The sequence below is a fragment of the Hordeum vulgare genome, chromosome 5H (genome assembly GCF_904849725.1).
Source record: "Hordeum vulgare subsp. vulgare chromosome 5H, MorexV3_pseudomolecules_assembly, whole genome shotgun sequence".
Taxonomy (NCBI): domain Eukaryota; kingdom Viridiplantae; phylum Streptophyta; class Magnoliopsida; order Poales; family Poaceae; genus Hordeum; species Hordeum vulgare.
Window position 1 is genome coordinate 226,514,372 of NC_058522.1, and position 72,089 is coordinate 226,586,460.

Consider the following 72,089-nt stretch of genomic DNA (forward strand, 5'->3'; position numbering starts at 1 on the left):
TTCTTCAAGTCTCAAGCATATGAGATGGTAAGTTGTACTAATTAATCTACAGGATAACGAACCCAAGAATACAGAGTGGGTTTTTGAAAGTGGTTGCACAAATCACATGACTAGTGATAAAAGCTTGTTGCAGAATATGCCACTAACTCCATCACCACTTAAGCAAATCAGTTACGCTGATAAACGTAAAAGCAAGGTATTGGGACTCGGTAAAGTGGCTATCTCCAAGGACCGACACATGGACAAAGTCATGCTTGTCGAATCCCTTGGGGTTAACCTCATGTCAGTTGCAATGCTTTGTGATACTGACATGATTGTCATCTTTGGAAAATATAGATGTGTAGTCATGGAAATTGAAAAATCCAAAGTCTTATAAGGCTTTAGGAGAGGAGATCTGTATATTGTTGATTTTTCCACATGTCATCAACCAGCCACATGCTTACTAGCAAAAACCTCAGAAGGATGGCTATGTCATCGATGACTTGGTCATGCAAGCATGTGGAATTTGCACACACCGGCGAAGAGGAAGCATGTCATTGGCATCGAGTGCGTCAAATTCTTCAAGGACGGTCTATACGGTGCTTGTGAGTCTGGAAAAAGAACCAGATCCAAACACCCCTCGAAGACTATCATGACTACTTCTCGTCCGTTTGAATTGCTTCACATGGATTTGTTTGGACCTATTCATTATGCTACTATAACCAATGTAGCATCTTTATATGGTTTTATCATCGTTGATGACTACTCTCGCTATACTTGGGGGCACATCATTCTGTACAAAATTGAAGTGCAGGAAGTCTTCAAACAATTTTCCTCAAGGGACTCGACGAACTTCGGCGTCAAGATCAAACACATCACGAATGATAATGGAACATAATTCAAAAATGCTGGTCTTGATGATTATCTTGATGAACTTGGTACTACTCACGAATTGTCTGCTCCTTATACTCCTCAACAGAATGGCATCGTTGAACACAAGAATAGGACTCTGGTTGAAATGGCATGGACTATGCTTGAAGAATATCAAACTCCTCGTTGCTTCTGGCCTGAAGCAATTAACATTGCTTGCCACATCATTAACAGGGTATATCTTCAAAAATTCCTCAAGAAAACCACATATAAACTCCTCACTAACAAGAAACCCAATGTAAGTTATTTCAAACTCTTTGGTGCAAGATGCTGGATTAGAGATCCTCACCATAGCTCAAAGTTTGCACCTAAAGCACATGAGGGTTTTATGCTTGGTTACGGAAAGGACTCGCACACCTACAGAGTCTTCAACACCTATCACAACAAGGTTGTTGAAACTATAGATGTGTTGTTCGATGAAACTAACGGCTCGCAAAGAGAGAAACTACCTCTTGTGCCAGATAAATTGCCTCCTGACGAAGCCATCAAGATCAAGGCAACAGAAGATATCATTCATACGGATGAAGAACCCCTTGTTGAAGAAGTTTTCCCCAACACTGAGGAAATTAATGCAGGTACACCTGAGGAAAATTATACAGATTAAATGCTTCAGCCCAACCAAAGTCTTCAACCGGCTCATCCGAGGATTGCAAATGAAGTGGAACTTGACAAATTCCTCGATGACATCAATGCGCCAGGTCCTCTCACTCGTTCAAAAGCTTCACATTTAGTTAACTTTTGTGGGAATTCCTCGTTTGTGTCTATCATAGGACCCTCAAAAGTTGTTGAAGCCTTCATGGAACCTGAGTGGATTCAAGCCATGCAAGATGAACTTCTTCAGTTCAAGCTAAAGGACGTATGGGAACTTGTCAAAAGACCAAATCCTTGCAAGCACAATATAATCGGCACCAAGTGGATCTACCGACACAAGCAAGATGAGGATGGTCAGGTTGCGAGGAACAAGGCACAACTTGTAGCCCAAGGTTACACAAAAGTTGAGGGAATTGACTTTGATGAAACTTTTGCACCTGTTGCTAGACTTGAAGCTATTAGAATATTACTTGCTTATGATAACCATCACAATATTACTCTATATCAAATGGATGTGAAAAGTGCATTCCTCAATGGTAAGCCTGAGGAAGAAGTATATGTTGCTCAGCCCCCGGGTTTTGAAGACCTGAAGCACCCTAACAAAGTCTTCAGACTCAAAAAGTCACTCTATGGCCTCAAGCAAGCCCCTCGGGCGTGGTATGATACATTGAAGGAATTCCTCATGAAGAAATTCTTCAAACCCGGTTCACTTGATCCTACTATTTTCAAAAATCCTCTAACAATGAACTATTTGTGTGCCAAATATATGTTGATGACATTAATTTTGGTTGTACTGACAAACATTGTAGTGACGAATTTGCCTACACGATGGGTGAAAAATATCTAATGTCCATGATGAGGGAGCTGAAATTCTTCTTGGGTGTGCAAATTCATCAACAATGCAATGGCATCTTCATATCTCAGGAGAAATTACTCAAGGATGTTATGAGTAAATTCGGCATGCATGAATGCAAAGGCTTCAAGATTCCTATGCCTACCAACGGCCACCTCTGCAGTGACAAAAATTGTATAGATTTCGATCAACAGGTTTATCGTTCTATGATTGGCTCTTTATTGTACCTATGTGCATCTTGGCCAGATATTATACTTAGTGTTGGCATTTTGCTCGTTTTCAAGCAAAACTGAAGGAATCACACCATAAGGGTGTGAAACATATTCTTCGATATGTAGCTCACACACCAACACTAGGATTATGGTACCCCAAGGGCTCAAATATTCACCTCGTTGGATATTCTAATTCTGATTATGCTGGTGACTATATGGATCGCAAGTCAACGTCAAGCACATGTCATTTCCTCGAAAGATCATTAGTCTGCTGGTCCTCAAAGAAGCAAAACTGTGTATCAATCTCCACTGGTGAAGATTTATACATTGTTGCTGGATCTTGTTGTGCTCAACTGCTATGGATGAAGAAAACCCTGAGAGACTATGGCATCAACATGAAGAATGTGCCCCTCTACTGGGACAGTGAGAGTGCAATCAAGATCTCCTACAACCCAGTACAACACTCCAAGACCAAGCACATCCAGATTCGTCATCATTTTCTTCGAGACCATGCCCTCAAGGGCAATATCATCATCGACCATGTGAAGACTAATGATCAGCTAGCACATATCTTCACAAAGCCCTTGGATGAGAGAAGGTTTTGCAACTTCTGGTGTGAGCTAAATATGCTAGAATCTTCAAATGTCTTGTAAACATGCACACATACTAACAGTTATGAAAAATTGATGACTTAGATGTGCAACACACAGAGTAACGATTTTCTTCAATCAATGAAGAATATCACTCTAAGTGTGAAGAAATCAATGGAGAATTTTGTTCTGAGGGCCCTACTGCAATTGTACGTGGCGCCTGAAATCATCTTTCTTATACGGTGGGTCACGCCACCACCCAACTTTGAAATTCTTCAAGTTGGAAATTCTTCTGAGTTGAAATTCTTCAATCTTAGACTATTCACAAATTCCTCAAAATTTTGAAAATCTTCAAAATGTTCAATTTCTTCAACACTTTCTATGACGATCTTCATTCGACTATATATATATATATATTATAATGAGCTTTCAATGTCCTCAACAACATTCACTTATTGCTCAGTATTCAAGTTGGTATTTCTTCTAAGTGAATGTGATCGGACCCGGCTCCCCTTTATGCTAACCTCAACCCAGTCTATCCTCAATTCTTCATATGCGGTCTATTTGACACTTGTTCAAATCCTCACTCAGTCCTTGTCAGCTGAGGACTTCGAAACACAATCCTCAAATTCAAAATTTTATTTTTAGTGTTACCACAGTAACCGCACCCACTACTCACGAACGGATAACCACGATCTCCACCGCTTTGATCGTTTGTATCACGTGTCATGCGGAGACGAAAGTTTCGTCTGGAACCGTTTTCACCCGAGCTATAAATATCCCCTTACCCCCACCCCACCCATAGTCAAAACTCTTCTCTCCCTCTTGCCTTCTTCGCTCGAGCATAAAACCTAGCGCCGCCGCTAGCATCTTCGTCGCCGGTGAGGAAAAACTTCACTGCCTCGCCCTCGCTGTCGTCGGACTCACACCGACTGCGGAACATCTTCCTCCGCTGCCACCGTAGCTGTCTTCAGTCGCTAAGTTAGGGCACTAAAGATCTGGACCGAAGAACTTCAACTTTTACCTCCCCAGTTCACCGTGTTCTTCGCACAGGGTAATTAAAATCCTATTTTACTGCCCCTGTTGATCTCTTTACTCTCTTAAGATTTGTGAAATCAGTTTTTCCTTCGAAAATCCCTCAGCTGTGCACACCCATGTCTAGAACACTTGATGAATTTCACTAAGCCACTAAATTCTTCACGAGATTCCTCAATTGTGTAAATTTTCGAATCTGCACAACTCTGGAACACGAGAACAAAATGCTTAGTCAAATTCCTCAACTCACTGGTCAAATTCCTCAACTTAAGTAATTTTTCAATATCCTCAAATGTGAGAACGCATATGACCTCTCCAAATTATTCGCACCTATACTATGTTCACAGGTACAAAATGTCAGCTGAGGAATCACTAGGTTCTCATCGACTTAACTCATTTGTAGCATTTTTAGAAGAAACATTACTTGTGTTCTCAGAATCATCAAGAATACAAATTTGTCAGCAAAAACCTCACCTGAAGAAAATGGAGGAAAACAGAAAATAGAAGGGTGGCAAAAAGCTAGAACAGAATACTTCCTTTGAGATACGTGAAGAGATATATGCTGAGTACTGCACGCCAGATGAAGAAATTCATGACAAAGAGACTATGGCTAAATGCAAGATAAGGCTTCAAAAGATTGAACACAGATGGTTGAAGGAGGGGAAGGAATATACATATGTCACTCCAAAATAAGCCAACAAGTTTGCCCTCAAACCTCCATGCACAAGGTTGCCACAAGGAGATCAACAAGCAGCACATCCCTCAAGTGTAGCCACAATTGAGGATTATCCTGATGAAAAAGACAAGTATTTGTCAAAGATGAAGAAAAAGGCTAAAGCTGTTGTCACAAAATTCAATGATGACTCTGCTGCTGCACCTACTGCTGCCACTTCTTCTGCTGCTGAGGCTTCTACTACAGAAAGACCTCAGAAGAAGGCTCTGTTCAAGAAACCAAGTCTCAAACCAAAAGCCTCATCAACAGTATCAAAAGAGCAAATTCCTCAGAAAATTGCAATAGCTGCCAAGTCTTCACCTTCTCTGCAGTCTTATCAGACTCAGAATTCAGGTTCCTCTGTACCATCAGCCACATGATCAGCTTCAAAATCTTCACCTAGTCAGTCGAAGACTAAGATGACGGTTGGTAGAGGTACGAGACCAAGTCGAAGGAAAGTAACCAACATTCCTTCTGCATCAGAAGGAAGTGAAGAATATGATGATGAAACTCGTCAAGCCATCATCAGGAACAAGCAATAAAGAGTTGCACAAGCTACTGGGAGCTCCATTCCCCTCGCAGTGGATCCTAAAGTACTGTTGAACTTCATCGATCTCTAGTATGAGGATCCAAACACTCCAATTGATGACTTGAAGCTTCCTCCTGGAGTAAGCCATATGGTTGATACATTCATCAATGAAGCAAAATGAAAGGACCAGCAAGCCAGACAAGTAAGGCATGCGAAAGTTAAAAAGGACAAATACTTGAAGCAAAATTTCCTTAACCTGACGCCTGAGAAACTTGTTTTTACTCAGGCATAACTGAAAACCCTCACTCACGGGTACACAAGTCTTCATGCTGATCAAAAGGGTGTCAAAGTGCAATTTGTCAAAGCCGCATGTGTTGCAATTGATGAATACAATAGTAGAGTTGCCACTCAAAAGCAGCCAACAAATCATCAGCCAAGCTATACTGTGCAAATGACTAAGGCTGATGAAAATGAAGAACTAGCTGCTGAAGAAATTCCTCAGAATATTTGACCTGAAGAACCTACGATGCCTAACAATGATAAAGCAGTGCCTGATGAAAATGCACCTTCACCTAAGTCTTCAAAGGTGAAGAAAGTGACTCCTCCATCTGCAGCAGACGTGAATAAAACAAAGGCTTCTAAAAAAGAAGCTATGAATAGAAAATCTTCAACTACTTTAGAGTCTTCAGAGGCAAAACGCCTGAAGACTATGCCTACCTCATCATCAGCCCCAGTGGATGCTACTCCCCTCAATGTAGCACCATCATATACAATTGTTCCATTCGGTGAAGAATACATCATTCCAGAAGAGGATGAGCAAATGGATGACAATGGCTCTGGTGCATCCACACCAATGGATGAGGAAATTCAAGCATATCAAATTCCTCAAGTCACAACACCTCCAATGACTGCTGAAGAAAAGGAGGGTGATGAAGACATTGGATGCAGCACACGTGTTATCCATGATGAGTTCTGTGAAGAGGCTCACCCAAACTCACGCAGAATAGCTCCAATTCCTCAAAATCCTATAGCCACTGAGATTCTGACTGGCTCTGAATAAAAGAGCTCACATGTGGAATCTGCACAAGAACAAGAATCTACTGCATCAGCTGAAGAAATTGAAAAGGAAACTGGAGCACCAAAACCTGCATGTGCTCCCTCGGGTTAGTAAATTCCTCAAGCTAAAGAAAATGCTCCTGCTCAAAATGCAGAAATTGCAATTGTAGTGGTCAATCCTGAAACCGCAATTGTGGTGGCCACAACTCCTCAAAATGAACATCATCATGATCTTCAACCAAAGCCTCATCAGCCCTTCTCCAAAAAGCCAAAGTTTCAGAAGAAAGACTTCTATGATGAATGTCATTTCTTCGCAGGAGAAAATCCTTACGATAGGCTTCGCATCAGGCACAGAAAGTTCTGGACCAGAACTCAACTTAACTATTATGCTTCTGTGCTCTGTGGGAGAAGGAAGATATTTCATCACACCCATATTCGTCATTGTGACATAGAGGAAATTCCTTGCTTCACCCCAGTACTAAGTGTTCTTCACGATGTAGGGTTGTTGCCTTTCTGCTCATATATTGGTGACTGGAATACTGACATTATTCTTCAGTTCTATGCCACACTGCATATATTTGGTGACCCCAAAGACATCAACTCATGGGTTCTAGACTGGATGACACAACACACACACTACAAAGCTCCAGCCACATAATTTCTTCAAGCCATTCCTATCCCAATTCCTCTATAAGATGCAGTCAAGTTGTATAATGAAAGAGAACTAACAAATCATCTCATGGAGGCCCTCATGAAAGCATTGGCTCCGGGCCAACCTCCAAGGACTAGATTCCTTGTGAAGGAATTGAAATATGTGCCTAGAACTGTTTATAGAATTTTGGCATATTCTATTGCACCTATCAAAGGGCATGACAAGGAAGAAGATGTCGTTGGGGTCATTTAGAATATCCTGTTCGATGTTATTCATGGAAGAAAATTGCACTTTCATGATTTCTTCTTGAGGACTTTGGCTGATAATGGTTTGTCACCATTTGAGCTGAAGGTTTATGTGCCTTGGATCATGAGATTAATCAGAAACAGATCCACCATCAACTACCAAGCTGACTATCAGAATCACCTCTGTTATCTGCCGCCTCTCAAAGTCATCAAGAAACCTTTTGAACTTGTGAAAGGCAAAGGAAAGTCAGTGATTGATGAAGGAAATGGGCCTCTGGATGGTCAATTTCGCAAGGCTGCTTCTTACTCCTCATATGATGACACTGCCACTCCAGAATCTGATGGAAGAGCAATACCTCCAAGCCCAACTGCCCCATGGTGATGAATTACAGAGAGCTTCTCCCAAGTCTTCACCAGAAAGTCGATCGCAATCACAAGTAGGTGAAACGCCAGTTTGGCTCCATTGTGAAAACCCTCAACGAGACTCGAAATGCAGTGAAGAAAAATCACTATTATCTTCATGAGGTATTCGATCGCACTTGGGCCATATTATCTCACCTGAAGACTCCCGAGGAACTTGAAGAAATAGAATTTACTCAAGACTTTGACTAGTCGTGGCCTCCAAAGAAAAAATACAAGCCAATTCCAGTTCCTGACTTGAAGGGCAGCTCATTTTCTTCATTCCTCACTGCAGAATGAGATGAAGAACTTGAGGATACTGCAACTAGTCCAACGAAGAAGTCTTCCTCCAAGGATGCTCATGCCTCTACATCAACACAAGGTGAAATTGTTCAACAGCGTTAGTCCTCAGTTTTGTCCCTTTTCTTCACTTGGTGACAAAGGGGGATAAATCTGAGAGCTAGTCTTCAAGCGGGTTTAATTTATGGGCTTATAAACTTCATTAAGTTACAAACTCTTGGCTCTACTGAAGTTTTTGATGTAATGAGTTTTAACTTAAGCCTGATGGTGTTCTGACACTTTTTAACGTTTTTCCTCTCATGCTTATTCATCAACTTAATCAATGCATGCATGCTGAAATTTGTCAGACACCATTTTTTATCATGCATTTCAAATTCCTCATAAAATATGTCAAATGCATGCATAAATTGCAAGATACAAGGGGAGATCTCCATGATATACATCATCAATGTGCATCTGCTCTTCAAACAAATTCCTCAAAACATGCACATCTTCAGGGGGAGTTTCTCTATATATTAACTTCAAATTGCTCAAACTCTGTACTTACATTCCATATTATTATCCCCGTTGAAAACTTAACCTATTTCTCATCAACCACCAAAAAGGGGAGATTGTAAGTGCATCTAGTGTCCCTCAGTGGTTTTGGTGGCTTGAAGACTTATAGGTTAAGATACTGATATGTTTGTGAGTATACACGGTCTCTATAAGTCGCTGAGGAGTTTGAGTTATTCGATGAATATCGACCCCTAAAAATGTATGTCCTCGGGTGAAGACTTTGGTCATTCCTTGAAGACTTTGATTGCAAGAAATTGCGAAGAAACTGATATTCCTCATGAAGATATTGAAGATGACGAATTTGGTGTGTCCTCAAAAAAACACTGTGAAGACTTTGAAGCTTGAAAATTTACTCTTTCCATTTCATTTTCTTTACACTTGAGTCATAGGAACACCGTACTGTTAAAGGGGGTCGAGGCAAAACTATGGAACAAATTTACTCATGATGTTCAACCCAAAACTACATCTACCAAAGCCTCAGAGTGAGGAATATGAGAGACATGAGGACTTTCATAGTTGAAAGTTCCGAGCATTGCTGCGCCACGCGCCACATGTCACGGATCTTATTGTTGGGGAATGTCGCATGGGAAAGAAAAAAATTCCAACGCACACGCAATACCTATCCATGGTGATGATCATCTACGAGAGGGGAGAGTGCATCTACATACCCTTGTAGATCGCTAAACGGAAGCGTATATAATGTGGTTGATGTACTGGAACATCTTCGCGATCCAAATCGCAGCCCATCCCTCAATCTCATCACGATTCGTCCCGCGGTCCCATCACTATCCATCCCGCTCTAGTGCCGAACGGACGACACCTCCGCGGTCAGCACACGTACAACTCGATGACGATCTCCGCCTTCTTGATCCAGCAAGAGGGGCGAAGAGGTAGATGAGTTCTCCAGCACGGCGGCATGGTGGTGGTGGTGGTGGAGCTATTCCAGGAGGGCTTGGCCTAAGCACCGCTGAAACTAGACTAGAGGAGAAACAGATCTAGAGAGAGGGCATCACGTGGCAGTTTTTCTGTGTCTCCAAAATCCTCAATACTCTAGTATATACAGGATGGAGGGAGGGGAGGAGGCAGCCTAAAACCCTCAAGGTTTGGCCGAAATTAGAGGTGGAGGAGTCCTTCTCCAATCCTACTAGGAGTAGGATTCATCCTTTCTAGTTGGACACGCTTTCCACCTTTTCCACCTTTGGGTTTTTTGCCTCTCAAACCTCATGGGCCTTAGTGGGAGCTTATGTCATCCCACTAGTAGCTGGTTTGTATCCACCCACAACCCATAAGTCCCCTCGGGGCGTGACACCCCTCCGTATAGTCCCCGGTACCCTCCCGGAACTCCCGGTACACTACCAATCAGCCCAAAACTTTTCCAGTGAACAAAACATGACTTCATATATATCAATATTTACCTCGGACCATTCCATAGTTCGTCGTGACATCCGAGATCTCATCCATGACTCCGAATATCTTTCAGTTACCAACACCTATAACTCAACTATACCGAAACGTCACCGAATCTTAAGTGTGGAGACCCCGCGGGTTTGAGAACTACGCAGACATGACCTGAGACAATCTCCGGTCAATAACCAATAGCGGGACCTGGATGTTCATATTGGCTCCTACATATTCTATGAAGATCTCTATCGGTTGAACCTCTGTGTCAAGGATTCGGTTAATCCCGTATGTTGTTCCCTTTGTCATTCGGTATGTTACTTGCTCGAGTTCGATCGTCGGTATCGCTATACCTAGTTCAATCTCGTTATCGGCAAATCTCTTTACTCATTGCGTAATACAATATCTCATGGCTAACTCCTTAGACACATTTCTTACAAAGCTTATTGTGATGTTGTATTACCGAGTGGGCCCCAAGATACCTCTCTGTCATACGGAGTGACAAATTCCAGTCTCGATTCACGCCAACCCAAAAGACACCTTCGGAGATTCCTGTAGAGCATCTTTATAGTCACCCAGTTACGTTGCGTCGTTTGTACACACAAGGTATTCCTCCGGTGTCCAGGAGTTGCATGATCTCATGGTCATAGGAACAGATACATTGACATGCAGAAAACAGTAGCAATAAACTGAAACGATCATATGCTATGTTTATAGTTTCGGTCTTGTCCATCACATCACTCTCCTAATGATGTGATCCCTTTATCAAGTGACAACACTTGTCTATGGATAGGAAACCTTAACCATCTTTGATCAACGAGCTAGTCAACTACAGGATTACTAGGGACAGTGTTTTGTCAATGTATCCACACATGTATTTGAGTTTCCAATCAATACAATTATTGCATGGATAATAAACGATTATCACGAACAAAGAAATATAATAATAACCATATTATTATTGCCTCTAGGGCGTATTTCCAATAGTCTCCACTTGCACTAGAGTCAATAATCTAGTTCACATCACTATGTGATATTGATGAATCTAACACCCCTACAATACTGGGGTTTGAACATGTCTTGCTTGTGAGAGATGTTTTAGTCAACGGGTCTGAATCTTTCATATCTAAGTGTGCTTTACAAATCTCTATGTCATCCCGTAGGTGCTCCTACCAACGTGCCATTTTGGAACTATTCCAAATGACTGCTCCACTATACGAATCCGGTTTACTACTCTTTGTTTTCCGGATTAGTGTCAAGGCTTGCATCGGTGTAACCCTTTATGACGAACTCTTTTAACACCTCCATAATCAAGAAAATTTTCCTTAGTCCACTAGTTAGTAAGGATAACTTTTGACCACTGTCCAGTAATCTATTCATGGATCATATTCGTACCCATTGACAAATTCATGGCAAGGCACCCATCACGTGCGGTACACAACATAGCATACTATAGAGCCTATGGCTAATGCATAGGGGACGACATTTGTTGGGGATATTACCTGCGGTATGACCCGCCCTGTTGGGCCAAGTCAGGAAAGCGGCGACTCATACATACATGGTCAGTATAAGCCTTGGCTCAGGTCGTGAGGTGCGCTGGGAGATCTTCGATAAACGGCTGCCAGGGCCCGTGAGCTAGATGGTTGTTCAAGATTGATAGAGAAGATAAGTCGCCAAGGAGGTTTCCTGGCTTGGAAAACACGGCGATTTAGAGATATGGAAAGCCACGGTTTGTAACGTAACCCCTAGGGCCTTGACCTGTATATAAAGGCGAGTCTCTAGGGAAGATAGGCTAAGTTAGAATTCATCGAGAGCTAGGTCAGGCGAGTTACGCCCTCCTTGTAATCGAATCCACCATCAATATACACAAAGCAGGACGTAGGCTTTTACCTCCACAGGAGGGGCCGAACCTGGGTAAACCTGAGTATCGCTTCCACTCACCCTATTTGAGTCGCCACCAAGGTGTGATGGCTCCATCACTAAGTCCTTTCACGAGGACATCTGCCGTGACAAAACCAGGACAGTTGGCGCCCACTGTGGGGCCTGCGCACGGTGGAGTTGAGTTCTCAAAGGGAGCCCTTCCGGGGTTAGGAAGCTACACGGTCGGCATCATGAGAAAGAGCCGCCGCGGGAGGTACTACATCGACAACTCTCAGTGGGGACCCGAGACCGATTCGATCGAATCTGGATACAGGGTCCCCTTCGGCAAGATTCATGTCTTCGTCGGCAAGATTGGGGCTCCTGTACCCGAGCCGAACACCTTCACCGACATCGTCGGGCCGGCCCGGTACATCCATCCCGCCAAACATCAGGTCAGGAAACACCATGCTTTCATTGGTTTTACACAAGGAACCAACCTACCGGACGAGCCGGTGATCCAGGATATCACACCTATCAACTCGGACGACGAGTCGTCCATAGGCGACACAGATTCAATCTACCCTCTCCATGAAGGACAGCTCGGGGGGTTGCCCAAAGCAATAATCTCTGAGGATGTTGAAGGTCCCCACTATCAAGTCGCCATCTACATGGCGGGAGCAGCGCCGCCTCAGCCAAACGCGGCGGATAACAATGAAGCCAGCGGATCGAGTAAGACTCCAACTCAAGCTATGGCAGATCTGGTAGCACAGATGGCCAAACTCATGGCGATCACTGTGATGGCGGAGAACCAGGAAGTGGCCAACGCCGAGTTGACAAAACTAAGGGAAGAGATGGCCAAAATCCAGCGCGACATAGAAGGAGAAGCCGCCAGGATGGCAACACAGTGGGCCGAGATCACTTCAGAGACAAAACGGCTGAATACTGAGGGATGGCGGCTTGACGGACAGCATCGCGCCTCCGATGAAATCCACCATAGGAGGCATCACAACCGTCTGTCGGCCGATTAAAACCCAACTCAGCTCTTTGACAGCCCACACACCCCTGGGATGGAGCCCAGCTGGCCATGGCAAGTCGCCCGGCGAGTCTATCCGGCTCAGCCGCCGCCTAACCCACGGGCACCTCAGTCGACAGCGGCTCATGCGCCCCATTTCCAAACGATGCGGGGTCACTTCTCAAACCCCGTCGACAACATGTTAGCAGCAACCCGCCACCTTGAATCTCTCCTCATTCACGAAAACTCTCTGACTCAGGTAGAGGCAAGAAACGCCATTGAGATACTGAAAATCGCGGTAGTGCAACAGGCGCAGTACTCATATAGCCGCGAGCGGTTGCACTCCACACCCAAGGCGAGTCACACCAGGAGTCGCCATGATGATCCGCCCGCAGTGTCCAGCGAACGACGACGGTTACCGCCGATCAATCCTCCCGGAATCCCCGACACACGGGCTCAAGACCTTGTGGATGCGGCACGAGCCGCCCGCTTGATGGAGAGAGTGGCCGGGGCGGGTCAGGGTTATTCGGCTTATACCTTGCCTTCCACCGCGCGGGCCGAGACAGGTGGGAAGAACATTGGGATACCTTTTCTGGCACCCTCCCTTCGCAATGAGTGTATGCCGAAAGATTTCAAACATACGCGAAAGGTCCCCAATTACACGCCGGACCTAGAGCCAGGTGCATGGATTGAGAGTTACGAGCTTGCAAAGGATATGCTCGATGTAAGTGAGTCGGTCTGCACCAAATATTTCACGATGATGCTTGAAGATACAACACGCACATGGCTGAAGAACTTGCCACCCAACTCCATCAACACCTGGGCCGAGTTGAAGGAACGTTTCGACAAAAATTTCAGAGGGACTTGCAAGCGCCCGATGACGATCGTCGACTTACAACATTGTGTCCAGCGTCCAGATGAGTCGGCCCACCACTGGACGCGGTGAGTTCCAGAAGTGATCCATTCATCACATGGCATCTCGGGGGCTCAGGCTGTGCTGATCTTGGAGAAATATTGTCACTACGAGCCTTTGGTGCTGAAGCTTGGGCGACTCAAACGTAAGGTGCGGGACATGGGGGAATTGACGACACCAAAGATCACGGGGAGGATGACAACAAAGTTAGCACCGCCAGGAGAGGCGAGTCGTGAAAAGGCCACCCTCAGTTCCAGGGGCGAGGGAACCACAACCCCACGGGACAAGGAAAAAAGAGGCAGCAGGTAGGCGTCACGGATTTCGTTGCTAATACTAATGTTGGGAACGGGAACCATCGTCAGAAGAAAAGGGGCTTCAGCGGGAAGAAGCCACGCAACTGTCATGAGATGTTCAAGGGCCCCTGCCCACAGCAGGCTAACGCGGAAGGTCCGTCTACCACTCTTGGGAGGATTGTTATGTGATGCAGGAATTCCGTGCTGAAGCACTCAAAAATTGGCAAGGAGGCAGCCATTGCGGACAGTAGGATCAATTTGGTATGGGCGGCTCACACAGAAACCCGTTTGGTGGATTTCCAAACCCGTGCCCGCAGGGCGGGTCACACGCTAATGATGGGCAGTATGAGGTTCAGAACAGTCAACAATACAATGCGCAGGGCATTTTTCAGCAGCAGCCTCCGCAAGGCGGCTCCCAGCGACAGGATGACAACAGCGGCTTCCAGAATAATCCTAATTAGTTAAACAGTGGGCAATATCATGTGTTCACCACCAGTACGTGCAAAAAGGACCAAAAGGTGAAGCACATAGCCTTCATTGTGATTGACCAGGCGCTCCCCACATACCTCAACTGGTCTGAACAACCCATTGTTTGGAGTAGGGAAGATCATCCACCCCGAGTTGACAACCCTGGCGACTTAGCTTTAGTCGTGGCGCCCCAGGTTGGGGGTTATACCCTTTCCAAGGTCCTTATGGATGGAAGCAGCATCATTAACAACTTATATTCCGATACCTTTCGGCGGATGAATTTCTCAGAGGTTGATTTGATGCCATCCTCCGCGGTCTTCCACGACATTGTCCCAGGTAAGTCGGCATACCGTGTTGGACGGATCAAGCTTAATGTGGCCTTTGGCACAGAGTCTAATTACAGGAGCGAGTCCCTTATGTTTGAGGTGGTCAAAATCAAGAGTCCTTACCACGCGCTTTTAGGAAGGCCGGCTTACGCTCGTTTCATTGCCCGCCCATGATATGTCTACCTTCATCTCAAAATGCCGGGCCCTAAGGGAATTATCACGATCAACGGGGACCAGAAGATAGCTCAAGAATGCGAGGAAGGAGACGCAACTTATGCTGAGTCGGCTTGCGCAGCTGAGGAACTCAAGTTTCATCAAGCTAATGTTGACCCGGCAGATATGACACCGCTCAAGAGACCCACAATCGATTCAGAGCCGCCCCTCAAGTTTAAGCCAACAGATGACGCGAAGTTGATAGATTTCACGCCTAGCGACTCCTCCAATAAATTCACCATTGGGACGGGTGTGGATCCCAAATAGGAAAGCGCGCTCATCGAATTCATCCGTGAGAATTGGGACATCTTCGCATGGAAACCTTCTGACATGCCAGGTGTACCGAGAGAATTTGCTGAGAACCACCTTAACATTGACCCTAAGATAAAGCCGGTTCGGCAGTATCTTTGCCGGTTTAACGAATAAAGGAGTAAAGTGATTGGGGAGGAAGTCGCCTGTCTCTTGGCCGCTGGATTCATTGTTGAGGTTATTCATCCCGAGTGGTTGGCCAATCTGGTCTTGGTGCTCAAGAAGAACGGTACCTTCCGTATGTGCATTGACTACACCGACCTCAACAGGGCCTTCCCAAAGGACCCTTTCGCCCTCCCTCGTATTGACCAAATCATTGATTCTACGGCGGGTTGCGAGCGACTGTGTTTTTTGGATGCTTACTCAGGAAATCACCAGATCAAGATGGCCCTGGCGGATCAGGAGAAGACGTCATTTATATCTCCCTTTGGAGCCTTTTGCTATGTGTCTATGCGGTTTGGGCTCAAGAGCGTGGGGGCGACTTATCAACGCTGCGTCCATAATTGCCTGCACAGTCAGATTGGGCGCAATGTTCCTGCTTATGTTGATGACATAGTGGTCAGATCCATGAAGAAAGAGTCACCTTTGGATGACCTCAAGGAGACCTTTGACAATTTGCGCGTGTATCAGATGAGGCTTAACCCGACCAAGTGTGTTTTCGGCGTTCCTGCAGGAAAATTATTGGGCTTCTTGGTGTCAAAACGAGGCACCGAGGCTAACCCGGACAAAATCAAAGCAATCACTTCGCTTGGCAAGCCGGCCAATGTCAACCAAGTTCAGCGCATGGCGGGTCGTATTGTGGCCCTAAGCCATTTCATAAGTTGCCTTGGGGAGAACGCCATCCCTCTTTATCAGCTGCTCAAGAAAACTGATCGTTTTGTGTCGACGGATGAAGTCAATGAAGCTTTCGAGGCCTTGAAGAAATAACTGGTTGAGCCGCCTGTCTTAGTTGCTCCAATTCACAAAGAGCCTATGCTCTTGTATATTGCTATCAACTCTAAAGCAGTAAGCTTAGAAGTGGTCGTCGAGCTCAAAGAGGAAGGGAAGGAATACCCGGTTCAAAGACCAGTCTACTTTGTCAGCAAAGTCTTAACCCTCTCCAAACAGCGTTACCCGCACTGGGAGAAGTTAGTTTTTGGGATCTTCATGGCGAGTCGAAAATTAAAACATTACTTTCAGGAGCATCCAATCACGGTGGTCAGTTCTGCGCCGCTTGTTGATATTATACACAACCGTGATGCAACCGGGCGGATTTCTAAGTGGGCTATTGAGCTTGGACCCCATCATGTGAAATATACACCTCGCACGACCATTAAGTCTCAGGCCTTAGTGGATTTCATCAACGATTGGACCGAGTTACAAATTTCAAAGGACAAACCTGACCACACGTATTGGACTATCCATTTTGATGGGTCTAGGCAGCTGGAAGTGAAAGTGCGTTATATCGACTAGAGGGGGGTGAATAGGAGATTTTTAGAATTTCATCACTGAGGAAATTCCTTTTGAGGAAATTCCTCACTAATGACTAACTTACAGCGGAAACAGTAAATGATCAGAAGTGCAAAGTTTCACACCAGCAGTTTTTCAGACTGAGGAATGTGAAAACATATTGCACAGTGAGCAGGCATGTAGAAAATAGATGAGGATTAACTAGAGTGAAGAATTTGGGGTTGAGGAATTTCAGAGAAAGTCTTCAGCAAATTCTTCAAACAGTAGCAGTGAAAGTCATCAACACATAATCTAAGGAAAGTAAGGAGTTGAGGAATTAGAACGCGTTTCACAACGAAGACAGTAGTTGATGACCCAGTTCCAACTGTTGTGACAGTCGTACATCTGGTTTGGAGCGGCTTGGTATTGAAACCAAAGGACACACAGTCCCTACCGTGTTCTCCTTGGGCTAAGAACACACCGTCCTCGCCCAACACTCGTGGTAAGTCTTCAGGGCAGACTTCCAAACCCCCACAAACTTGGTCACCCGGCGATCCACAATTGACTGCTGGAAAGCTCTAGACCATGACGCCTAACCGTCTGGAGGATGCACAGTCCTCAAAGGTAAAAGGCTTCAGTCCCACAGAGGAACACCTTCTTCAGTGATGCTCAATCACTAGGTTTGGTTTGTGGTTTCGGTGTATGGGGTATTTCCTCACTGATGAATTACTCTCGAAGACTCTGAGGAATTTGGGTTGCTCTTATGACAAGTGTCAGATCCTAACGGAGCAGCCAACCAGCTAATGGTTGTGGGGGGGGCTATTTATAGCCTGGGAGCATCCCGACATGATTTGACACTAATGCCCTTAAATAATATGACCGTTGGTGTGGATAAGACCAATGATGTGGCGTGGCTATCGAAACGGTCGGAACCCTCAACTGTGAGAGTCCTCATGTCACTCGTATTCCTCACTTGAGGCTTTTGGTAGGATTAGGCTTGGGCTGAGCATCATGAGGAAATTTATTCCAAAGTGTAACTTCGACCCCCTTTAACAGTATGGTGTTCTATTACTCAAGTGTGAAGAAAATAAAACAGAAATAATAAATCTTCATGCTTCAAAGTCTTCAGAATGATTTTCTTCAGGACACACCGAATTCCTCAGTTTCAATATCTTCATGAGGAATATCAATTTCATAGCACATTCTTCGCGATTCAATTCTTCATCTTCAGACCAATTTCTTCAACTGAAGATATACATTTTTAGGGGTCGATATTCATCAAATATATCAAACTCCTCAGTGACTTACAGATCCTGTGTACACTCATAAACACATTACATACTTATCCTATAAGTCTTCAACCCACCAAAATCACTAAGGGGCACTAGATGCACTTACAGGAAGACTCGGGGGCTGGCGTGGTATTGACTTCACCTCAGGGTGACAAGTTTTGCCATGTCCTCCGACTCATGTTCCCGTGTACGAACAATGCGGTAGAATATGAAGCTTTGCTCCATGGTCTTAGAATCGCCAAAGAGGTGAACCTCAATCGAGTCAGATGCTTGGGCGACTCAGACCTGGTGGCACAGCAAGTCTTTGGCACATGGGATTCTAGAGATCCCCTGATCGCGTCTTATATACGTGCTGTGTCCGATGTGGCAGGTCATTTTCATGGCTATTAGGTTGATCATATTGATCGTCGACTCAATAAGGCGGCTGATGCTCTTTCACGACTAGAATCACAGAATAAGCCGGTTCCCCCTAACGCATTTTGGATATATTGCATAACCCGTGAGTAAAATTGCCTCCGGAGGAGGACTTAGTGGTTCCTGACCCTGAGTCTCAACTTGTGGCGGCTCTCCGTGCTACCCCGGATTGGGCGGTCCCTTACATGAGCCTCAAGTTTTTCAAAATCTTCAAAATCTTCAAAACACTTGATGATTTTCATTCGCCTATATATATATATATATATATATATATATATATATATAGACTATGATTTCAAAGTCGTCAACAACATTCACTTACAGCTAATTCTTCAATTTGATACTTCATCTAACTGAACGTGATCGGACCCTACCCCCTTCGATGCTATACTCACTCAGTCTATTCAATTCTTCATATGCGTTTTACTTGAAACTTGTTCAAAATCTTTACTGTGTCCTTGCCAGCTGAGGTTTTTGCAACGAAATCTTGAAATCTTCAAAAATGAATTTTATATTGTTACACAGTAGCTGAAACCCACTTCCCACGATCAGATAAGCACGTTGTCCACCGCTTTAATCTCAGGCTACACGTGTCGTGCAGAAACGAATGGCCAAGGGCTATTCGGTCCGAAAGTTTCGTCGAACCGTTTTCACCAAAGCTATAAATAGGTCCACCACTAGCAATCTCGTCGCCGGTGAGGAACAGCTTCACTGCCTCGACCTCTCCTTCGCCGAACTCACGCCGGAAGTGGAACATCTACATCCACCGCCGCCATAGCTGTGTTCTGCCCCCAAGTTAGGGCGCAGCAGACTCAAACCGAAGAGCTTCTTACTGTTACTACCTCTGTTCTTCGTGTCCGTCTCACAGGGTAATTAAAATCTTATTTTACTGCCCCTTTTGATCTACTATTTTATCTTAGATTCGAGAAATGTGTTTTTCCTCAGTGTCTGTCAGCTTCGCACACTCAATTCCTCAAACACTAGATGAATTTCACTAAGCCACTAAAATTCTTCATGTGATTCCTCAATTGTGCAAATTTTTGAAAGTGCACAACTCTGGATCCCAAGATAAAATGCTTAGTCAAATTCTTCAACGCATTAGTAAAATTCCTCAACCCACTGGTCAAATTCCTCAACTTTTAAAATTTCAATTTCTTCAAATCTAAGAACGCATATGACCTGTCCAAATTCCTCGCACCTATACTCTGTTCACAGGTACACAATGTCAGTTGATGACTCTCTAGGTTCTCATCAACTTAACTCATTTGCAGCGTTCCTCAAAGAAACTTTGCTAGTGTCATCAGAATCTTCAAGAGTGCAAATTCCTCAGCAAAAGCATCAGTTGAAGAAAATGGAAGATGACAGAAAGCAAAAGGGTTGAAAGAAACATGAACAGAACACTACTGTTGATATCCGTGAGGATATATACCTTGATTACTGCACGCCAGATGAGAAAGAACTTATGGTGAAGCGAAAAAATAGGCTTCAAAAGATAAAACGCGGGTGGACTAAGGAGTGGAAGGAATATCGCTTCGTCACTCCAAAGTATACAAAGAAATTCGCCCTGAAGCCACCTTGCAAAAGGCCTCCTCTTGGTGATCACCAGGTTGCACATCCCTCAAGCATCAAAATAGTTGAGGATTACCATGAGGAGAAAGGCGAACACTTGTCTAAACTTCAGAAGAAAGAAGAAGCTGAAGTGAAGAAATACAATGAGGGATCTGATGCTGCCACTGCAGCCACCTCTTCTGCTGCTGAAGCTTCTGGTAAAGCTATTCCTTAAGTGAAGTATGTGCCAAAGCCTAAAGAGGAATTGCCTTGGAAGGCTGCACCTGCACCATAACCTTCAACAGCTACACATTCCTCAAAGCCTGAACAAAAGCAGATTGTCAAGCATCAGCCTAGTCACTCCAGCTCCTGTGTACCATCTGCCACGAGCTCACAAACAAAATCTTCACCAACACCCTTGAAGACTAAAATGACTTCTAGAAGGGGCATCAGGCCCAGCCCAAGCAAAGTCATCAACATCCCTTCTGCATCAGAAGGAAGTGATGAATTAGATGATGAAACTCTTCAAGCCATCATCAGAAACAAGCAGGAATGAGTTGCACAAGCCTCGGGCAGCTCCATTCCTCTTGCAATGGACCCAAATGTTCTGCTGGATTTCATCAATGTCTTGTATGAAGACCCAAACACTCACATTGATGATTTGAAGCTTCCTCCTAGTCTCAGCCACCTGGTTTCCACAATCATCAATGAGGCTAAATGGAAAGAGCAGCTAGCCAAGCAAGCAAAGGATGCAAAACTGAAAAAGGAGAAATTCCTCAGGGAGAATCTCCTAAATCTGACGCGTGAAGCTCTTGTGTCCATCTAGGCTGAACTTAAGACTTTGACTGATAGGTACACAAACCTATCTGAACGTCAAAATCTCAAGGTGAATTTCATCAAATTTGCAACTGATGAAGTTGATGAATACAACAAGAGGGTTGCTCCTCCTGTGAAACAAAAGCTGCCTGAGTCCAGCTATTCGGTTCAGCTGACCGAAGAAGATGAGGCTGATGAACCTTTTTTTGAGGAAATGCCTTAAGATATTCCAGCTAATGAACCTTTTATTGAGGAAATACCTCAAGATACTCCAGCTGATAAATCTGCTCCAGCTGATGAACATGCTTCAGCTAAGGAAACTGCCAGGACTCATACTGCACAAGCTCCTGAAGAGAAAATTCCTTCACCTCAACCCTCAAAGGTGAAGAAGATGGTTCCGTCTACATGAGACGTGAAGAAAACCAAGGTTGCTGAGAAAGAAGTGAAGAAAAGAAAAGCTTCAATGACCTTAGAATCATGAGAGGCCAAGCGCCTCAAGTTAACTCAGACAGAGTCTTCAACTGCTCCAGTGGATGATGTGCCTCTGAAGCTAGCTCCATCATATGCACTTATTCCCTTCGTAATTGACTGTGTCATTCAACAAGAAGATGAGGAAATTAAAGATGCTAAATCTGAAGAAACCATGGATGAGGAAATACAAATTGATGATATTCATCAGTCCTTCATTCCTCACAAGACATTTGATGAAATTGCTCAAGGATCAGCTGCAACAGCTGAAGATTTTGCCTCCTCCACCAAGAAAGTTCCTCAAGCTGAGGAAAATCCTCAACCAGAGGAAAATCCTCAAGCTGAAGAAAATCCTCAACCTGAAGAAAATCCTTAACCTGAGGAACAGGCTGAAGAAAATGCTCCTGCACCCAATATCGAAACTGCTATTGTCGTGGTCAACAATTAAACAACAATGATAGTATCTCCTCAAGAACAGGAGCATAATCTTCAACCAAATCAATATAAGCCTTTTTCGAAGAGGTCAAAGTTTCAGAAGGAAGCGTTCTATGAAGAACGTATGTATTTCATTAGCGACAATCCATACGACAAGTTTCGCATCAGGCATAGGAAGTTTTGGATAAGGACTCAGCTTAACTACTATGCCTCTGTGCTCTATGGGAGGAACACAATATTTCAGCACAAGCATATTCCTCATGTTGAGATGGAAGAAATTCCTTGCTTCGCCCTAGTCCTAAATTTTCTTCATGAAGATGGATTGCTGCCTCTCTGCAGTGATATAGGTGATTAGAATAGTGATATAATTCTTCAGTTCTATGCTACTTTGCACATCTCTAGAGACCCGAAGGATATCAACACTTGGGTGCTAGACTGGATGACTCAGCACACTCACTACAAAGCTCCTGCCACTGAAATGCTGCGAGTGCTTCCAGTTTCAATACCCTCAGAACAAGCTGTGCTGATGTATGATGAACGGGAGCTGCCCAACAAACTGATGGAAGTCCTCATGAAGCCTTTGGCTAAGAATCAACCTCCACAGACTAGCTTTCTGGTGTTTGATGTATGATGAACGAGACTCGGAATGCAGTGAAGAAAAATCACTACTATGTTCATGAGGTGTTTGATCGTACCTGGGCCACCCTGGCTCATCTGAAGACTCAAGAATAACTTGATGAATTGGAGTTTACTCAGGACTTTGACTGGTCGTGGCCTCCCAAGAAGAAATTCAAGCCAATTCCAATTCCAGACTTTGAGGACAGTTCTTTTTCTTCATTCTACAGCGCAGAGTTTGATGAAGAACCAGAAGACACTGCTACTTGACCAAGGAAGAAGCCCGTCACCAAGAATCCTCATGCCTCTTCATCAACCAAGAAGTGAAAGTCTTCATGGGGCGTTAGTCCTCAGTTTTGTCCCTTTTCGTCACTTGCTAACAAAGGGGGAGAAACCTGAGTTAGTCTTCACGCGGGATTTATTTTTGGTCTTATGAACTTTATTAAGTTATAAACTCTTGGTTCTTGTGAAGTTTTTTATGTAATGAGTTGTAACTTATGCCCGATGGAACATTTTTCTTCGCATGCTTATTCCTCAAAATTTTAATGCACACATGCTGAAATTCGTCAGATACCATTTCTCATCATGCATTCTCAAATTCTTTATATTATATGTCATATGTATGCATGATTTACAAGATACAGGGGATATCTCCATGATATAAATAATCAATATGCATTTGCTGTGAAAACAAAAATCCTCAAAATATGCACATCTTCAAGTGTAGTCTCTCAGTATCTTGATATCAAATTCCTCAATCTAAATATTTACACTTTATATTTCTATCCCCGTTGAAAACTTAACCTAATTTTCATCAACCACCAAAAAGGGGGAGATTGTAAGTGCATCTAGTGCCCTTAGTGATTTTGGTGGTTTGAAGACTTATAGGTTAAGTATCTAACGTGTTCATGAGTGTACACAGGATCTATGAGTCGCTGAGGAGTTTGAATTATACGATGTATATTGACCCCTAAAAATGTATATCTTCGGCTAAAGAAATTGGTCTTCTGTTGAAGACTTTGATCGTGAAGAAATTGCGATGAAATTGATATTCCTCATGAAGATATTGAAGTGAGAATTTGGTGTGTCCTGAAGAAAAATAATCCGAAGACTTTGAAGTGTGAAGATTTATTTTTGCTATTTCATTTTGTTCACTCTTGAGTCATAGGAACACTATACTTTTAAGGGGGTCGAGGTAACACTAGAGAATGAATTTCCTCATGATGCTCAACCCAAGCTTAATCCTACAAAAGCTTCAAGTGAGGAATATGAAAGACATGAGGACTCTCACCGTTGAGGGTCCTGACCGTTGCCTCAATTCACGCCACATCACCGATATTATCCACACCAACGGTCATAATATTTAAGGGCATTTATGTCAAATCATGTCGGGATGCTCCCAAGATTTAAATAGCCGCCCCCACAACGATTAGCTGGTTGGCTGCTCCACGAGAAACTGACACTTGTCATTTGGAGCAACCCAAATTCCTGAGAGTCTTCGAAAGTAAATCATCAGTGAGGAAATACCCCAAACACAAAACCACAAACCAGAAATCAAGTGATTGAGCATCACTAAAGAATTTGTTCCTGTGTGGAACTGAAGCCTTTTACCTTTGAGGACTATGCATCATGTACACAGTTAGGCGTCATGGTCTAGAGCTATCCAGCAGTCAATTGTAGATCACCGGATGACTGAGTTTGTGAGGGTTTGGAAGTCTACCCTGAAGACTTACCACGAGTGTTGGGCGAGGACTGTGTGTCCTTAGCTCAAGGAGAATACGGTAGGGACTGTGTGTCCTTTGGTTTCAATACCAAGCCGCTCCAAACCAGACGTACGACTGTCGCAGCAGCTGGAACTGGGTTATGAACAACTGTCTTCATTGTGATACGGGTTCTATTTCTTCAACTCTTTCAATTCCTCAATATTGTATGTTGAAGATTTTCATTGTCTCTGTTTGAAGAATTTGCTGAAGACTTTTTCTGAATTTCTTAAACCTCAAATTCGTCACACTAGTTAATCCTCACGTGCTTACTCTGTGCCTGCGTACTGTGCAAATTGCTTTTCGTAATCCTCATCGAGACAACTGATGTAGTAATACTCTGCACTCCTGATCCTTTGTTGTTTCCCCTGCAAGTTATTCATAAGTGAGGAATTTCCTCAAAAGGAATCTCCTCAACGATAAATTCTAAAAATCTCTTATTCACCCCCTCTAGTCGATATAACGCACTTTGAATTGGTATCAGAGCAAGGTATTCCCTTGTTCTGTGTGATTTTGGTTTAGCCACCTGGAGTTTTAGTTATGTCGACTGCATGCGTGATCAATGTTACTACAGGATGTCCTACTTTCGAAGGAAATGACTTCCCCTACTCGAAGACCAAGATGCAGATGCATCTACAAGCAATTGACAATGATCTCTGGTATATTGTGGAACATGGTGTTCCCTCCATTGATGCTATTGTCTCTACCGCTGATGTGAAGAAATTCAAGCAACTTGATTCTCATGGAAAGAATATCATATGTGGCCATCTGAGCAAAGGTCAGCATGTCAGTGTGACATCCTCGACTTTTGCTACAGTAATTATTGTAATTAAGCTACAGTGATCAATCGCTAATGATGCCACGTCATCGAATTCCCATCTCAGACCCGCGTTGATTCAAGCCTATCCGGGTTCAAAATTTGAGAACAAAAGAAAAGTATATTATAAATTCATGTTAAATATCAAAAGATTATATATGTAAAAAAAAGGAAAGTATTAAAAAATGATAAAAGATAGAAAAGAAAATTGAAAGAAAGTAATAATAAAAAAGGGCAAAAGAAAACAAAATAAAACAAAGCAAAAGAAAAAAAAAAGCAACCCCCACCCCCTGGCCGAGCTGGGCCAAAGGGCCCAGCTGGCCAGCCCACCTCGCCCCACCGGCCTAACCACCCAAACCCTAGCGCCCCTCCTGGGCGCCGCCAGCCCCTCTCGCTCCCTCCCCGTTTTCCCACGCCGCCGCCAGCCTCCCCCTCGTGGGGGGCCCCACCCCCCACCGACAGCGCCCTCCCTCTCCTCTCGTAACCCCTCCCCTCGCGTCTCTCCCTGCCCACGAGACCCCACCCCCCTCATCCCACGACGCCAGGCCCCTTCCCATCTCTCTTGCAGCCCCACCTCCGTCCCAGATCCCTCCTCCTCCTCCCTCCCGTCGGCCCTCCCGTCGGCGGCCTCCCCCACTCCACGAACCCTCCTCCCGCCGGCGAGCCGCCACCTCCACCGCGCCGGCCAGCCCCTCGGCCTCCACCCCGCCGGCAGGGGGCCCCGGCTGCCTCGGCCTCCACCTCGGCCGGCCACCCCTCGGCCCACCATCGGCCGCCCCCCCCCCTTCACCAACTCCGGCAACCACCACCACCACGGCCACGGCGTCCCGGCCACCTCGGGCTCCTCCTTGCCGGAACCGCGCTGTCACCGTCACCGTCACCGCCTCGTCCGCCTCCACGCCGTCTCCACCGTCACCTTCGTGCGAACTCCGGCTTCATCGGGCCGTCTCGTCACCGTCGGTGAGCCCCTCCTCGGGCTCCTCCCACCATGTCGATCTCCTCGCCGTCCCGGTTCCGTTCCGGCAAACGGGGCCTCGATCCATCGACGGTAGACTCCGGTAGGAAGGTTTGAATATTTGGTTCCTCTAGGTTGAGTTGGAGTAGAGAGAGTTCTCTCTCTCTCTGTTAGCAGAGAGAGAGATGAGTGTGGAGAGAGAAAAGTCAATAAAAACAATAAATGATGTATTAAATGCGTATGTATGTATGTATGTATGAGATGTGATGTATGTATTTGCGTATATGGATATTTAAAGGAATACGGTATTTGCACGGTTAGGTATCTAATAAAAAAGATGAGTAAATGGCCTAGGGTCACTTACCGGTGGGGCCAATGCACCCGCTGTCTATGACAGGGAGGCCCCACGCGAGAGTTAATATAAATTATAAAAATAATGTTTTTCTTAAATAAATAAATAAATAGATATATTAGTTGAATTAATCTGATTAATAAATTAGAGTATGACACGTGGGTCCCTCGTTGAATTAATCTGATTAATAAATAATTAATCTTAATAAAAACTTGTGCCTATGACGTTCGGGACCCGCAAGTCAGTTGACCGGTCAAATGTTGATGTCAGCATGACATCGCGATGATGTCATAATAGGATTTTACTAAATCTTTTGAATCTGTTTTTAATTCTTAAATAATTAATAAAACTTTGAAAATTAATATTAAATAATCCGTAAGTCACATCAAAATAATTTCAACATGAAAGTTGATCAGCAAAACGAGACGAACCCGGATACACGGCCCGTTCGTCTGTCACGCGTCCCTAGCATAGCAAACATGGAACTTTTCCATCGTTTCCAGTATAACCGGTAGTAGCCCGAGACCCGGAAAATATCGTCAGATATTCTTCCGACCCGTCTATGACGGATGTTGCTGCGTTAGCTCATGTCTAGCCTGCATCTTGCCATGTCATGCCTTGTGTTGCTTCGGTGCTATTATTTATTGTTTCTTCCCCCTCTTCTTACCGGTAGACCCCGAGACTGACGCTGCTGCCGGGTTCATCTACGACCCTGCCGATCAGTCCTTTGCCGCAGAGCAGCAAGGCAAGCAAACCCCTCCTTGATCATTCCTATATCGCCTATGTCTTTCTTCCTACTGCTTGCATTAGTATTTTGCTACTGTTGTAGTTAGCTCCTATATCTGATGCATAGCCTGTTTTTGATGAACTGCTACTTTCAGTCCTGTACTTTTAATATGCTTAGTATAGGTGGAGCAGTCATCCCCTCTGACCCCGTAGATCAGTTGCCCCCCCTTGTTCCCTTGATCCGTTTGCTGCGACCAGATGATGAAGCCCAGGAGATGGAGGTCCCCGCCGCCGACGACTGCTACCCCGACGGTGCCTACTACTACGTGGAGGCCGCTGATGATCAGGAGTAGTTAGGAGGTTCCCAGGCAGGAGGCCTCGCCTCGTTCGATCGTTGTATCTTTTGTGCTAGCCTTCTCTAAGGCACCCAATGTTTTATGTCTGTACTCATATATTTGTTGCTTCCGCTGACTCGTGTGTTTATCGAGCTTTCGTATTCTAGCCCTCGAGGCCCCTGGCTTGTAATATGAAGCTGATGTTATTTTATTTGTGTCTAGAGTTGTGTTGTGATATCTTCCCGTGAGTCCTTGGGTTTGATCGTACGCATTTGCGTGTATGATTAGCGTACGATTAAGCCGAGGGCGTCACAAGTTGGTATCAGAGCCGACTGCCTGTAGGTAGCCCCCTTTCCAACTCCTTGGCCGAAGTTGAGTCTAGTGTTTGAAAAACTTTACTAACACTGATGTTGTGGCTTACGGGCCCACATCTCAATTGGGTGGTATTAGTATCTTTTACTCCTTTCCTATACTCTGGGCTCTACCTTCTCTTCTCTTTCGGGTCAAAGATTTTACTAACTCTAACATTAGGTTCTCGAATCACATCAATCCGGAGCGCTGGACTATCTACTCTTTTTCTCCTGAATATGTATTACACACACTGTCATTGACATCCGTCAATCTTATTTTTAGATGCGTCCCGCAAGACAGAACGTGCGCCTGACGCAGGCCACTGAGACGACTGGGTTCCCGGCCATTTTGGTCGATCTTCTGACCAGGCTGGGATATCGCTGGTACCCCGAGTACACTGTGTTCGAGGATTTTCGCGAGTACAACCAGTACCAGTACCAGGCTGAGGTTCGCATCTTCGACCAGAGGGGCGGCGAGACCCTCGAGCGCCACGTGTTCTGTGGTATTGGATTGTCGGTCGAGATGGCCGTCCATGATGCGGCCTACATCGCCATCACCCGTCTCCGTGGAGCGTACCCTCACCTGGAGGAGAGCCCTTTCAGATACATCCCGCATGCTCCTGCTGGGGATGAGACTGGGTCTGATCTCACTGCCTACGCTTCTGACGTTCGGGAGCGCAGCGACCGTTCCTACGTCGCTGTCTGCGCCCCCTACGTGACGCGTCGCTACGACGCGCGGATTCTGGTGCAGTACATTGAGGCAATGGATCGTGCTTTCCGAGCTCTGACTGTGGAGTTGTATGCTAAGCGCGCTCGTCTTCACGACGCGTTGACAGAGCTGCAGCCATCACACTGTCCGAGGGTTCCACCTATGCGCATCCGCGAGCCGAGCAGGACAGAGCTACCATCAGCTCTCGAGTGGACTGATGTTGGGGGTAGAACCCCTGCACTTGGACCTCAGCTGCTCGACTGGATGCGGTACCCTCACCAGAGTCACAACGGGACACAGGGTCCTGTCCCTACCTTCTATCACCGCCAGCTACCAGGATTCGATCGTCCTCTCCGACGTTGATGTAGCCTTATCGCTACATCTCGTTGTGGTACTCTTCCACCGCGTGCCTGCGCGCCGCCTAGTGAGTCCAGGGTATCGTCAAATGCGTCCGGGCTATCGCCAAATTTCGAGTTTTTAATCGTTAGTCTATAATCGAACTTATTTATGGGTCTGTATGTCGAACTCAACTACTATGGAGTATCTATCGCATTTCCCTTTCATTATGCTTGATTACTTCATGAATGCGTGCGATGCCTTTCAATTACTTTAAGCTAAACTACCCCTGCTAAATATTTAACAGGATGGTTAGACCAGTTGGCCGCCCGCATGGCCCTGCCAACGATGCACCACCCCCGCCTCCTGAGTATATGGCGGGGATGATCCAACAGTTTGATCTGAACCGCCAGTTTATGCAAGGGCTCATGGATCAGTTCCAAAGGCCGAACATGAACCAACCACAAGGCGTGACACTGCAAGACTTCTGCCGTCTCAACCCTGCGATCTACCGCAGCTCAACTCAGCCTCTTGATGCTGATGACTGGCTCCGTGACATTTCTTATGAGCTGGAGTCTGCCAATGTGCCCCTGGCGAGCTATGTCAACTTTGCCGCCTACTTTCTGAAGGGTCCCGCTGCTCAATGGTGGGACAGCCACAGGCGCTCTTAGCCCGATGGAACTATCATCACTTGGGCAGAGTTCAAGGCTGCTTTTCGTGCTCGATACATTCCCCAGGGAATCATGGACCGGAAGAAGCGTGAGTTCCGCAACTTGGTCCAGGGCAACAAGACTGTGGATGCTTATCAGCGGGAATTTCTGGAATTATCTCGCTATGCTAAAGAAGACATTGCGACTGATGCACGCAGGCAGGAGAAGTTCCGTGAAGGCCTCCACCCTGATATCAAGCTGACACTCCTCGTTCAGGACTATGCTGACTTCGCCACCCTCGTGAACAAGGCTATTCAGGTTGAGACTGGTCTGCAGGAATACAAAGATAGCAGCAAGCGCAACCGTGACATGGGCTCATCTTCGGGCTCGTCTGCACAGAAGCGGAAGATCTGGATTCCCAACAACATGTACCATGCACCTGCTCCTGCTCCGAGGCCGTCCTATGCTGCACCTCGCCTGCCTCCTCCACCACCTAGGCAGCCGAGGCTTCCAGCTCCACCGCCTCGAGTTCCTCCTTCCCGTCCTGAGGACGGGTTGTGCTTCAAGTGTGGCCGTCCAGGTCACCGTGCTAGAGACTGCAGGCAGAATCAGAATCAGCTGGCACTTCCCGCAACTGGCCGTGGCAACAACTAGAACCGCAACTTCAACACTAAGCCTGCTTATGTTCGTGGTCAGGCCAACAACATTGATATGGGTCAAGCTCAAGACCAGCATGCTATCGTGATGGGTACACTTCTCGTTAACTCAGTACCTGCTTCTGTATTGTTTGATACAGGAGCATCGCATTCCTTTATGTCGGAAAATTTTGCATACATGCATGACATTAGGAGCGAAGAGATGAACATCCCGATAGTGGTAAACACCCCTGGGGGCGAATGCCGAACCTCTGTGGTTAGCCCCCATGTTCCAGTTGAAATTGAAGGATTAGAATTCCTTGCCAACCCCATCCTACTAAAGTCATCCAACATTGATCTCATATTGGGGATGGACTGGTTGAAAGCTCATACGGCATCGATCGTTTGTGCCACCAAGACCGTCCACCTCCTACACCCTTCAGATGAACTAGTAAGCTACCATGCTCATCTCGTCTGTAATGCTGAGGCACGGCTGTATGCTTTGAATGCATTAAATGCGTCGCCTCTCGAAGGGATTGAAAACACTCCAGTGGTCCGAGAGTTCCAAGATGTCTTTCCAGAAGAACTTCCGGGGATTCCCCCTGCTCGAGCTGTCGAGTTTGTCATTGACTTGGTACCCGGTACCACTCCTATAGCCAAGCGTCCTTATAAAATGCCACCACATGAACTCCTTGAACTTAAGCAAGAAATTGACAACTCGCTCCGTTTGGGTTTCATCCGTCCGAGTTCCTCTGCTTGGGGAGCACCTTCTCTCTTTGTTAAGAAGCAGGATGGGACAAATCGATTGGTTCAAGACTATCGTCCTATCAACCAGGCCACTATTCAGAACAAATATCCTCTTCCTCGGATAAATGATTTGTATGATCAACTTGCTGGTTCCACCGTTTTCTCTAAGCTCGACTTGAGATTGGGATACCACCAGATCCGTGTTCGCAAGGAGGATATTCCAAAGACCGCCTTTGTTACTCGATATGGATCATACGAGTACACCGTCATGTCCTTCGGCTTAACCAATGCACCGGCAACCTTCTCTCGACTGATGAATTATATATTCATGGACTACCTCGACAAATTTGTCGTGGTATATCTGGATGATATTCTGGTGTTTTCGAAGAACAAAGAAGAGCATGCTGAGCATCTTCGTCTTGTACTAGATAAGCTTCGGGAGCATAAACTCTATGCGAAGTATTCCAAATGTGAGTTCTGGCTAGACGAAGTGACTTACCTTGGTCATGTGATTTCCAAGGATGGTATTGCGGTCAACCCCGAACGAATTCAAGCTATTATTGACTGGACTCCCCCGAAGAATGTCAAGCAAGTCAGAAGTTTTCTCGGACTCGCCAGCTATTGTCGTCGATTCGTCGAGAACTTCTCCAAGATTGCGAAGCCCTTAACCAACCTGCTTCACAAAGGTGTTAAGTATGAATGGACTGATAAATGCCAGGAAAGTTTCCAGGCACTCAAGGACAAACTGACGTCCGCTCCAGTACTTGCTCCTCCAGATACGAAACGGGACTTCGTCATATACTGTGATGCTTCTCGTCAAGGAATAGGTTGTGTCCTAATGCAGGATCGCAAGGTGATCGCTTATGTTTCACGTAAACTGCGTGCTCATGAAGAGAACTACCCAGTTCATGATCTCGAGCTTGCCGCAGTCATTCATGCATTGAAGGAATGGCGACAATACCTTGTCAGTAATCGCTGTGAAATCTACACCGACCATCAAAGTCTGAAGTACTTGTTCACTCAACCGGAGCTGAACCTACGTCAACAAAGATGGATGGAGCGTATAGCAGATTTTGAATGTAGTATATCATATACCCCTGGCAAGGCTAATGTAATGGCTGATGCCTTAAGTCGCAAGTCATACTGCAACCACCTCCAGGTTCATCAGGTTCACGATCGTCTGCAAGAGGAATTCCGTAAGCTGAACCTCCACATTGTTCCTCAGGATTACCTTGTTCCGCCTCCTGAAGAGTATCAAAAGATGAACCTCCGTGTTGTTAATCAGGGTTCCCTCAGTAACCTAGTGGTTGAACCAGATCTTGTGAGCTCCATAAAGAATATACAAAACTTTGACGATGATGTCGACAGGATTAAGAGCTATATTGCAAAGGGTAAACCCTCCTTTTTCACTGTTGATGAAGGTGGCGCCTTGTATTTCAAGGGTCGCCTATTCGTCCCAAATAAGAAGGAAAATCTCAGGATGACTGGGAAGGTGATGGAAGAAGCTCATGACACACCATTGTCTATTCACCCGGGTAGTACCAAGATGTACCAAGACATCCGGCAAAGATTCTGGTGGCCCAATATGAAACAAGACATTGCACGCTATGTGGCAGAATGTGATATATGCCGGCGTATCAAAGCAGAACACCAAAAGCCTGCTGGAACTCTGCAACCTTTCTCTATTCCCGAGTGGAAATGGGACCATGTTGAAATGGACTTTGTCACTGGTTTTCCCAGGTCTCAAAAGGGTAATGATGCTATTCTTGTCGTCATTGATCGACTGTCCAAAGTTGCACATTTCCTGGCCGTCAAAGAAACGATTAATGCTAGTCAACTGGCAGATCTTTATATGTCAAGGGTTGTTTCACTTCACGGTATTCCGTTGGTAATCAGTTCGGACCGTGGCAGTTTGTTCACTTCAAAATTCTGGGAAAGTTTTCAGAAGGCTATGGGGACTCATCTGTCCTTCAGCACTGCATTTCATCCTCAATCCCAGGGACAAGTTGAACGAGTCAACCAAATTCTCGAGGACATGCTTCGAGCTTGTGTCATTTCTTTCGGTAAGAAATGGGAGGAATCTCTCCCGTATCCCGAGTTCTCTTACAACAATAGCTATCAAGCTAGTCTGAAGATGGCCCCTTTCGAAGTATTGTATGGGCGAAGGTGTCGGACTCCTCTGAATTGGTCAGAAACTGGGGAACGATCACTCTTCGGTCCGGATATTATTCAACATGCCGAAGATCAAGTCCGCATTATTCATGAGAATCTGAAGGCTGCTCAGTCTCGTCAGAAGAGTCAGTATGACCGTCATCATCAAGATATGGTCTATCAACCTGGCGAAAAGGCTTATCTTCGTGTCACACCAATGAGAGGTGCACACCGTTTCGGAATCAAGGGCAAGTTAGCTCCTCGTTATATTGGTCCTTTCACTATTCTCGAAAGGCGTGGAAGAGTGGCTTATCAATTGGAACTGCCGGCGAACCTTTCTCAGGTTCACGATGTCTTCCATGTTTCTCAGCTCCGTCGCTGCTTCAAGGACCCTATTCGAGCAGTGGATCACGATATGCTTGAGCTACAACAAGACCTCTCTTATAAAGAGCATCCGGTCCGCATTCTCGACCAAGCTGAACGTAAGACTCGTCGCAAGGTCACCAAGTTCCTTAAGGTGCAGTGCTCAAATCACTCTGAAGATGAAGCCACTTGGGAACGCGAGGATCATCTTCGTGATGAATACCCCGGGCTCTTTCCCTCTACCTCTTAATTCTCGGGACGAGAATTCTTGTTAGTAGGGGAGAATTGTGACATCCTCGACTTTTGCTACAGTAATTATTGTAATTAAGCTACAGTGATCAATCGCTAATGATGCCACGTCATCGAATTCCCATCTGAGACCCGTGTTGATTCAAGCCTATCCGGGTTCAAAATTTGAGAACAAAAGAAAAGTATATTATAAATTCATGTTAAATATCAAAAGATTATATATGTAAAAAAAGAAAGTCTTAAAAAAAATAATGATAAAAGATAGAAAAGAAAATTGAAAGAAAGTAATAATAAAAAAGGGAAAAAGAAAACAAAATAAAACAAAGCAAAAGAAAAAAAAAAGCAACCCCCACCCCCTGGCCGAGCTGGGCCAAAGGGCCCAGCTAGCCAGCCCACCTCGCCCCACCGGCCTAACCACCCAAACCCTAGCGCCCCTCCTGGGCGCCGCCAGCCCCTCTCGCTCCCTCCCCGTTTTCCCACGCCGCCGCCAGCCTCCCCCTCGTGGGGGGCCCCACCCCCCCCACCGACAGCGCCCTCCCTCTCCTCTCGTGACCCCTCCCCTCGCGTCTCTCCCTGCCCACGAGACCCCCCCCTCATCCCACGACGCCAGGCCCCTTCCCATCTCTCTCGCAGCCCCACCTCCCTCCCAGATCCCTCCTCCTCCTCCCTCCCGTCGGCCCTCCCGCCGGCGGCCTCCCCCACGCCACGAACCCTCCTCCCGCCGGCGAGCCCCCACCTCCACCGCGCCGGCCAGCCCCTCGGCCTCCACCCCGCCGGCAGGGGGCCCCGGCTGCCTCGGCCTCCACCTCGGCCGGCCACCCCCCGGCCCACCATCGGCCGCCCCCACCCCTTCACCAACTTCGGCAACCACCACCACCACGGCCACGGCGTCCCGGCCACCTCGGGCTCCTCCTTGCCGGAACCGCGCCGTCCCCGTCACCGTCACCGCCTCGTCCGCCTCCACGCCGTCTCCACCGTCACCTTCGTGCGAACTCCGGCTTCATCGGGCCGTCTCGTCACCGTCGGTGAGCCCCTCCTCGGGCTCCTCCCACCATGTCGATCTCCTCGCCGTCCCGGTTCCGTTCCGGCAAACGGGGCCTCGATCCGTCGACGGTAGACTCCGGTAGGAAGGTTTGAATATTTGGTTCCTCTAGGTTGAGTTGGAGCAAAGAGAGTTCTCTGTCTCTCTGTTAGCAGAGAGAGAGATGAGTGTGGAGAGAGAAAAGTCAATAAAAAGAATAAATGATGTATTAAATGCGTATGTATGTATGTATGTATGAGATGTGATGTATGTATTTTCGTATATGGATATTTAGAGGAATACGGTATTTGCACGGTTAGGTATCTTATAAAAAAGATGAGTAAATGGCCTAGGGTCACTTACCGGTGGGGCCAATGCACCCGCTGTCTATGACAGGGAGGCCCCACGCGAGAGTTAATATAAATTATAAAAATAATGTTTTTCTTAAATAAATAAATAAATAGATATATTAGTTAAAATAATTAATTAACATAATTAGAGTATGACACGTGGGTCCCTCGTTGAATTAATCTGATTAATAAATAATTAATCTTAATAAAAACTTGTGCCTATGACGTTCGGGACCCGCAGGTCAGTTGACCGGTCAAATGTTGATGTCAGCATGACATCGCGATGATGTCATAATAGGATTTTACTAAATCTTTTAAATCTGTTTTTAATTCTTAAATAATTAATAAAACTTTGAAAATTAATATTAAATAATCTGTAAGTCAGATCAAAATAATTTCAACATGAAAGTTGATCAGCAAAACGAGATGAACCCGGATACACGACCCGTTCGTCTGTCACGCGTCCCTAGCATAGCAAACATGGAAGTTTTCCATCGTTTCCAGTATAACCGGTAGTAGCCCGAGACCCGGAAAATATCGTCAGATATTCTTCCGACCCGTCTATGACGGATGTTGCTGCGTTAGCTCATGTCCAGCCTGCATCTTGCCATGTCATGCCTTGTGTTGCATCGATGCTATTATTTATTGTTTCTTCCCCCTCTTCTTACCGGTAGACCCCGAGACTGACACTGCTGTCGGGTTCATCTACGACCCTGCCGATCAGTCCTTTGCCGCAGAGCAGCAAGGCAAGCAAACCCCTCCTTGATCATTCCTATATCGCCTATGTCTTTCTTCCTACTGCTTGCATTAGTATTTTGCTACTGTTGTAGTTAGCTCCTATATCTGATGCATAGCCTGTTTTTGATGAACTGCTACTTTCAGTCCTGTACTTTTAATATGCTTAGTATAGGTGGAGCAGTCATCCCCTCTGACCCCGTAGCTCAGTTGCCCCGCTTGTTTTCAAATCTCGATCTCTGATCGACGAGCCAGACCCGACACAGCACATTCACCCCCCTTCGTTGTACGACGCTATAGGGATACTATCGGGTACCGAGCGTGACACCTCGCTAAGTACTCCTGATGATATCTCTGTAGTATAGCTAGTCGGTCGTGGTTATCGAGGGTGATTCCTCTTTCACCATTCCCGATGATGCCTTTGTCGTACAACCCCTCAAGTGTGGGACCCCCGAGGGTGATTCCTCTAAGCCCACCTTGACGGGTGCATCGTTCGGGATCCAACGAGGGTGATACCGCGGATTCCCCCGATGTTACAACCACACAGTTACTCGACCATTCTACTGGGATCATGGGTGATTAGTTGTAAGACGGGTGGATTCCCGTGAGATCGTGTTGCTGGCCTAATTAAAATGCTAATGGATTTGGGTATTTGATCTGGGTTGGTCGGAGACCTTTTCGCACTAACCGGCTACGCGGGAAGAATTATGGGTACTCGGCGTCGCGGTATCAGCCGAAGCTTTTCAGATGCCAGCAGTGTAGCGGCGCGCGCCCGAGTGGTCCCGAGATGCATCGCGCTTGTGATTAAGGGATGCTAGGACTGACGTCGGCCGCCCACGCCACGTGCAGGAGCGTGAAGGGGAACTGGGCCCATGAACCCTTTGTGCTTAGGATTTAGACCGGCGGGTTGGCCTCTCTGATTAGTCTTAGGTGGGGCTGCGATGCGTCGATATTCCGAGGCCGGGCAGGACCCAGAAAAGTATGTCCGGCCAGAGTGTTATCGAGCGTGACGGGACATGTGGTGCACCCCTGCAGAGATGAAAATTAACTATTCAGATAGCCGTGTCCACGGTTACAGGACGACTTGGAGTTGTGCCCCGATCTTTTACAACTACAATTGTTACTTACCTGGAATTAGTTTGCCTCGGGATTGCTTCCTCGCAGGGAGTCGAGGGAGGATCTTTAGGCGTGACCTCACTTTAATATTGCTGCAACAATATGACTATTAATGTGTTACCCCTGTTCTACTCTCATCTATTGCTGCAAGACCCTGAAGATGCTAGTCTTCGATAGGACTAGGCCTTCTCTCTCTATTCTCGCATTGCTGCAGTCAGTCCACATATAACCCCCTTCTTTGATACTGGTGCATAATTAGAATAGTTCTGATGTAAGACTTGCGAGTACTTTGGATGAGTACTCACCGCTGCTTTGCTCCCCCCTTGTTCCCTTGATCCGTTTGCTGCGACCAGATGATGAAGCCCAGGAGATGGAGGTCCCCGCCGCCGACGACTGCTACCCCGACGGTGCCTACTACTACGTGGAGGCCGCTGATGATCAGGAGTAGTTAGGAGGTTCCCAGGCAGGAGGCCTCGCCTCGTTCGATCGTTGTATCTTTTGTGCTAGCCTTCTCTAAGGCACCCCATGTTTTATGTCTGTACTCAGATATTTGTTGCTTCCGATGACTCGTGTGTTTATCGAGCTTTCGTATTCTAGCCCTCGAGGCCCCTGGCTTGTAATATGAAGCTGATGTTATTTTATTTGTGTCTAGAGTTGTGTTGTGATATCTTCCCGTGAGTCCTTGGGTTTGATCGTACGCATTTGCGTGTATGATTAGCGTACGATTAAGCCGAGGGCGTCACAGTCAGAGTGAGTGCTTTGGGCTAAGCAAAACAAATCTGGGAAAGGCTGTCCAAAGTGAAGGAATATCAACTCAGCGTGAGTCTCGTGTTGATGTTCTTTGCAATCTCTTCAATGGCTTTAAGAGGCCTCACAATGAAAGCTGCCAAGATACCTTTGATCGTCTCACTAACATCTCAAATGAACTAAAAGCACTGGGAGCTCGAGAAATTACTGACCATGAAGTTGTGAAGAAACTCCTAAGATATTTGGATTCATCATTTGATACTTCGGTTCTCATGATTCAAGAAAGATCATACTATAAGATGCTTGATCCTGCTGATATACTCGCAAGACTAAATACTCTTGAATTCCAACAGGAAGAAAAGAGAGATATGTATGGACCAAGCTATTCTAGAACTCATGCACTAAAGGCCAAAGCAATTTCATCATCTGAAGAAGAAGACTCGAATTGCAACATTGGTGATCCTGAAGAACTTGGACAGGAGCTTGCAATGCTCGTGAGGAAATTCCAGAAGTTTACAAGACGTGTCCAATTTGGCAATTCTTCAAGAAGAGATATGAGGAAATCGGAATCTTCATCTGAGGACTACAATAAAAGAACCTGCCATAAATGCAAGAAATCTGGTCACTATATTGCTGATTGTCCTCGATGGGTGAAGGAATCAAAGAAGAAGAAATACAAGTATGAAAGTTCTGATGACTCGAAGAAAAAGAAGAAATCTTCACAATCCTCATCCTCAAAGTCCACATCGCACAAGAAGACTAGTTTTAGAAAGGCTCGGGCACTCATTGGCAAGGAAATGGATTCTGAGGAAGAATCAAAGGAATGTGATGAAGAGGAAGGATCTGAAGAAGACTCAGAGTCTGGTGTGGCAAGTCTTGCACTGGCTACCACATTCATCATCAAGTCAATCTTCAACCTTGAAGAAAACGACAACGCCATCTACACTGATGACTATGCTGATGACTTCGCTCCAACCAACTACTTCATGGCAAAAGGTACAAAGGTACCGAATGACACTTCCTCCTATGATTCTAGTCACTGTGAACCTGATGATTATACAAAACCCAGTTACAGTAAACTTGCCAACATTGTAACTAAACAACAAATTGCCCTTGAAAAGCTTCAAAAATTGCTAGACAGAAGCGATGACCTGTTGAATGATGAAATGAATCTTACCCAAATCCTCACTAGAGATATGAAAAGTCTTCAGTCCAGATTTGATAAACTTCAAGAACGTCATGGCACACTCTTGGCTCATCATGAGAAACTTTCCTATGAATTTAATCAAAGGAAACTTGATCTTGAGAAGCTGAGAATGTCTCATGATGATCTTCGAATGGAAAACGATTCATTACTTTCTCGACAGATTAGTGCCGCTCAGTTTGAATTCATTCCACCATGTGTGAAATGCATCGAACGTGAAACTGCCAATTCTTCACCAGAATCACTACAAATTCTTCAACTCCTCATGTGGTATCAAATTCCTCACTTGAGGAAACCACAAATGTTACTGATGAAAATGCAGGGTTGAAGGAGTTGTATGTGACAGGCATGTACAAAAGTCTCAAAGGGCATCAAACGCTTTGCGATGTTCTCAAAAAACAGATATTGAACAGGAACCCGAGGAAAGAAGGAATTGCCTTTGAGAGGAAGTTGAATGCTGATGGATCATACTGGAAACCTGAGCAGTATCCCATAACCTCATAGGTTGCTGCTAAAGGACCTACTGTTGATCCATCTAATCTTACAGGATTTTCATTTGAATTATCCTATTCCTCAGATGGGACATTTGACTCCAACTATAAACTGTTCAAAAATCAATCTGGTGAAGTATTTGCTCGGTATGTTCGAACTAACTGCAGGAATGGATCACCCGTGAGGAAAATCTGGGTCCCCAAAAGTTGCTTGGAAAATCTTCAGGTGAATGTCCTCATGACACCACAAGTGAAGAACCAGAACCCTAGATCAAATTCCTCAGGTGTACCAAATTCTTCAAGAGGATCAAAATCCTCAACTGGTCAAAACTATGCTCATGCTTGTGCTAATGCTTCTGATATGCAGGGAAATTACAAGGGATATGAATATGAGCATTACTTATCCAATCATTATGTCCATAAATCCTCAAAGAATTTCTTTGCCTATTCATTTGAGTACTCTAACCCCCCTACCGTGAAGGGAAGTGCATTAGCTTCAATGCCCCCTTTCTCATATGGTGCTCTCAGGATGATGAACTCTTTGCCACCCCTTCAGATGTGGGTGGTGAATAAATTGAACTAATCACTTCTCCAGGTGAGGTCTCCAAATGAAAATCATCATCTGAAGAATTTGCTGGAGACCTGAGGAAAATGCTTGATTGGACGCAAGCTAAACATTGATGAAATGACAACATTTCACACGTCCTAAAATTTACTGTTTATGATGAAACTCCTATTTGATGAAATTGATATCATAGTCTTCAAGTATGAAGCATATGAGATGGTAAGCTGTACTAATTCATCCGCAGGATGACAAATCCAAGAGTACTGAGTGGGTTCTTGATAGTGGCTGCATACACCACATGACCGGTGACAAAAGCTTGCTGATGAATATGCCACTGACTCCATCACCACTGAAGCAAATCAATTATGCTGACAAAGGTAAAAGCAAGGTATTGGGACTTGGCAAAGTGGCTATTTCCAAGGACAGGCACATGGACAAAGTGATCCTTGTCGAATCCCTTGGGTTTAACCTCATGTCAGTCTCAATGCTTTGTGATCTTGATATGGTTGTTATCTTTGGAAAATATGGATGTGTAGTCATCATGGAATCAGACAGATCCAAAGTCTTCGAACGTGTTAGACGAGGAGATTTGTACATTGTTGGATTTTTGACAGGTCCTCAACCAGCCACATGCTTACTAGCAAAAACCTCAGAAGGCTGGCTATGGCATCGAAGACTTGGTCATGCAGGTATGAGGAACTTGCACACGTTGGCGAAGAAAAAGCATGTCATTGGCATCGAACCAGTCAAATTCCTCAAGGACCACCTCTGCGGTGCTTGTGATTCTGGAAAAATGACCAGATCCAAACACCCCTCGAAGACTATCATGACTACTACTCGTCCATTTGAATTGCTTCACATGGATCTATATGGACCTACTCATTATGCCAATCTAACAAATGTAGCATCTTTATATGGCTTTGTCATAGTTGATAATTATTCTAGATATACTTGGGTGCATATCATTCTGTATAAAATTGAAGTGTAGGAAGACTTCAAATGATTTTTCTCAAGGGCCTCGACGAACTTCAGCGTCAAGATCAGACACATCAAGAGTGATAATTGGAAAAATTCAAAAACACTGGTATTGATGCTTATCTTGATGAACTTGGTATTACTCACGAATTGCCTGCTCCTTATAATCCTCAACAGAATGGCGTCATCGAAACAAAGAACAGGACTTTGGTTCAAATGGCATGGACCATGCTTGAAGAATATCAGACTCCTCGTCGTTTCTGGCCTGATGCGATCAACACTGCTTGCCATATCATCAACAGGGTATATATTCACAGATTCCTCAAGAAAACCTCATATGAACTCCTCACTGACAAGAAACCCAGTGTAAGTTATTTCAAAGCCTTCGGTGCAAAATGTTGGATTAGAGATCCTCACAATAGCTCAAAATTTGCACCTAAAGCACATGAGGGTTTTATGCCTGGTTATGGAAAGGATACGCACACCTACAAAGTCTTCAACACCTATCACAACAAGGTTGTTGAGACTGTAGATGTGCGGTTTGATGAAACTAATGGCTCGCAAAGAGAGCAATTGCCTCCTGATCCAGATAAACAATCTCCTGAGGAAGCAATCAAGTTCCAAGCTACTGAAGACATTGTTCCTAGTGAGGAAATTGCTGAAGAAATCATCCCCAGTACTGATGAAATTCAAGAAGATGCTCCTCAGGAAATTGCTCCAGAAAAAATTCTTCAGCCGAGACGAAATCCTCAACGAGCTCATCCGAGGATTGCAAATGAAGTAGAACTTGACAAAATCCTCGATGACATCAATGCGCTAGGTCCTCTCACTCGCTCAAAAGCTTCACACTTACTTAACTATTATGGGCATTCTTCTTTTGTGTCTATCAGAGAACATTCAAAAGTTGCTGAGGCTTTCATGGAGCCTGAGTGGATTGAAGCCATGCAAGATGAACTTCTTCAATTCAAGCTGAATGACGTGTGGGTGCTCGTCAAACGACCAGATCCTCGCAAGCACAATATCATCGGCACCAAGTGGATTTTCCAAAACAAGCAAGATGAGGATGGTCAAGTGGTGAGGAATATGGCCTGACTTGTATCCCAAGGCTACACACTGGTTGAAGGAATTGATTTCGATGAAACTTTTGCAGCTGTTGCTAGACTTGAAGCTATTCGAATTCTACTTGCTTATGCTAATCATCATAACATTACTTTATATCAAATGGATGTGAAAAGTGCATTCCTCAATGGTAAGCATGAGGAAGAAGTATATGTTGCTCAGCCCCCAGGATTTGAGGATCCGAAGAATCCATACAATGTCTTCAGACTCAAGAAGGTGTTGTATGATACATTGAAGGAATTCCTCATGAAGAAAGGCTTCAAACCTGGTTCACTCGATCTAACTCTTTTCACAAAATCCTATGATGATGAACTATTTGTGAGTCAAATATATGTCGATGACATCATATTTGGTTGTACTGACAACTCTTACAGTGATGAATTTGCTTACATGATGAGTGAAGAATATCAGATGTCTATGATGGGGGAGCTGAAATTCTTCTTAGGTATTCAAATTCGTCAATGACGCAATGGCATCTTCATATCATAGGAGAAATACCTCAAGGGTGTTCTGAGGAAATTCGACATGCATGAATGCAAAGCGCCAAGACTGCCATGCCTACCAACGACCACCTCTGCACTGACGAAAATGGTAAAGAATTCGATCAATAGGTATATCGCTCAATGATTGGCTCTTTACTGTATTTATGTGCATCTAGGCCAGATATAATGATTAGTGTTTGCATGTGTGCTCGTTTTCAAGCAAAACCGAAGGAATCACAACATAAGGCTGTGAAACATATTATTCGATACTTAGCTCACACACAAAACACTAGGATTATGGTACCCCAAGGGCTCAAATCTTCATCTCGTGGGATATTCTGATTGTGACTATGCTCGTGACCATGTGGATCGCAAGTCAACTTCTGGCACTTGTCATTTCCTCAGAAGATCATTAGTCTGCTCGTACTCAAAGAAGTAGAACTAGGTTTCTCTCTCCACTGCCGAAGCTGAGTACATTGCTGCTGGATCATTTTGTGCTCAATTTCTATGGATGAAGCAAACCCTCAAGGACTACGACATCAACATGAAGAATGTGCCTCTCTACTGCTAAATGAGAGTGCAATCAAGATCGCATACAACCTAGTACAACACTCGAAGACTAAGCACATCCATATTCATCGTCATTTTCTTCGGGACCATGTCCTCAAGGGCAATATGATCATCGACCATGTGAAGACTAACGATCAACTAGCAGATATTTTCACTAAGCCCTTGGATGAGAAAAGGTTTTGTAAGTTGAGGTGTGAGCTAAATATCTTAGAGTCTTCAAATGTTTTGTGAAAACATGCACACATCCTAACACTTATGCAAAATTGATGACTTAGATGTGCAACACACGAAGAATCAATTTTCTTCAATCCATGAAGAATATCACTCTTAGTGTGAGGAAATTAATGAAGAATTTGGTTCTCACGGCCCTACGACAATTGTACGTGACGCCTGAAATCATCATTGTTATACGGTGGATCACGCCACCACCCAACTTTGAAATTCTTCAAGCTGTTTTTGCTTCAAAGTTGAAATTCATCAAGCTGACACTTTGTCACAAAATCCTAAAGTTCTTCAAAATCTTCAAAATCTTCAAAACACTTGATGATTTTCATTCGCCTATATATATATATATATATATATATATATATATATATATATATATATATATAGACTGTGATTTCAAAGTCCTCAACCGCATTCACTTATAGCTAATTCTTCAATTTGATACTTTATCTAAGTGAATGTGATCGGACCCTACTCCCCTCTATACTATACTCACCCAGTCTATTCTATTCTTCATATGTGTTCTACTTGAAACTTGTTCAAAATCTTCACTGTGTCCTTGTCAGCTGAGGATTTTGCAAGGAAATCTTCAAATCTTCAAAAATGAATTTTATATTGTTACGCAGTAACTGAACCCCACTTCCCATGATCAAATAAGCGCGATCTCCACTGCTTTAATCTGAGGCTACACGTGTCGTGCAGAGACGAATGGGCAAGGGCTGTTCGGTCCAAAAATTTCGGCCGGACCGTTTTCGCCTGAGCTATAAATAGGTCCTTACCCCCCTCGGTCAAAATTAGTCGATCTCTCATCCTTCTCTCCGCTCGAGCTCAAACCTAGCGCCACCACTAGCAATCTCGTTGCCGATGAGGAACAGCTTCACTTCCTCGATCTCTCCTTCACCGAACTCACGCTCGAAGTGGAACATCTACATCCCCTGCCGCCGTAGTTGTCTTCTGCCACCAAGTTAGGGCGCAGCAGACTCGAACCGAAGAGCTTCTTACTGTTACTGACTCTGTTCTTCGTGTTCGTCTCACAGGGTAATTAAAATCTTATTTTACTGCCCCTTCTGATCTACTATTTTATCTTAGATTCGAGAAATGTGTTTTTCCTCAATTTGTGTCAGCTTCGCACACTCAATTCCTCAAACACTTGATGAATTTCACGAAGCCACTAAAACTCTTCATGTGATTCCTCAGTTGTGCAAATTTTCGAATCTACGCAACTCTGGAACCCAAGATGAGAATGCTTAGTAAAATTCTTCAACCCACTAGTCAAATTCCTCCACCTGCTCACTCCAGCTCCTCTGTACCATCTGCCACGAGCTCAGAGACAAAGTCTTCACCAACAACCTTGAAGACTAAAATGACTGCTGGAAGGGGCATCATGCCCAACCCAAGCAAAGTCATCAACATCCCTTCTACATCAGAAGGAAGTGATGAATTCGATAATGAAACTCTTCAAGCCATCATTAGAAACAAGCAGGAACGAGTTGCACAAGCCTCACGCAGCTCCATTCCTCTTGCAATGGACCCAAAGGTTCTGCTGGATTTCATCTATGTGTGGTATGAAGACCCAAACACTTCCATTGTTGATTTGAAACTTTCTCCTGGTCTCAGCCACATGGTTGCCACATTCATCAATGAGGCTAAATGGAAAGAGCAGCAAGCCAAGCAAGCAAAGGCTGCAAAACTGAAAAAGGAGAAATTCCTCAGGTAGAATCTCCTCAATCTGATGCATGAAGCTCGTATGTCCACCCAGGCTGAACTAAAGACTTTGACTGATAGGTACTCAAACCTATCTGACCTTCAAAATCTCAAGGTGAATTTCATCAAATTTGCAACTAATGCAGTTGATGAATACAACAAGAGGGCTGCTCCTCTTGTGAAACAAAAGCTACCTGAGTCCAGCTATTCGGTTCAGCTAACCGAAGAAGATGAGGATGATGAACCTGTTTTTGAGGAAATGCCTCAAGATATTCCAGCTGATGAACCTGTTATTGAGGAAATCCCTCAAGATACTCCAGTTGATGAATGTGCTCCAGTTGTTGAACATGCTTCAGCTGAGGAAACCGCCAGGAGTGATACTGTACCAGCTCCTGAAGAGAAAATTCATTCTCCTCAACCCTCAAAGGTGAAGAAGATGGTTCCATGTACATCAGACGTGAAGAAAACCAAGGCTGCTAAGAAAGAAGCGAAGAAAAGAAAAGCTTCAATGACCTCAGAATCATGAGAGGCCAAGCGCCTCAAGTTAACTCAGAGACAGTCTTCAACTGCTGAAGTGGATGTTGTGCCTCTGAAGGTAGCTCCATCATATGGACTTATTCCCTTCGTAATTGACTGTGTCATTCAAGAAGAAGATGAGGAAATGAAAGATGCTGAATCTGAAGAAACCATGGATGAGGAAATACAAATTGAGGATATTCCTCAGTCCTTCATTCCTCACAAGACATTTGATGAAACTGCTCAAGGATCAGCTACAACAGCTGAAGATTTTGCCTCCTCCACCAAGCAAATTCCTCAAGCTGAGGAAAATCCTCAACCAGAGGAAAATTCTCAAGCTAAAGAAAATCCTCAACCTGAAGAAAATCCTCAACCTGAGGAACGGGCTGAAGAAAGTGCTCCTACCCCAATACCGAAACTGCTATTGTTGTGGTCAACACTGAAACAACAATGATGGTATCTCCTCAAGAACAACAGCATAATCTTCAACCGAAGCAAAATCAGCCTTTTTCGAAGAGACCTAAGTTTCAGAAGGAAGCGTTCTATGAATAACGGATGTATTTCATTGGCGACAATCCATATGACAAGCTTTGCATCAGGCACTGGAAGTTTCGGACAAGGACTCAACTCAACTACTATGCCTGTGTGCTTTGTCAGAGGAACAAAATATTTTAGCACAAGCATACTCCTCATGTTGAGATGGAAGAAATTCCTTGCTTCGCCCCAGTCCTAAATGTCCGTCATGAAGCTGGACTGCTGCCTCTCTGCATTGATATAGGTGATTGGAATAGTGATATAATTCTTCAGTTCTATGCTACTTTGCACATCTGTGGAGACCCGAAGGGTATCAACACTTGGGTGCTGGACTGGATGACTGAGCACACTCACTACAAAGCTCCTGCCACTGAAATGTTGTGAGTGCTTCTAGTTTCAATACCCTCAGAACAAGTTGTGTTGATGTATGATGAACGGGAGCTGCCCAACAAACTGATGGAAGTCCTCATGAAGCCTTTGACCAAGAATCAACCTCCAAGGATTCACTTTCTGGTTCAAGACTTGAACTATGAACCTCGAACCGTCTACAGGATCCTGTGCATTGTCATCGCTCCAATCAAAGACCATGATGATGAAAAAGATGTAGTAGGCATTATGAAGAATATCCTCTTCAACATCATCCATTGCATACCTATAAATCTTCATGATTTCTTCCTGGGGACTTTGGCTCACAATGCAATGTCACCATTGGACATGAGGATTTGTGCTCTGTGGATCATGACATCAAACGCAGGTCAGGCACAACTATCATGCTGATTTCAACAATCATATTGGATATCTGCCTCCGATCAGAATCATCCAGAAGACTTTTGAGCTTGTCGAAGGAATTGCAAATCTTTCATAGATGAAGGAAGTCGGCCCCTTGATGGCCAGTTTCGTGAAGCAGAATCATATTCTTCATATGATGACACTTCTACTCAGGATCCGCCTAGCCCTGTTGCCCCAAGGATAATGACTAACAGAGAACTACTCCTCAGTCTTCATCAGAAGGTCGATCGGAATCACAAATGGGTAAAATGTCAATTCAGTGCCATTGTGAAAACCCTCAACGAGACTCAGAATGTAGTGAAGAAAAATCACTACTATCTTCATGAGGTGTTTTATCATACCTGGGCCACCCCGGCTCATCTGAAGACTCAACAAGAACTTGATGAAATGGAGTTTACTCAGGACTTCGACTGGTCGTGGCCTCCCAAGAAGAAATTCAAGCCAATTCCAGTTCCAGACCTTGAGGACAGTTCTTTTTCTGCATTCCGTAGTGCAGAGTCTGATGAAGAACCAGAAGACACTGCTACTGGACCAAGGAAGAATCCCGTCACTAAGAATCCTCATGCCTCTTCATCAACCAAGAAGTGAAAGTCTTCATGGGGCGTTAGTCCTCAGTTTTATCCCTTCTCGTCACTTGATGACAAAGGGGGAGAAATCTGAGTTAGTCTTCATGCGGGATATATTTTGGGGCTTATGAACTTTATTAAGTTACAAACTCTTGGCTCTTCTGAAGTGTTTTATGTAATGATTTGTAACTTAAGCCCAATGGTACTATGACGCTTTTGAACGTTTTTCTTCGCATGCTTATTCCTCAAAATATTAATGCACGCATGCTGAAATTCATCACATACCATTTCTCATCATGCATTCTCAAATTCTTAATATTATATGTCATATGTATGCATGATTTACAAGATACAGGGGTAGATTTCCATGATATAAATCATCAATGTGCATTTGGTGTGAAAAGCAAAATCCTGAAAATATGCACATCTTCAGGGGGAGTCTCTCAGTATCTTTATTTCATATTCCTCAAACTAAGTATTTACACTTCATATTTTTATCCCCGTTGAAAACTTAACCTAATTGTCATCAACAACCAAAAAGGGGAGATTGTAAGTGCATCTAGTGCCCTTAGTGGCTTTGGTGGTTTGAAGACTCATAGGTTAAGTATCTAATGTGTTAATGAGTGTACACGGGAACTATAAGTTGCTGAGGAGTTTGAATTATACGACGAATATCGACCCCTAAAAATGTATATCTTCGGCTGAAGAAATTGGTCTTCTGCTGAAGACTTTGATAGCGAAGAAATTGCGATGAAATTGATATTCCTCATGAAGATATTGAAGATGAGGAATTCATTGTGTCCTGAAGAAAAACAATCCGAAGACTTTGAAGCGTGAAGATTTATTCTTTTTGTTTCATTTTCTTCACTCTTGAGTCATAGGAACACCGTACTATTAAAGGGGGTCGAGGTAACACTACATAATGAATTTCCTCATGATGCTCAACCCAAACCTAATGCTACAAAAGCCTCAAATAAGGAATATGAGAGACATGAGGACTCACACAGTTGAGGGTCCCGACCGTTGCCGCAATTCACGCCACATCAGCGATCTTATCCACTCCAAAGGTCATAATATTTAAGGGCATTTATGTCAAATCATGTCGGGATGCTCCCAGGCTATAAATAGCCGCCCCCACAACCATTAGATGGTTGGCTGCTCCGCGAGAAACTGACACTTGTCATTTAGAGCAACCCAAATTCCTCGGAGTCTTCGAGAGTAAATCATCAGTGAGGAAATACCCCAAACACCAAACCACAAACCAAAAACCAAGTGATTGAGCATCAGTCAAGAATTTGTTCCTGTGTGGAAATGAAGCCTTTTACCTTTTGAGGACTGTGCATCCTCCAGACGGTTAGGTGTCATGGTCTAGAGCTATCCAGCAGTCAATTGTGGATCGCCGAGTGACCGAGTTTGTGAGGGCTTGGAAGTCTGCCCTAAAGACTTACCACGAGTGTTGGGCGAGGACTGTGTGTCCTTAGCTCAAGGAGAATACGGTAGGGATTGTGTGTCCTGCGACTGTGTGTCCTTTGGTTTCAATACCAAGCCGCTCCAAACCAAACGCACGACTGTCACATCAGTTGTAACTGGGTTATCAACAACTGTCTTCACTGTGATATGGGTTTTATTTCTTCAACTCTTTCAATTCATCAATATTGCATGTTGAAGATTTTCATTGTCTCTGTTTGAAGAAATTGATGAAGACTTTCTTTGAATTTCCTCAACCTCAAATTCTTCACACTACTTAATCCTCACCTTCTTACTCTGTGCCTGCGTACTGTGCAAACTGTTTTTCATAAGCCTCATCGAGAAAACTGCTGTAGTAATACTTTGCACTCCTGATCCTTTATTGTTTCCGTTGCAAGTTATTCATCAGTGAGGCATTTCCTCAAAAGGAATCTCCTCAGCATTGAAATTCTAAAAATCTCCGAATCACCCCCCTCTAGTCTATATAACGCACTTTCATCAAGTGTTTTGTTAGGATGTGTGCATGTTTTCACAAAAAATTTTAAGAGTCTAAGATATTTAGCTCACACCTCAACTTGCAAAACCTTTTCTCATCCAAGGGCTAAGTTAAAATATCTGCTAGTTGATCGTCAGTCTTCACATGGTCGATGATGATATTGAAAAAAAGATGATGAATTTGGATGTGCTTAGTCTTTGAGTGTGATACTGGGTTGTATGCGATCTTGATTGCACTCTAATTGTCGTAGTAGAGAGGCACATTCTTCATGTTGATGTCGTAGTCCTTGAGGGTTTGCTTCATCCATAGCAATTGAGCACGACATGATCCAACAGCAATGTACTCAGCTTCGGCAGTGGAGAGAGAAACGCAGTTCTGCTTCTTTGAGGACCAGCAGACTAATGATCTTCCAAGGAAATGACAAGTGCCAGAAGTTTAATTGTGATCCACACACTCACTAGCATAGTCAGAATCAGAATATCCCACGAGATGAAGATTTGAGCCCTTGGGGTACCATAATCCTAGTATTGGTGTGTGAGCAAAGTATCGAAGAATATGTTTCACAACCTTATGGTGTGATTCCTTTGGTTTTTCTTGAAAACGAGCACACATGCAAACACTAAGCATTATATCTGGCCTAGATGCACATAGATACAGTAAAGAGCCAATCATTGAGCGATATACTCGCTGATCGAATTCTTTACCATCTTCGTCAGTGCAAAGGTGGTCGTTGGTAGGCATGGGAGTCTTGGCGCCTTTGCATTCATGCATGCCGAATTTCCTTTGAACATCCTTGAGGTATTCCTCCTGTGATATGAAGATGTCATTGCGTTATTGACAAATTTGAAGACCTAAGAAGAATTTCAGCTCACCCATCATAGACACCTGATATTCTTCACTCATCATGTAAGCAAATTCATCACTGTAACGGTTGTCAGTACAACCAAATATGATGTCATTGACATATATTTGACACACGAATAGTTCATTGTCTTACCAGGTTTGAAGCCTTTCTTCATGAGCAATTCCTTCTATGTATCATACCACGCCCGAGGGGCTTGCTTGAGGCCATAAACTGCCTTTTTGAGTCTGAAGACTTTGTATGGATTCTTCGGATCCTCAAAACCTGGGGGCTGAGCAACATATACTCCTTCCTCAAGCTTACCATTGAGGAATGCACTTTTTACATCCATTTGATATAAAGTAATGTTATGATGATTATCATAAGCAAGTAGAATTCGAATAGCTTCAAGTCTAGCAACAGGTGCAAAAGTTTCATCAAAATCAATTCCTTAAACCTGTGTGTAGGCTTGGGATACAAGTCGTGCCTTATTCCTCACCACTTGACCATCCTCATCTTGCTTGTTTCAGAAAATCCACTTGGTGCCGATGATATTGTGCTTGCGAGGATCTGGTCGTTTGACAAGCTCCCACACGTCATTCAACTTGAATTGAAGAAGTTCATCTTGCATGGCTTGAATCCACTCTGGCTCCATGAAAGCCTCAGCAACTTCTGAAGGTTCTGTGATAGACACAAAACAAGAATGCCCACAAAAGTTAACTAAGTGTGAAGCTTTTGAGCGAGTGAGAGGACCTGGCGCGTTGATGTCATCGAGGATTTTGTCAAGTTCTACTTCATTTATAATCCTTGGATGAGCTCGTTGAGGATTTTGTCTGGGCTGAGGAATTTGTTCTGGAGCAATTTCCTCAGGAGCATATTCTTGAATTTCATCAGTGCTGGGGATGATTTCTTCAGCAATTTCCTCTGTAGGAACATTGTCTTTAGTAGCTTTGAACTTGATTGCTTCCTCAGGAGATAGTTTATCTGGATCAGGAGGCAATTGTTCTCCTTGCATGCCATTAGTTCCATCAAACCGCACATCTACAGTTTCAACAACCTTGTTATGATAGGTGTTGAAGACTCTGTAGGTGTGTGAGTCCTTTCCGTAACCAAGAATAAAACCCTCGTGTGCTTTAGGTGCAACTTTTGAGCTATGCTGAGGATCTCTAATCCAGCATTTTGCACCAAAGACTTTGAAATAACTTACATTGGGTTCTTTGTCCATGTGCGTGTCCTTGGAAATAGCCACTTTGCCAAGTCCCAATACATTGCTTTTACCTTTGTCAGCATAAGTGATTTGCTTCAGTGGTGATGGAGTCAGTGGCATATTCATCTGCAAGCTTTTGTTAACAGTCATGTTGTGGGTGCAGCCACTATCAAGAACCCACTTAGTACTCTTGGGTTTGTCATCCTGCATATGAATTAGTACAGCTTACCATCTCATATGCTTCAGACTTGAAGACTATGATATCAATTTCATCAGATAGGAATTTCATCATGAACAGTAAACTTTAGGACGTGTGAAATGTTTTCATTTCATCAATGTTTAGCTTACATCCAATCAAGCATTTTTCCTCAGGTCTCCACTAAATTCTTCAGTTCATGATGTTCATTTGGAGACCTGACATGCAGAAGTGATTAGTTCAATTTCTTCACCACCCACATCTGAAGGGGTGGCAAAGAGTTCATCATCCTGCGAGCACCATATGACAAAGGGGGCATTGAAGCTAATGCACTTCTCTTCACAGTAGGGGGCTTAGAGTACTCAAATGAATAGGCGGACAAGTTCTTTGAGGATTTAAGAACATAACGATTTGAGAAGTAATGCTCATATTCATATCCCTTCTATTTTCCGTGCATATCAAAAGCATTAGCACGAGTACGAGCATAGTTTTGACGAGTTGAGGATTTTGATCCTCTTGAAGACTTTGGTACACCTGGGGAATTTGATCTGGGGTTCTGGTTATTCACTAGTGGTGTCATGAGGACATTCACCTGAAGATTTCCCAAGCAACTTTTGGGGACCCAGGTTTTCCTCAGGGGTGGTCCATTCTTGTAGTTAGTTCCAACATATCGAGCAAATAATTCATCAGATTGATTTTTGCATAGTTTATAGTTCGAGTGGAATGACTCATCTGAGGAATAGGATAATTCACAAGCAAAGCCTGTTAGATTCGATGGATCCATAGGAGGTCCTTTAACATCAACCCCTGAGGTTTTGGGATACTGCTTAGGTTTCCGGTATGAATCATCAGCATTCAACTTCTTCTCAAAGGCAATTCCTTCTTTCATCGGGTTCGTGTTCAATATTTGTTTTTTGAGCACATCGCAAAGGGTTTGATGCCCTTTGAGACTTTTGTACGTGCCTGTCACATACAATTCCTTCAACCCTGTATTTTCGTCAGTAACATTTGTGGTTTCCTCAAGTGAGGAATTTGATACCACATGCGCAGTTGAAGAATTTGTAGCAATAGAGGCATTTGATGATTCTCGTGAAGAATTGGCAGTTTCACGTTCGATGCATATGAGACATGGTGGAATGAATTCAACCTGAGCGGCACTGATCTGTTGAGCAAGTAATGAATCGTTTTCCATTCGAATATCATCATGAGACATCACGAGCTTCAAAAGGTCTAGTTTCCTTTGAAGAAATTCATAGGAAAGTTTCTCATGATCAGCCAAGAGTGTGCCATGACGTTCTTGAAAATTATCAAATCTGGACTGAAGACTTTTCATATCTTCAGTGAGGATTTGGGTAAGATTCATTTCATCATTCAACAGGTCATCGCTTCTGTCTAGCAATTTTTGAAGCTTTTCAAGGGCAGTTTGTTGTTTAGTTGCAATGTTGGCAAGTATACTGTAACTGGGTATTCTATAATCATCAGGTTCACAGTCACTAGAATCAGAGGAGGAAGTATCATTCGATACCTTTGAACCTTTTGCCATGAAGCAGTAGGTTGGAGAGAAGTCATCATCATAGTCATCAGTGTAGATGGCATTGTTGTTTTCTTCAAGGTTGAAGATTGACTTGCTGACGAATGTGGTAGCTAGTGCAAGACTTGCCACACCAGACTCTGAGTCTTCTTCAGATCCTTCCTCTTCATCACATTCCTCAGATTCTTCCTCGGAATCCATTTCCTTGCCAATGAGTGTCCGAGCCTTTCTGTAACTAGTCTTCTTTTGCGATGAGGACTTCGAGGATGAGGATTTTGAAGATTTCTTCTTTTCTTTGAGTCATCAGAACTTTCATCCTTGTATTTCTTCTTCTTTGATTCGTTCACCCATCAAGGACAATCAGCAATATAGTGACCTGATTTCTTGCATTTATGGCAGGTTGTTTTCTTGTAGTCCTTAGATGAAGATTCTGATTTACTCATATCTCTTCTTGAAGATTTACCAAACTCGCCACGTCTTGTAAACTTCTGGAATTTCCTAACGGGCATTGCAAGCTCCTGTCCAAGTTCTTCAAGCTCACCAATGCAACAATCCGAGTCTTCTTCTTCAGATGAGGAAATTGTTTTGGACTTCGGTGCATGAGGTCTAGAATAGCTTGGTCCGTACATATCTCTCTTTTCTTCCTGTTGCAATTCATGAGTATTTAGTCTTTCGATTATATCAGCGGGATCAAGCATCTTATAGTGTGATGTTTCTTGAATCATCAGAACCAAAGTATCAAATGATGAATCCAAAGATCTTAATAGTTTCTTCACAACTTCATGGTCAGTAATGTCTCGAGCCCCCAGTGCTTGTACTTCAGTTGAGATGTCAGTGAGGCAATCAAAGGTATCTTGGCAGCTTTCGTTGTCAAGCCTATTGAAGCGATTGAAGAGATTGCGGAGAACATCAACACGAGACTCACGCTGAGTTGATATTCCTTCATTGACTTTGGACAGCCATTCTGAGGTTTATTTTGTTGAGCCCAAAGCACTCACTCTGCCATACTGACCTTTGCTTAGATGGCCACAGATGATATTCTTCACTTGAGAATCAAGTTGCTTGAATTTCTTCACATCAGCGGCACACACAGTAGAAGCAATGGAGGGAACACCATGTTCACAATATACCAGAGCTCATTGCCCATTGCTTTTAGATGCATCTGTATCTTGGTCTACCAGTAGGGGAAGTCCTTTCCTTCGAAAGTAGGACATCCTGCAGTAACCTTGATCATGCGTGCGGTCGACATAACTAAGACTTTAGGTTGTTAAACCAAAATCACAGAGAGCAAGGGAGTACCTTGCTTTGATACCAATTGAAAGTGCGTTATATCGACTAGAGGGGGGTGGATAGGAGATTTTTAGAATTTCATCGCTGAGGAGATTTATTTTACGGAAATTCCTCACTGATGAATAACTTGCAGCAGAAACAACAAATGATCAGGAGTGCAAAGTATTACTACAGCAGTTTTCTCGATGAGGATTATGAAAAACAGTTTGTACAGTCCGCAGGCACAGAGGAAGCAGGTGAGGATTAACTAGTGTGAAGAATTTGAGGTTGAGGAAATTCAGAGAAAATCTTCAGCAAATTCTTCAAACAGAGACAATGAAAATCTTCAACATACAACATTGAGGAATTGAAAGAGTTGAAGAAATAGAACCCGTATCACATTGAGACAGTTGTTGATAACCGAGTTCCAACTGCTGTGACAGTCGTACGTTTGGTTTGGAGCGGCTTGGTATTGAAACCAAACCACACACAGTCTCGGGACACACAGTCCCTACCGTATTCTCCTTGAGCTAAGGACACTGAGTCCTCGTCCAACACTTGTGGTAAGTCTTCAAGGCAGACTTCCAAACCCTCACAAACTCGGTCAACCGACGATCCACAATTGACTGATGGATAGCTCTAGACCATGATACCTAACCGTCGGGAGGATGCACAGTCCTCAAAGTTAAAAGGCTTCAGTTCCACAGAGGAACAAATTCTTCACTGATGCTCAATCACTATGTTTGTGGTTTGTGGTTTGGTGTTTGGGGTATTTCCTCACTGATGATTTACTCTCGAAGACTCCGATGAATTTGGGTTCCTCTAAATGACAAGTGTTAGTTTCTTGCAGAGCAGCCAACCAACTAATGGTTGTGGGGGGCAGCTATTTATAGCCTCGGAGCATCCCGACATGATTTGACATAAATGCCCTTAAATATTATGACCGTTGGTGTGGATAAGATCGGTGATTTGGCGCGAATTGCTGGAACGGTCGGGACCCTCAACTGTGAGAGTCCTCATGTCTCTCATATTCCTCACTTGAGGATTTTTTAGGATTGGGCTTGGGTTGAGCGTCATGAGGAAATTCATTCTGTAGTGTTACCTCGACCCCCTTTAACAGTACCGTGTTTCTATGACTCAAGAGTGAAGCAAATGAAACAGAAAGAATAAATCTTTATGCTTCAAATCTTCGGATTGTTTTTCTTCAAGACACACCGAATTCCTCATCTTCAATATCTTCATGAGGAATGTCAATCTCATCGCAATTTCTTTGCAATCAAAGTCTTCAGCCGAAGAACAATTTCTTCAGCCGAAGATATATATTTTTAGGGGTCGATATTCATCGTATAATTCAAACTCCTCAACAACTTATAGATCCTGTGTACACTCATGAACACATTAGATAATTTACCTATAAGTCTTCAAACCACCAAAATCACTAAGGGCACTAGATGCACTTACAGCGTATCTAGCGCGTGCCGAGTTACCTACTGATGAGTTGCTGGCTCGCCAATTTATCCGTCGGTGCAAGTCTATGATCATACATAAAGGCGAGTTACACAAGCGAAGCACTTCTGGAATCTTTCAAAGGTGTGGCTCATCTGAGGAAGGGTGTGCAATTCTCAACGAGATACATGCAGGCGATTGTGGTCATCACGCCAGGTCACGATCTTTGGTGTCTAAAGCCTTTAGGCATGGATTTTACTGGTTGACAGCCCATGCAGATGCTGAGGATATAGTACGCAGATGTGATGGATGCCAAAAATTTGGGCGTCAGATGCATGTGTCGGCTCAAGAATTACAAATTATCCCAATTACATGGCGTTTTGCGGTCTGGGCGCTGGACATGGTTGGTCCTTTCAAAATGTCATCTAATAAGAAGACTCACCTATGGGTGGCAGTTGACAAGTTTACCAAGTGGGTTGAAGCAGAACCAGTCAACAGTTGCGATGCACAGACGGCCGTGAAGTTCCTCAAAAAGTTGATTTTTTCTTCGGGTATCCTCATAGTATTATTACTGATAATGGTACTAATCTATCCAAAGGCACCATGCAAGAGTTTTGCGCAAGGGAGCGCATCCGGCTTGATGTTTCTGCAGTTGCACACCCCCAATCTAATGGACAGGTAGAGAGGGCAAATCAAGAAATATTGCGGGGAATCAAGCCCCGTCTTATGGTACCTGTGGAACGTACTCCGGGATGTTGGGTTCAAGAGTTGCCTTCGGTTTTATGGAGCATCTGAACCACCCCTAATCGGTCTACTGGTTACACGCCCTTTTTCTTGGTCTATGGAGCAGAGGCAGTGTTACCGAGTGACATCAGACACGACTCGCCACGAGTCACCGCTTATGTGGAACAAGACAATGAGTTGGCGCGTCAAGATTCGTTGGATGCTCTGGAGGAAGAATGCGACTTGGCCACGTCACGATCGGCGATTTATCAACAGGACTTACGACGCTATCATAGCCGCCGAGTCAAAAGCCGAGTCTTTCAGGAGGGCGACTTAGTGCTCCGGTTGATTCAGGATCATACCGGTATGCATAAGTTATCCCCTCCATGGGTAGGACCTTTTGTCGTCAGCAAGACTCTTCACAACGATTCATACTACCTGGTGGATCTTCGCCTAGATAGGCCAAGAACAGAGGTTGAGACGACCCGGCCATGGAACATCGCCCACTTAAGGCCATACTATACTTAGACCCACTGGCTCCTTATCTACGTATAGAATTTAGTCTTTCTAATCTCTTTTCATATATATAAAGCAATAAAGCCGGCGCCCACGAACTTTGGGTTTTTTGCCGTTTCAGCTTCTTGAAAGCATGAGTCTTATTGTTTCATAAGTCGTCCAAGCATGGACGCTATCATCATCAAAAAGCATAAGTTGCCACGCTGCACTTATTTCAAAACTGGATGTTGGTACACCAAAGAGGACCAAAGTTGCCATGTTGCACAGTTCAAATATGGGCACCCTATATGGTTTTGAGAATTAAGCCGGCTTACTTGGGGGCTACTCGCTCCCAAGTCGTTTTTCAGTAAGACCGTACACGCTTCTGCAATCCTACGCCCAACTTTTCCCTAATCATAGGTCACTTGGGGGCTTCTTCTCATTGAGTTCAACCTGAATACCCTCTTGGCTAGAAAAAAATTAACGCATTACAATGATTATACTAGACTGTGTGTTTGGCGACTCGCCATATGGTCCCATGTACTCTTGGCGATTCAATCCACTTTTTCGACCCTGAACTTGCCTTGGTTAAAACATGAAGGGTGCTAGCGGGTGCCAGCACATGAAAAATAGAGAAACCATGGGTTCACTGAACCTACTTCACTGAAGCTTGACTTGCGCCTGATCAGCCGGTCTAAACAACTCACGCTGTTGCAAAAGCCTTCCTGGGGTAGTACTAGAGTCTTGCAAACTCGTCCTATCCTGTCGTAACTCATCGAGCCGACGAACTTTATGACTATCTTTGTGGCATAGCCCAAGGGTTTCATAGAAACTCCATCATAAACCGCCGCGACTCATTGAGCCGGCTTATTATTTTTCTCAGATATACAGGGAAAGAAGTTTTTCTAGTCAAACATGGCAAAAACACGGGGCAAGGTGATTCACATTAATAAAAGGTGAAGACTTTAACACCATCACAAGGTAAATTTTTTGATTTCAAAATTCTAGACTATTACATGGCTTAGCATGCCATACCAGGGAACATAACCCGACCATCAAGGATCAAAGTATTCTCTGCTAGGTAATCTTCATATCAGTATGACTCAGGCCGCCTCCGAGTTATCCGGCCTTGAGCTTTCGCCATCTTCGATCTGTAAGTCGTCCAATTTCCAATTGCAATTGGTCAAGGCGTGGAACTCGTCTTCGTCAGCCAAGATGGTGGACAAATCGACATCAAAGTCAAAAGGACTCTTACGGCGCCGATGAGTGAGGACAGTGATTTCATATGAAGGAGGAGTAACCAGTTTGATGTGCTCATCATAAGCCGCCTGATATTTGCCTAAATCCAGGTCGGTCGCTAGTTGAGTCGCCGCAAAGCGAGATTCTTTAACACATCGGTAATAATCCTCTTCGGTGAAATCTAAACCCTCGTCTTTCAGGTCCGGGAATCCCCCAGTCACTTCTTCCGGCTTAAGTTCTGGAACATAAGCCAAGCACCGGCTTAGGGCAGTTAGTGCTCCTTTGTGGGCGGTTGACCTCTTCAGTTCCTCTATCTGGGGTGGCAGTGTTGACAAGCAGCCCAGCATATGCTTGATGGATTTTATGGGTTCTCTGTTCCCCATGACAGCCTTCATGGTCATCACACTACCAGTGTACAACTATTCTGTCAAAGTGTAGATCGCCTTTAGCTTTAGAATACAATCATTCTGCAGAGTGGAGGATCAGGTACCTACATATCAAAAGCAGGATCATAAGTTGTGCAAGGACGTGCAATACACTTTCAGAAGGAAGTAATTGATACTTACCAAACACAACCTGAGTCATCTTGGATATGTGATTTTTCAGTCCAGAGAGCCCTTGTACGACGGCATTTAGTTTCTCTTCAGCTGGTTCCGCCCTTTTCAAAGCGACAACTTTCTCAGCATGGGCCTTGTCTTCAAACTTTTTGTGCTCTGCTTTCATCTTTTCCAAGTCAGTTAGAGCAAGGCCAAGCTTTTCTTCAAATTTAGCTCGAGCGTCCTGCTGCTCTGCCAGGCTTTGTTTCAAGTCGGCCACAGTTGAGTCGGCCCGAGTCCATGATTCCTGCAACAAATATTGGGAAATCAAGTTTCAGGATCATTTAAAGTAACATCCCTTACACTTGGGGGCTAATGTATGATTCAATTCTTCTAAGGTCAAACTTTCAAACAAGACCCGACTCATCTTTAAAAAGATGTCCCGTCCCTTGGGGGCTATAGGTTGAAGATTTTCGTCAAACTACAAGTTAAAGACCCGGCTCATCCTTAAAAAGATGATCCGGCCCTTGGGGACTGCAGGTTGAAGATTTTCGTCAAAGTTCAAGTTAAAGACCCGACTCGTCTTTAAAAAGCTCACCCAGCCCTTGGGGGCTACATGTTGAAGATTTTCGTCAAAGTACAAGTTAAAGACCCGGATCATCATTAAAAAGCTGACCCAACCCTTGGGGGCTATTCGTTCAATCTTTTGTTCAAATACAAGTTAAAGACCCGATTCATCTTTAAAAAGATGACCCATCCCTTGGGGGCTCCTGGTTGAAGCTTTTCTTTACATACAAACTACAGAGCCAACTCATTTTTCAAAAGATGACCCAGCCCTTGGGGGCTACAAGTTGAAGATTTTATTCCAAGTTTTAAATTAAAGTCCCGACTCATCTTTACAAAGATGACCCGGCCCTTGGCGGCTACACGTTGAAAGATGACACAAATGCATGATTCGTGATGGATGACTCGTCCTTTGGAGGGCTAATGGGAGGACATGTCAATAAGGTTAAAATATATCATACCTCATGTTTTATCCGCATCATGTTGGCCAAGCTCTTTTCCATCTCATGGCTTGTCTCCAGGCAGCTCACAAAACTTCAGTATAATTCCTCAAACTCCAATTTTTCATAATTGGGAAGCTTCAGCTTGGTAATATCTTTCTCTGCAAAGACTTGGGCATCTTTTGGTGCGTGTTTGGTTAACACCACGGTTGCAGGCTTAGAATAGTCGGTACCAGTAATGACAACTGACTCTGGGTTTTCAAGCGCCTTAGAAGGACTGGGCGGATTGATGTTTTCAGTCACTTCCTTTTGAGGGCTTGAAGGGTTGACCCGGTATCATGAAAATCATCAAAAGTATCGTCACAAATTTTAGCTGGATTTTCTTGAGCCTCTGGGATGGAGGTACTCATACCAAGCACTTCAGCCGCTTTGGGAGCAGACGATGAGTCACCGGTTTTCCTTTTCTTTGCTTGTGCCCTGAGGAACAACGGCACCAATGTTGAGATGGAAATATTGACATCCGAAATAACATGTTAGTAAAGGAACTTACCCCTGAAGACGAATCATTGGGGAGAGTCCACATAACTGAGTCGCCAGATGAAGGAGGTGAAACCTGTTGGGTAAGGATTCGAAGATTGGGTAAATCATGATAATATCTTGCACAAGAAGAAAATGATGCTTGCAGTAACGTACCTCGTTCTGTCGTTTGCGACCAGTTGTTTTCTCACGCAAGCCGCACACTAGGTCCCCAGAGTTGCTTCGAGTATGACGTTTGGGTGTATAACTCGCCTTCTTCAAAAGGAAATTTGGATCCAGATAAGCATCTGGGTAAGACATGGGAACTTTCCTACAGATTCGCCTGGCCGGCTTGGGGAGAAGAAGTTGAGTCGGAAGAAATGGAAATTACCTCGACATCTTCATCCTGTCTCTCAAATTCATCATCCTATAAACAAAGGTAGCAAAGCATGAGTACAAGCCAGATTAAAGCAATAGAGACAAGAGAGTTATACCTTTGATTGTTCTTCGATGGCCCGAGACTCTCCAACGATGGATGACTCTTTTGCTGCGGCTTTGCCTTTCTTCTTCTTCGTCGTCTTAGGGGCTGGTTTGGTCGTTTTCTTGATGATTGTCTTGGGCCTTCGGGACCAGAAGGTTCAATCCCTCTCATTGACATGATGAAAAGCTTAGATCAGAAACGTGAATGAGTACGTTAAAAAGCTAAAAGGGCGACTTGGATTGTTTACCTCTGGAGCCGGGTTGGAAATGCAAAAAGGTTTAAGCCCAATTTTTGGAGCAATTCTCTATGGGCTCGCCACTTAGTTTTTTCACAATCTCGACAATGTCTTCTTCTTTAAACCTCACATTGTTAAAGCATTGGGGGTACATTAAGTCGCCATTGTATTCACACATCAAGCCGTTCCAACGGCTTAAGGGCATGATTCTCAACTCCACCCAGCAGCGGATCAGATCGATCCCGGTAACACCATTGACGGTAAGAGCCTTCAGCTTTGCAAAGATAGGGAGAAGCGTGATTTCTTCTTCTTCAGTTAGTTTTTCCGGCAACTTGAAGTCCATGGGCAGACGTTCTTCCCTGAAGCCTGGTAAAGGGTTCTCATTGGATGGAGAGGTGTCGTGGTAGTAGAACCAAGTCTTTGCCCGACCTTTGGGATGACTAGGCAATGTGACGGTCGGAAACCCACATTCGCGACGTTGCTGGATATTTTCTCCCCCAAGCTCTAGGCAAGGACCATTGGCAAATTCAATCTGGTGGTTCAGATAAAAAAACTTCCTGAACAACAGTATAGTGGGCTCTATTTGCAGATAAGCCTCACATAACACTTGGAACTGACAAAGGTTACTGATGGAGTTTGCCCCAAGTCTTGGGGATGGAGGTAGAAGAAGTGCAAGGCGTCTCTGAAGAATTTTGAGTCGGGCGGTGTGAACACTCACTCAAGGTGATCAGCAAAAACAATTACTTCCCTTTCGGAGGGTTGAGGGGTTGGTTCCCCAAAGGCGGTTCGCCAGCCATTGATTTCCTTGGGCGCAAGATTGCTCACTTTCACAAATTTTTCAAGGTAAGCGTCATTGACTTCTGTTGGCAGCCAGTTACATTTAGAGATGGTACCCATGACTACAAAAAAATATTGGCGGGTTTTCAAGACCTACGGAATGATAACTCGCCAGCCAACGGTTGGAAGTTTATCTACAAGGGAGTTGTAACTCGCCATACAATTGAGGGTGGATTGTGACTCTAAAGGTTTCCTTAAGGATATTCCCAATTGAGGACAAACATGTTTCGAACACCGAGAGATAATTTAGGGATCTACGGTTGTTCTATTGGAGAAATAATTCTTGCCGAAAATTCAGGTGCTAAGAACACAAAACACTTCAAAAGCAATGTGTGGATCTATAGAGCAATGGAGGAAGAATAAAACTTGCTGGGGAGTGTGATGGGACTACCAGAGTTTATTGCTACGAGGAAGGATCTAAAATACCATGCTTAGACGGGTTGATGGTAAGAGGACCTAGCATTCATGGAGTTTCGGTGCTACCCTAAGAGATATGAGGGTTCAAGATCTAGCCCTAATGGAGAAAGGGAACTTACCCGAAGAGTGAAGGCGACGACGGAAGGAGGTCGCGGAAGTTCTGTGCCAGAGACCGCGCCCCCAACCAGCCTGAGAAACGGTTGGCCCGCGACAGAGGTTCAATGATGGCGAGGTGGTCGAGATGCGAGATCGAAGAAGACGACGCAGCTGAGGAGATGGAATGGAGGTAGGTGGGGATGCCCCCCACTCCCCTGCAGCTATTTAGAGGACTAGGGCAGGGTTGAAACGGCAGGTGCGGGAATCAAGGCGAAAAATTGAAAACCAGAAATAATGGCGCCTAGATTTTTGGGATAACATAATAAAGATGAAAAGATCCGTTGGAAGTGATGTCATCAAAATCCCGGGAATAGTGGAGAAGGTGATGTCACCAATAAATGACCTTGCGACTCAAGCAATTTGTAAAAAGTTGGCGGCTCGTCAGTTATTGAAGAAAGGATGAAGATAATATGAGTCACCGAAGACAAGCGTAAAGGTTTATTGGCATGAATGAATTCAAGTCAATCTAGGGGCTAATGTTGGGTATATTACCTGCAGTATGACCCGCCCTGTTGGGCCGGGTCAGGAAAGCGGCGACTCATACATACATGGTCAGTATAAGCCTTGGCCCAGGGCCTGAGGTGCACTGGAGATCTTCGATAAAGGGCTGCCAGGGCCCGTGAGCTAGATGGTGGTTCAAGATTGATGGAGAAGATAAGTCGCCAAGGAGGTTTCCTGGCTTGGAAAACACGGCGACTTAGAGATATGGAAAGCCACGGTTTGTAATGTGGCTGGGACTTTGTAACCCCTAGGGCCTCGACCTGTATATAAAGGCGAGTCTCTAGGGCAGATAGGCTAATTTAGAATTCATTTAGAGTTATCTCAGGCGAGTTACGCCCTCCTTGTAATCGAATCCACCATCAATATACACAAAGAAGGACGTAGGATTTTACCTCCACAGGAGGGGCCGAACCTAGGTAAACGTGAGTCTAGCTTCAGCTCACCCTCTTTGAGTCGCCAACAAGGTGCGATGGCTCCATCACTAAGTCCTTTCACGAGGACATCTGTCGTACAAAACGAAAACAACCTTTGTCCTTTCTCTTTCTTCTAACGTGGTCGGGCTTTGGGTCTTACTCAAATTCACACCTTACAAACAGCCAAGAACTCCTTCTTTGCCAATCTATTTTGAACTCCTTCAAAAACTTGTCAAGGCATGCATTTCATTGAAAGTTTTATCAAGCGTCTTGATCTATCTCTATAGATCTTGATGCTCCATGTTCAAGTAGCTCAATCCAGGTTTTCCTCTAAAAACACTTTTTCAAACAACCATGTATGCTTTCCAAAAATTCTACATCATTTTCAATCAACAATATGTCAACCACATATACTCATCAAAAATTCTATAGTGCTCCCACTCACTTCCTTGGAAATACAAGTTTCTCACAAACTTTGTATAAACCCAAAAGCTTTGATCATCACATCAAAGCGCATATCCAACTCCGAGATTCTTACTCCAGTCCTTAGAATAATCGCTAGAGATTGCATACTTGTTAGCATCCTTAGGATCGATAAAACCTTCTGGTTGTATCACATACAACCTTTCCTCAAGGAAACAGTCGAGGAAACAATGTTTTGACATCCATCTGCAAGATGAAGCAACTGTTAACATAATTCCAACAGACTTTTAGCATCGCTACGAGTGAGAAAGTCTCATCGCAGTCAACTCCTTGAACTTGTCGGAAACCTCTTTGCAACAAGTAGAGCTTTCTTAAATGGTGACTTTCACCATCATTGTCTGTCTTCTTTTAAAGATTCATCTGTACTTAATAGTCTTACAACCATCAAGTAGTTCTTCCAAAGTCCACACTTTGTTTTCATACATGGATCCTTTCTCGGATTTCATGGCCTCCGGCAATTTTCGGAATCCGGGCCCACCATCACTTCTCGATAGCTCGTAGGTTCATTGTTGTCCAGCAACGTCACCTCCAAGACAGGATTACCGCACCATTCTGTAGTAGCGCGTATCCTTGTCAACCTTGACGTAACCCTTTACAACAAACTCTTTAACCACCTCCATAATCAATAAAAATTCCTTAGTCCATTAGTTACTAAGGATAAATTTCGACCGCTGCTAGTGATTCAATCATGGATCACTCTGTGTACCTCTCAACATACTTTGAGTCAAGGCACACTTCAGGTGCGGTACACAGCATGGCATACTTTAGATTCTACGGCTAAGGCATAGAAGACGACCTTCGTCTATTCTCTTTATTCTGCCGTGGTCGGGTTTGGAGTCTTACTCAAATTCACACCTCACAACGCAACCAAGAACTCCTTCTTTGCTGGTCTATTTTGAACTCTTTCAAAAACTTGTCAAGGCATGCATCTTGTTGAAACTTCTATTAAGCGCTTTCGATCTATCTCCATAGATCTTTGATGCTCAACGTTCAAGTAGCGTAATCCACGTACTCCTTTGAAAACTTCTTTCAAACAACCTTGTATACTTTACAGAAATTCTACATTACTTCTGATCCACAATATGTCAACCACATATACCTATCAGAAATTCTATAGTGCTCCCACTCACTTCTTTGGAAATACAAGTTTCTCATAAACCTTGTACAAACCCAAAATCTTTGATCATCTCATCAAAGTGTATATTCCAACTCCGAGATGCTTGCACCAGTCCATTGAAGGATCACTGGAGCTTGCATACTTGCTAGTATCTTTAGGATCGACAAAACCTTCTAGTTGTATCACATACAATGTTTGCTCAAGGAAACCGTCGAGAAAACAATGTTTTGACATCCTACGTGCAATATTTCATAAATAATGCATCAACAACTAACATAATTCTAACAGACTTTTAGCATCGCCATGAGTGAGAAAGTCTCATCATAGTCAACTGTTTGATCTTATCGAAAACATCTTTGCGACAAGTCGAGCTTTTCTTAATAGTGACTTATCACCATCATCGTCTGTCTTCTTTTAAAGATCCATTTTTTACTCAATAGTCCTATGACCATCAAGTAGTTCTACCAAAGTCTACACTTTGTTTTCACACATGGATCCTCTCTCGGATTTCATGGCTTCCAGCCATTTGTCGGAATCTGGGCCCACCATCGCTTTCTCCATAACTCGTAGGTTCACTGTTGCTCAACAACATGACCTCCAAGACAGGGTTACCGTACTACTCTGCAGCAGTACGCGACCTTGTCGACCTACGAGGTTTGTAGTAACTTGATTCGAAGCTCAAGGATCATCATCATCAGCTTCCACTTCAATTGGTGTAGGCGCCACATGAACAACTTCCTGCGCCCTGCTACACACTGGTTGAAGTGATGGTTCAGTAACCTCATCAAGTTCTACTACCCTCCCACTCAATTCTTTCGAGATAAACCTTTCCTCGAGAAAGGATCCGTTTCTAGAAACAAACACTTTGCTTTCGGATCTGAGATAGGAGATGTACCCAACTGTTTTGGATATCCTATGAAGATGCATTTATCCGCTTTGGGTTCGAGCTTATCAGACTGAAACTTTTTCACATAAGTGTCGAAACCCCAAACTTTCAAGAAACGACGGTTTAGATTTCTCTAAACCTCAGTCTATACTGTGTCATCTCAACGGAAATACGCGGTGCCCTATTTAAAGTGAGTGCGGTTGTCTCTAATGCATAACCCATAAACGATAGTGGTAATTCGATAAGAGACATCATAGTATGCACCATACCAAATAGTGTGTGGCTATGACGTTCAGACACATCATCACACTATGATGTTCCAGGTGGCATGAACTGCGAAACAATTTCCCCATTGTCTTAACTGTGTACCAAAACTCGTAACTCAGATATTCATTTCCATGATCATATCGTAGACAGTTTATCCTCTTGTTACGACGAACTTCACTCTGAAACGGAATTGAACTTTTCAACATTTTAGACTTGTGATTCATTAAGTAAATACTCCTGTATCTACTCGAATCGTCAGTGAAGTAAGAACATAATGATATCCACTGCGTGCCTCAGCACCCATTGGACTGCATACATCAAAATGTATCACTTCCAACAAGTTACTATCTTATTTCATCTCAATGAAAACAAGGCCTTGCACATGTCGTATGATTCGCATGTCACTAGTGATTCGAAATCAGGTGAGTACAAAGATCCATCAGCATGGAGCCTCTTCATGCAATTTATACTAACATGACTCAAGCGGTAGTGCCACAAGTAAGTGGTACTATCATCATCAACTCGTATCTTTTGGCACCAATATCATGAACATGTGTAACACTACGATCGAGATTCAATAAACCATTGAAGGTGATTATTCAAGAAAATAGAGTAACCATTATTCTCTTTAAATGAATAATCGTATTGCAATAAACACGATCCAATCGTGTTCATGCTTAACGCAAGCACCAAATAACAATTATTTAGGTTTAACACCAATCCCAATGGTAGAGGGAGCATGCGACGTTTGATCATATCAATCTTGGAAACACTTCCAACACGTATCGTCACCTCGCCTTTAGCTAGTCTCCGTTTATGCCGTAGCTTTCATTTCGCGTCACTAATCACTTAGCAACCGAACCGGTATCCAATACCCTCGTGCTACTAGGAGTACTAGTAAAGCACACATCAACATCATGTATATCAAATACACTTCTTTCGACTTTTGCCAGCCTTCTTATCTACCAAGTATCTTGAGTTGCTCCGCCTCAGTGATTGTTCCCCTCATTACAGAAGCACTTAGTCTCGGGTTTGGGTTTAATCTTGGGTCTCTTCATTAGTGCAGCAACTGTTTTGCCGTTTCACGAAGTATCCCTTCTAGCCCTTGCCTTTCTTGAAACTTAGTGGTTTTACAAACCATCAACTATTGATGCTCCTTCTTGATTTCTACTTTCGCAGTGTCAAACATCGCGAATCGCTCAAGGGTCATTGTATGTATCCTTGATATGTTATAGTTCATCACGAAGCTCTCACAGCTTGGTGGCAGTGACTTTGGAGAACTATCACTATCTCATCTGGAAGATTAACTCCCACTTGATTCAAGCGATTGTCGTACTCAGACAATCTGAGCACATGCTCAACGATTGAGCCTTTTCTCCTGTGCTTTGTGGACAAAGAATCTTGTCGGAGGTCTCGTACCTCTTAACAAGGGCACAAGCATGAAATCACAATTTCATCTCTTTAGAACATCACTTATGTTCCGTGACGTTTTACAACGTTTTCGGCGCCTTGCTTCTAAGCCATTAAGTATTTTTGTACTAAACTATCGTGTAGTCATCAGAAATGTGTATGTGGGATGTTCAGAGCATCCACAGACGACGCTCGAGGTGCAGCACACCGAGTGGTGCATTAAGGACATAAGCCTTCTGTGCAGCAACGAGGACAATCCTCGGTTTTACAGACTCAGTCTGCAAAGTTTGCTACTATCAACTTCAACTAAATTTTCTCTAGGAACATAGAAAACAGTAGAGCTATAGCGCAAGCTACATCGTAATTCGCAAAGACCATTAGACTATGTTCATGACAATTAGTTCAATTAATCATATTACTTAAGAACTCCCACTCAAAAAGTACATCTCTCTAGTCATTTGAGTGGTACATGATCCAAATCCACTATCTCAAGTCCGATCATCACGTGAGTCGAGAATAGTTTCAGTGGTAAGCATCTCTATGCTAATCATATCAACTATACGATTCATGCTCGACCTTTCGGTCTCATGTGTTCCGAGGCCATGTCTGCACATGCTAGGCTCGTCAAGCTTAACCTGAGTGTTCCGCGTGCGCAACTGTTTTGCACCCGTTGTATGTGAACGTTGAGTCTATCACACCCGATCATCACGTGGTGTCTCGAAACGACGAACTGTAGCAACGGTGCACAGTCGGGGAGAACACAATTTCGTCTTGAAATTTTAGTGAGAGATCACCTCATAATGCTACCATCGTTCTAAGCAAAATAAGGTGCATAAAAGGATTAACATCACATGCAATTTATAAGTGACATGATATGGTCATCATCACGTGCTTCTTGATCTCCATCACCAAAGCACCGGCACGATCTTCTTGTCACCGGCGTCACACCATGATCTCCATCATCATGATCTCCATCAATGTGTCGCCATCGGGGTTGTCGTGCTACTCATGCTATTACTACTAAAGCTACGTCCTAGCAAAATAGTAAACGCATCTGCAAGCACAAACGTTAGTTATAAAGACAACCCTATGGCTCCTGCCGGTTGCCGTACCATCGACGTGCAAGTCGATATTATCTATTACAACATGATCATCTCATACATCCAATATATCACATCACATCGTTGGCCATATCACATCACAAGCATACCCTGCAAAAACAAGTTAGACGTCCTCTAATTTTGTTGTTGCATGTTTTACGTGGTGACCATGGGTATCTAGTAGGATCGCATCTTACTTACGCAAACACCACAACGGAGGTATATGAGTTGCTATTTAACCTCATCCAAGGACCTCCTCGGTCAAATCCGATTCAACTAAAGTTGGAGAAACCGACACTTGCCAGTCATCTTTGAGCAACGGGGTTACTCGTAGCGATGAAACCAGTCTCTCGTAAGCGTACGAGTAATGTCGGTCCAAGCCGCTTCAATCCAACAATACCGCGGAATCAAGAAAAGACTAAGGAGGGCAGCAAAACGCACATCACCGCCCACAAAAACTTTTGTGTTCTACTCGAGAAGACATCTACGCATGAACCTAGCTCATGATGCCACTGTTGGGGAACGTCGCATGGGAAACAAAAAATTTCCTACGCGCACGAAGACCTATCATGGTGATGTCCATCTACGAGAGGGGATGAGTGATCTACGTACCCTCGTAGACCATACAGCAGAAGCGTTAGAGAATGCGGTTGATGTAGTGGAACGTCCTCACGTCCCTCGATCCGCCCCGCGAACAATCCCGCGATCAGTCCCACGATCTAGTACCGAACAGACGGCACCTCCGCGTTCAGCACACGTACAGCTCGACGATGATCTCGGCCTTCTTGATCCAGCAAGAGAGACGGAGAGGTAGAAGAGTTCTCCGGCAGCGTGACGGCGCTCTGGAGGTTGGTGATGACCTTGTCTCAGCAGGGCTCCGCCCGAGCTCCGCAGAAACGCGATCTAGAGGAAAAACTGTGGAGGTATGTGGTCGGGCTGCCGTGGAAAAGTCGTCTCAAATCAGCCCTAAAATCTCCGTATATATAGGTGGGAGGGAGGGGGCCTTCCCTTGGGGCTCAAGGAGCCCCAAGGGGGTCGGCCGACTCCAAGGGGGAGGACTCTCCCCCCCCCCAAACCGAGTTGGACTAGGTTTGGTGGGAGGGAGTCCCCCTTCCTTCCCACCTCCTCCTTTTTTTTCTTTCTCTCTTGATTTTCTTCTCCTTGGCGCATAGGGCACTTGTGGGCTGTCCCACCAGCCCACTAAGGGCTGGTGTGTCTCCCCCAAGGCCTATGGGCTTCCCCGAGATGGGTTGCCCCCCCCCCCCCGGTGAACTCCCGGAACCCATTCGTCATTCCCGGTACATTCCCGGTAACTCCGAAAACCTTCCGGTAATCAAATGAGGTCATCCTATATATCAATCTTTGTTTCTGGACCATTCCAGAAACCCTCGTGACGTCCGTGATCTCATCCGGGACTCCGAACACCATTCGGAAACCAACCATATAACTCAAATACGCATAAAACAACGTCGAACCTTAAGTGTGCAGACCCTGCGGGTTCGAGAACTATGTAGACATGACCCGAGAGACTCCTCGGTCAATATCCAATAGCGGGACCTGGATGCCCATATTGGATCCTACATATTCTACGAAGATCTTATCGTTTGAACCTCAGTGCCAAGGATTCATATAATCCCATATGTCATTCCCTTTGTCCTTCGGTATGTTACTTGCCCGAGATTCGAACGTCAGTATCCGTATACCTATTTCAATCTCGTTTACCGGCAAGTCTCTTTACTCGTTCCGTAATACAAGATCCCGCAACTTACACTAAGTCACATTGCTTGCAAGGCTTGTGTGTGATGTTGTATTACCGAGTGGGCCCCGAGATACCTCTCCGTTACACGGAGTGACAAATCCCAGTCTTGATCCATACTAACTCAACGAACACCTTCGGAGATACCTGTAGAGCATCTTTATAGTCACCCAGTTACATTGCGACGTTTGATACACACAAAGCATTCGTCCGGTGTCCGTGAGTTATATGATCTCATGGTCATAGGAACAAATACTTGACACGCAGAAAACAGTAGCAACAAAATGACACGATCAACATGCTACGTCTATTAGTTTGGGTCTAGTCCATCACATGATTCTCCTAATGATGTGATCCCGTTATCAAGTGACAACACTTGCCTATGGCCAGGAAACCTTGACCATCTTTGATCAACGAGCCAGTCAACTAGAGGCTTACTAGGGACAGTGTTTTGTCTATGTATCCACACAAGTATTGTGTTTCCAATCAATACAATTATAGCATGGATAATAAACGATTATCATGAACTAAGAAATATAATAATAACTAATTTATTATTGCCTCGAGGGCATATTTCCAACACTTTGATGGGTCCAAGATGTTAAATATGCTAGCCGGGCAAGACGGAGTGGATCTTCTAGAAGAAGAGCGAGATGGCACTGATCCGTTCAACAATTTATCAACAAGATCTGCAGCGATTCCACGCGCGGCACGTCAGGAGCCACACATTCCAAGTAGGCGACCTGGTGCTCCGAGTGGATCAGCAGAGACCACACAAGTTGGCTCCCGCCTGGGAAGGACCGTTCATCATCTCTAAGGTGCTGAACAACGGAGCATATCGACTCTACAAGCTCGACAGGGAAACGGACGAGCCGCGAGAATAGAATGGAGATCTACTGAAGCGCTTCTACACATAACTGCCGACGGAGACAATGTAAAGAACAAGTACCATTGAAGTAATACAGAGCAGAATGATTTCTTGCCGATTCAAAATTCTTCCGCGTTTGCACACTCCGGTCTTAAAAGAAAAGAAAAAACTAACTCCGAGTGTGCACTAAAGTCACACTCGGGGACTTAGCTACGACCCAGAGTCGCCTATGTACAAACTCGCTCTGAGTGTGCACTAAAAGTCGCACTCGGACACTTAGCTGCGACCCAGAGTCGCCTAAGTACAAACTCGCTCCGAGTGTGCACTAAAAGTCGCACTCGGAGACTTAGCTGCGACCCAGAGTCGCCTAAGTACAAACTCGCTCCGAGTGTGCACTTAAAGTCGCACTCGGAGACTTAGCTGCGAACCAGAGTCACCTAAGTACAAACTCGCTCCGAGTGTGCACTAAAAGTCACACTCGGGGACTTAGCTGCGACCCAGAGTCGCCTAAGTACAAACTCGCTCCGAGTGTGCACTAAAAGTCGCACTCGGTGACTTAGATGCGACCCAGAGTCGCCTAAGTACAAACTCGCTCCGAGTGTGCACTAAAAGTCGCACTCGGAGACTTAGCTGCGAACCAGAGTCGCCTAAGTACAAACTCGCTCCGAGTATGCACTAAAAGTCACACTCGGGGACTTAGCTGCGACTCAGAGTCGCCTAAGTACAAACTCGCTCCGAGTGTGCACTAAGAGTCGCACTCGGAGACTTAGCTGCGAACCAGAGTCGCCTAAGTACAAACTCGCTCCGAGTGTGCACTAAAAGTCACACTCGGGGACTTAGCTCCGACCCAGAGTCGCCTAAGTACAAACTCGCTCCGAGTGTGCACTAAAAGTCACACTCGGAGAC